Raw genomic sequence first — 72,089 nt, forward strand, 5'->3', positions numbered from 1 at the left:
AGGACACAGCAGTTGCAGAAAGAGAAGAGCCTCTAGGTGTAACGTCAACGCCCCCATTGCTCCTAAAGGCTCATTTACATATATTAAAACATCACAGAGACTGTGAACACTGCTACCCCTGAGCTCACACAGAAAAAGCTGTCACATTCTGTATTGGGGGGGGGGGGGTGGGGGGGGGGGGGGGGGGGGGGGGCTCACGGACTTTGAGTACTGGTAGCTTCATATCATTGGTGGAATGATCTGACCATCAGCTTACAAGACTGAATAAGTAGATCCTACCAGCCTGATCACATTCTGCAAGCATTAGTTGATTGTCGGCTATCTTTTGCAAAAACTAAAAAAAAATTTTTTGAAAATGTCCAACATGTATAGCCAACTTTTTTTATGAACAGAAGTCTTTAAAGATGTTCACTTGACTTTTTGGATTGGTCTGACCTGTGAGAGCCCCTCACATCAACACAATGCAGAAGCCACAGCACTTACTTTGTTCTTTCAGATGAAATGCCTGTGTTAAAGGGGTCCAAAAACCCAGATATAGCAAAACACAACAGTTTTCAATCATATATGGCACCATGAACCTTCTGATCTCTGTTTTCTGACATCAGCACCGAGATCATTGCTGAAGCCAAGTACAGAGTGGTTGGCAAGGGAAAACTGAATTGATGGCACAGGCATTAATGGGTATGTGCTAGTCTGTTGGTATTTGAAATAAGCCGAAGGGATTTTCTCATCCGCTGATGGATATGGATTGAGAAAGCTCTGGTGAGACCTGGGGTTTCTCCTCTGATGTGTATGAGGACCTCTCTGCTCTCCCCTGGTGACAGATGTTGAGTGAGATAAGGATTGGGCAGTTGGACTTCAACATTCTTTTGTTCTGGGGAAATAAGCTACAGCGGCCTAATATCCCTTTCTCCAGTCGGGACACAGGCATTCCCACCTGAGCATGCATATGTACACTGAACAAAAGTATAAACGCAACACTTTTGGTTTTGCTCCCATTTTGCATGAGCTGAACTCAATGATCTGAAACATTTTCTATATACACAAAAGACCCATTACTCTCAAATATTGTTCATAAATCTGTTAGTGAGCACTTCTCCGAGATAATCCATCCCACCTCACAGGTGTGGCATATCAAGGTGCTGATTAGATAGCATGAATATCGCACAGGTGTGTCTTAGACTGCCCACAATAAAAGCCCACTCTGAAATGTGCAGTTTGATCACACAGCAAAATGCCACAGATGTCGCAACGTTTGAGGGAGCGTGCAATTGGCATGCTGACTGCAGGAATGTCTACCAGAGCTGTTGCCCGTGCAATGAATGTTCATTTCTCTACCATAAGCAGTCTCCAAAGGCGTTTCAAAGAATTTGGCAGTACATCCAACCGGACTCACAACTGCAGACCACGTGTAACCACACCAGCCCAGGACATCCACATCCAGCATGTTCACCTCCATGATGGTCTGAGACCAGCCACCTGGATAGCCGCAGCAACAATCGGTTTGCATCGCGGTTTGGACCTGACTACAGTTCCGCGTAACTGACTTGAGTGTGCAAATGCTCACATTCAATGGTGTCTGGCACGTTGGAGAGCCGTTCTGTTCACGGATGAGTCCCATCTTTCACTTTTCAGGGCAGATGGCAGACAGCGTGTGTGGTGTTGTGTGGGTGAGCGGTTTGCTGACGTCAACGTTGTGGATCGAGTGGCCCATGGTGGCGATGGGGTTATGGTATGGGCAGGCGTATATTATGGACAATGAACACAGGTGCATATTATTGATGGCATTTTGAATGCACAGAGATACCATGACGAGATCCTGAGGCCCATTGTGCGATTCATTCACAACCATCATTTCATGTTGCAGCATGATAATGCACGGCCCCATATTGCAAAATATCTGTACATAATTCCTGGAAGCTGAAAACATCCCAGTTCTTGCATGGCCAGCATACTCACCGGACATGTCACCCATTGAGCATGTTTGGGATGCTCTGGATCGGTGTATACGACAGCATGGTTTCAGTTCCTGCCAATATTCTGCAACTTCGCACAGCTATTGAAGAGGAGTGGACCAACATTCCACAGGCCACAATCAACAACCTGATCAACTCTATGCGACAGAGATGTGTTGCACTGCGTGAGGCAAATGGTGGCCACACCAGATACTGACTGGTTTTCTGCCCCCTCAGTAAGGCAAAACTGTGCACATTTCAGAGGGACCTTTTATTGTGGGCAGTCTGAGGCACACCTGTGCAATATTCATGCTGTCTAATCAGGAGATGTGCTCACTAAGGCCTCTTGCACACGACTGTATGGCTATTTCAGTATTTTGCGGTCTGCAAAAAATACAGATGACGTCTGTTTGCATTCCATTTTTGCGGAATGGAACAGCTGGCCCCTGATAGAACAGTACTATCCTTGTCCGTTATGCGGACAATAATAGGACATGTTGTATCTATGAACGGAAATACGGAAACGGAAGGCATACAGAGTACCTTATTATTATTTTTTTTTGCGGATCCATTGAAATGAATGGTTCCGTATACGGAGCGCAAAAAACGGAACGTAAACGGGGAAAAAAACGTTCGTGTGCAAGAGGCCTAACACAGATTTAGACAGATTTGTGAACAATATTTGAGAGTAATGGGTCTTTTTGTGTATGTAGAAAATGTTTCAGATCTTTGAGTTCAGCTCATGCAAAATGGGAGCAAAACCGAAAGTGTTGCGTTTTATATTTTTGTTCAGTGTATGAGGAATTCGGGTGAGGTAGCTGTTGGCCAAAAGATAAGTGTCTTGGGACGCTCCAGCTGTTGTAAAACTACAATTCCCACCATGTCCTGCTGTAGGCTGATAGTTGTAGACAGTCTGGGCATGCTGGGAGATGTAGTTTTGCAACAGCTGGAGAGCCGCAGGTTGGCCATCCGTAGAATAGGCCTTGTAATACATTGGCAGGTCAGAGACAGAGACAATCTTTGTTCTACTCTTAGGATTCAGCTACATGTTGATCTTGAGCACAAGACAGCTGTCATGCCCAAGAATCACAGTGCTAGCGTAGAAATGAATGGGGTCACAGTGCACATTCACACGTTTGCCGTGACCATGACATAAAAAATCCAGCAGTGTTGGACTGTTCTGGGGTCGAGGTTGTGACACTGCAACCCCTTCATTTCTATGCTGGCACTGCTACACTGCAATCTTTGGGCATAACAAGTACTACACCGCTATCTTGGTTGTGTGATAAAACCCTACGGCTACCTGCACGCTGCAGATTTCAAAAGCCACACAACAGGACAATTACTGCACGGAACAAAGCAGAAAAGTTTACATGAGATTTTTCTAATCTCATTCACTTAGGCATTCACCGTACAGAAAACATCAAGTGATTAGTGGCTGCAGGTCTATTACACCGGCATTGGATATAAATTTTACTGCAGGCCAGTACAAATACATGTCAAATACACAGTCAGGTCCATAAATATTGGGACATCGACACAATTTTTGGCTCTATACACCACCACAATGGATTTGAAATGAAACAAACAAGATGTGCTTTAACTGCAGACTGTCAGCTTTAATTTGAGGGCATTCATATCCAAATCAGGTGAACGGTGTAGGAATCACAACAGTTTGCATATGTGCCTCCCACTTGTTAAGGGACCAAAAGTAATGGGACAGAATAATAATCATAAATCAAACTTTCACTTTTTAATACTTGGTTGCAAATCCTTTGCAGTCAATTACAGCCTGAAGTCTGGAATCATAGACATCACCAGACGCTGGGTCTCATCCCTGGTGATGCTCTGCCAGGCCTCTACTGCAACTGCCTTCAGTTCCTGCTTGTTCTTGGGGCATTTTCCCTTCAGTTTTGTCTTCAGCAAGTGAAATGCATGCTCAATCGGATTCAGGTCAGGTAATTGACTTGGCCATTGCATAACATTCCACTTCTTTACCTTAAAAAACTCTTTGGTTGCTTTTGCAGTATGCTTTGGGTCATTGTCCATCTGCACTGTGAAGCGCCAATGAGTTCTGAAGCATTTGACTGAATATGAGCAGATAATATTGCCCGAAACACTTCAGAATTCATCCTGCTGCTTTTGTCAGCAGTCACATCATCAATAAATACAAGAGAACCAGTTCCATTGGCAGACACACAAGTCCACGCCATGACACTACCACCACCATGCTTCACTGATGAGGTGGTATGCTTAGGATCATGAGCAGTTCCTTTCCTTCTCACTCTTCTCTTCCCATCACTCTGGTACAAGTTGATCTTGGTCTCATCTGTCCATAGGATGTTGTTCCAGAACTGTGAAGGCTTTTTTAGATGTCGTCTGGCAAACTCTAATCTGGCCTTCCTGTTTTTGAAGCTCACCAATGGTTTACATCTTGTGGTGAACCCTCTGTATTCACTCTGGTGAAGTCTTCTCTTGATTGTTGACTTTGACACACATACACCTACCTCCTGGAGATTGTTCTTGGTCTGGCCAGAATTCTTCGGTCATCCACCACAGTTGTTTTCCGTGGTCTTCCGGGTCTTTTGGTGTTGCTGAGCTCACCGGTGCGTTCCTTCTTTTTAAGAATGTTCCAAACAGTTGTTTTGGCCACGCCTAATGTTTTTGCTATCTCTCTGATGGGTTTGTTTTGTTTTTTCAGCCTAATGATGGCTTGCTTCACGGATAGTGACAGCTCTTTGGATCTCATCTTGAGAGTTGACAGCAACAGATTCCAAATGCAAATAGCTTATATCTGCTCATTGTAATTGGGATAATGAAGGAATAACACACACCTGGCCATGGGACAGCTGAGAAGCCAATTGTCCCATTACTTTTGGTTCCTTAAAGGCAGGGGCGGACACAGACAGCAGAGGGCCCCTGTGCAAAGAATGTGCCTGGCACCCCCCAAATTCGCAACCTAACCTATTCCGTCCTAACATTACTTATAGCAATACAAAACATACAGGGTAAGGCTACTTTCACACCTGCGGCACTACGCTACGGCCACCTGATCCGGCAGAAAATGCAAGGAATCGGCCAGAATGCAGCATGCAGCAGTTTGTGTCCCGCTGATTCTCTGCATTTTTGCAAGATTGTGGCCGGATCTCTGCCGTACCACATAATAGTCAATGGGGCCGGCGGGCATTCTGTCTGCATCCAGCAGTGCCGGATCCAGTGAATTCCAGCAGGCTACTCTCTGCTTGAACAGCCTGCCAGAATCACTAACACAGATGTGAAAGTAGCCTAATACAGTTCCACATGCCTCTTCCATCCAGTGACATCTCCTTTGATGTAGATGTTCTCTGTCCTCATCTTCTCCTTTCAGACCAGACCACCATGATGATTTCTTTCAGCCATCTCTTCTCTCTGCAGAGTTTGACAGACATCTTAGTTTCCTACTTTTCCATCATCCTCCCACCTTCTGAACACCCCATCCTGCCACCTCCAATACTGTGCCTGCTGTGCTCCCTATACAGGTTACACACAGATAGTTCCCCTTCAATAATTATTGGTACACAGTGTCCTAAAAAAATAACTGCACCCAGGAAACAGTGTCCCTGGCACTAATAGTGTAAATATAAGGTTCCCCAAAAATAATTGTGCTAATAATTATCTACCAGACAACACGTAGTAGTAATAGTGCCCCTACAGTAATAATTTCCCACTGTGTCCCAGAAGTAATAATGCTCCCATAGTGCTCATACTAGTATTCAAGTTCCTCATAGTCCCTCAACTGTAATAAAGCCCACCATAATGCCCCCGGTAGTAATAATTCTCTTTATAATGTGTAAAAATAAAAATGCCCTGTTGTGTGGTAGTATAAAAATACCTCCTCTTAGTGCCCCCTGTAGAGCCAATGTCCCCATAGTGCCCTCATAATGTGTGCCAATGCCCCCTACTGTGTGCCCAAAAAAACTCATAGTGCCCCTAGTTGAGACAAGGTCCCCATAGTGCCCTATTATTTGCATTATTATAAAATACTCCTATATTGTGCCCTAATAGTGCACCTCCCCTTATCCCCATGGTGCCTGACAATGTGCCAGTATAAAATGCCCCCATAATGTGTGCCAGTATAATTTCCCTATATAATGATCCCAATAGTGCTCTTCCCCTTCTCCATAGTGCCCTCATGTGTGCCAGTATATAAGATAGGGTCCCCAGTAGATGCCCACATAGATGCTCCCCCCTTCTCCATAGTACCCCATGTGTGCTAGTATATAAGATAGGGCCCCCAAAGAGCTCTTTCCCTCCATAGTGCCCCCCTTATCTGCCAGTATATAAGATAGGGCCCCAGAAGATGCCCCCATAGTGCTCCTTTCCCTCCTTCTCCATAGTGCCCCCCATGTGTGCCAGTATATAAGATAGGGCCCCACAAGATGCCCCATAGTGCTCCTTTCCCCCCTTCTCTATAGTATATAAGATAGGGCCCACATATTGCTCCTCCCCTTCCATAGTGCCCTCCATGTGTGCCAGTATACAAGATAGGGCCCCCAATAGTGCTCCTCCCCCTCCATAGTGCCCCCCATGTCTGCCAGTATACAAGATAGGGCCCCCCATAGTGCTCCTCCCCCTCCATAGTGCCCCCCATGTCTGCCAGTATATAAGATAGGGCCCACATATTGCTCCTCCCCTTCCATAGTGCCCTCCATGTGTGCCAGTATACAAGATAGGGCCCCCCATAGTGCTCCTCCCCCTCCATAGTGCCCCCCACATCTGCCAGTATACAAGATAGGGCCCCCCATAGTGCTCTTCCCCCTCCATAGTGCACCCCATGTCTGCCAGTATATAAAATAGGCCCCCCCCCCCCATATGTCACTTGCTCAGAACCCCCATCAGGAGGACCCCCCTAATATCAGTTGTGAATTATTTATTCAGGCCCCCCCATATCGATGTGACAGACCCCGCCATCAGACCTCAGATCAGACTAAAAAGACATAATTAAAACTTACCTCTCCTGCTCCGCTGCTCTCCATGTCCACTGGGGTGTCCTGATGTGAGTGCCTTTCCTGCTGGTCTCCAACAGCCCGCGCTGCACAGTCGTGTGACCTGACTGCGTACAGCGTCAGGTCATAGTGCTCGCTGTACGCAGTCAGGCTGGAGGAGACCAGGGAGGAAGCGGAGCCGGAGGGGTAAGTAAGCGCCTCTCTCTTGCATACTAGAGGGGGCCCATTCATACTTACTATGAATGGGCCCCCTCACACACCGGGCCCCTGTGCAGCTGAACTGGCTGCACAGGCGATATGTCCGCCCCTGCTTAACCACCTCCCGACCGCCTAACGCAGGCATGCGTCCTGCGGCCGGCCGGGTTATTCCTCCTAGACGCATCGGCGCGTCATCTCGCGAGACGCAAGATTTCCTGTGAACGCGCGCACACAGGAGCGCGTGTTCAAAGGATCGGAAGGTAAACGAGCTGATCTACAGCCTGCCAGCGGCGATCATTCGCTGGCAGGCTGTAGATGCGATTTTTTTAACCCCTGAAAGGTATATCAGACGCTGTTTTGTTAACAGCGTCTGATATACCTGCTACCTGGTCCTCTGGTGGTCCCTTTTGCTTGGATCGACCACCAGAGGACACAGGCAGCTCTGTAAAGTAGCACTACACTACACCCCCCCTGTCACTTATTAACCCCTTATTAACTCCTGATCACCCCATATAGGCTCCCTGATCACCCCCCTGTCATTGATCACTCCCCTGTAAGGCTCCATTCAGACGTCCGTATGTGTTTTGCGGATCCGCAAAACACGGACACCGCGGGTCCGCAAAACACGGACACCGGCAATGTGCTTTCCGCATTTTGCGGCTCTGCACATTGCCAGAACTATATAGAAAATGCCTTTTCTTGTCCGCAATTGCGGACAAGAATAGGACATGTTCTATAGGCTCTACAAAAAACGCAGTATTCGCCCGATCAGGCCTGATCTTGTGCGCACACTTGCGTTCAGTCCGCCCCACAGCAGTGACAGAATTTATTTTTTTCCTGATCACTGCAAAAACACCGTAAAATCGCTGCGGCGCTATAAAGATCACTTTTGAGAGGCATGGCGAGTTCATAGAAGATTTTTTTTTTTTGGCACAAGTTAGCGGAAATTGTTTTTTTTTTTTGTTTTTGTTTTTTTTTCTTACAAAGTCTCATATTCCACTAACTTGTGACAAAAATAAAATCTCACATGAACTTTATATTCCAGACTTCTTCTCACACTTTAGTGGCGCAAATTTGTGGCGCAAATTTTTTGCCACTCATGATCGACACAAATGTGAGGAATTAGGGATAGATCCGGTAGATCTCCCTGAAGTGCAAATTTTGACAGACCTATATTCTGAAGCGTTACGAAATCTTGGTGAGGGCCCCTTTACTGATTTACGACCTCCCTCTAAAAAGATGCCTCCTTTAAATGATAATACACCCATTGACATCTTTGTGTCAGTGGTGACCAACAAGCTCCGTCAATTGGACACACTAAAGGGGAGTGCTGATAATTTAGGTTGGCCTGAAAGGGAAGCTTTGAAAAAACTACAGATGTACACTGAATTGGTCATAAAACCATCTGATAAAGGTGGAAATATTGTGGTGATGGGACATGAGAAATATCAGCAGATGTGTCTCAACATCCTTAGTGACCAATCCACATATAGGAAGCTTCCATCAGATCCCACAGCGGGGTTTAGACTCGAACTACGAGATATTTTAATGAAAGCTTTGGCCAATAAATTGATCGATAAAGCTGAATTTGCTTTCATGCTTCCTGATTTTCCGGTTCTCGCCACCCTGTATAGCCTACCCAAAATACACAAAGGCTTTGACCCTTTGAAAGGCAGGCCAATTGTCTCTGGTACTGGCAGTCTTACTGCAAACATCAGCACATATGTGGATACCATTCTGAGACCTTTTGTTACCAGTCTGCCGTCCTATGTTAGAGACACCATGGACGTGCTAGCAAGGCTGAATGGTATCCAATGTGATAAAGGTACCAAGTTGGCCAGTCTAGATGTGGAGGCCCTCTACAGCTCTATTCCTCATCATCTGGGCTGTAGAGCGGTCCTCTCATTCCTACAACAGAGGGGTGAACATCTGCTAGGCCATAATGCCTTTATCATGGAACTTCTTGAGTTCATCTTGACACACAATGTGTTCTTATTTGACGGTAAGATTTTCCACCAGCTCAGGGGAGTCGCAATGGGCAGTCCTTGTGCCCCTACTTTTGCGAATCTCTTCCTGGGCTGGTGGGAAAGGGAACTGTTTTTTTCTGATGACATGGAAGACTTTATTGGAGCTGTCCCCCTGTGGATCAGATACATAGATGATGTGCTGATCCTCTGGGGGGCCAGCACCACTTTGTTCCATGAATTTGTGGCAGCTTTGAACAACAATGAGCTGGGTTTATTTTTCACCTCTGAAATAAATGAGAGCCAGATTTCATTCTTGGATTTGACCATTACACTCAATATCTCTGGTGATATTGTAACCAGCATGTATAGAAAAACCACTGCTACAAATAGCTTACTCAGATGGGAGAGTGGTCACCCAAAAGCTCTCAAACGAGGTATTCCTAAGGGGCAATATTTAAGAGCCCGTAGGAATTGTTCCCAACTATCGGACTTCAGAAAAGCTGCTGTTGACCTTCAAGATAGATTTCTATCTCGAGGTTATCCATCCCAATTACTCAAAGAAGCCTACCAACATTCTTTGAGTCTGAATAGAGATTCGCTACTATCTCCCAAATCAAATCCACAAGGGATGGATAGTATGCGGATCATTGGTACTTTTGACAGTGCTCATGACCAAGTGCGTCATGTGCTATCAGAATATTGGGATACTCTCAGATCCGATACGGATATTGGTCATTCTATCCCGGAAAAAACAGCGATTACCGAGCGTCGTAGCCAAAACTTGCGTGACATTCTGGTTCACAGTATGTACCAGAGTCCTAGACAACACACCTGGTTACATAATCCCATCTCGGGAACTTTTCCCTGTGGCTCCTGCAAGTTTTGTGGCTATATTAATAAGAACAAATCATTTACCGGCTATGCATCTGACAGAACATTTTTTATCAGACCGTTTGTGAACTGCAAAACTACTGGCGTGGTCTATTTAATGACATGTAAATGTAGCCTGAAATATGTCGGTAAAACGATACGGGAGCTAAGACGGCGTATAGGGGAACATGTATCTGATATTAACAAATGTCAAGACACACCTATCGCCCGCCATGTGGTTGAATGCCACAGTGGTAATGCTTCTGTCATAAAATTTCAGGGCATTGACATTGTGAAGAGGACACCACGAGGAGGTGATTTGGATCGCATTCTCCTACAAAAGGAGGCACAATGGATTTTTAGGCTGGGTACCATCAAGCCTAATGGTCTTAATGATGCCATTTCCTATGTTCCTTTTATTTGATTGTATCATAGGTTTTCTCTCTCTTCATTTTTGTCTTTCACTAGATGATATGTATTTGAGAGATATGTGGTCATCTTTCTGCTATGACCAAAGAGTGATAAGTGTCTAGTACTCCACATGGATTTACAGCTATTCATTCACATTTTTTGTTACTATATCGGTTACTCATCTACATATATTGTTTATCCATCATATATTCTAGTAATGTAATTTCTTGTAATCTTTTATACTATCACAGGTTTGATACTATTTGCTTACCTACAGGTTCTCCGATTTTGCTCTTTGAGGACTGCTGCCTGTCATATAGTAAGCCGCTGATGTTTCCCTGACACTTTGTTATGATACAGCGCTTATGCCCTGACCCCCTGAGCACATCCTTATTCCTCCACAGCCGTCAGCGGACCAGCCCAGTATGAATGTTTCATCTGGTGGATTGGCTGCCGGCAGGAGGTGTGTTCTTGGGGGCGTGGTGTTTGTCCTTTAAATCACGGCGTCTGCATGGCCGCTTGCGGCCATTACAGAGCCGAGACTATGTATGCAACAAGCAGCACACCATCTCCCACACTAGGATTCGGTGCTACCTAATAATAATACTGTGTAGCAAGCCGATCTTAAGCTCTTGATATCGGCTTTAGGCAGTTTAGGTGTAGTAGCTACTTGGCTCCTGATGAAGTGCGTGAACCAGCTGCACAGAAACGCGTAGAGCCATAGCTCAGTGTGTACAAACCTGCTGTTTGTTGGATCGTATCTTTTGCCAACATCAGCATTGGTCTGCGTGGTTTACTCACCTACATGGTGGATAGAGTTTGTGAGTTGGCATAGTGCACAGCCGCTCCTGTCACTACCCGCCACTGCTCAGTGACACGCCGGTCACTGGTCAGCTTATTTGTTTGCTGCGTGTGTTATTTCCTTGATTGACCTGGGATTTTAAAATATGATAAAATTCCCCAGGGGATATAGCACACTTTAGCATCTACTTCTACCAGCACATTATAACTGTATAGGCAGAACCTTGCCGTTCGGAGTACTATATCCGATTATCAGTGCGGTGGTTTTTAGCTATATCAGTCCGTCTATCCTTACATGATATCTTTAATAGGCCTCCTATACATTATATTAGGCAGTGTCACTATTCATACATGAGGATACATTAAATTGGATAGACGGTTTAGTCTTAGGTATTTTATATAGGTTTCACCCCTTTCCAATAAGAGCACGAATAAAATATTTATTATTTTGCTCCATTTTAAGCGTCCTCATTATTATTTTTGTTTGTTATATCATAGGGACGTGTACCCATTATATCTAGCTCCTTATTTTGTTATCTCACACTTTAGGTCCCCTAAAATGCCAGGGCAGTATAAATACCCCACATGTGACCCCATTTTGGAAAGAAGACACCCCAAGGTATTTCGTGAGGGGCATGGCGAGTTCATGTAAAATTGAATTTTTTGTCACAAGTTAGTGGAATATGAGACTTTGTAAGAAAAAAAATAAATAAATATCATTTTCCGCTAACTTGTGCCAAAAAAATATATATTCTAGGAAGTCGCCATTCCCCTCACGGAATACCTTGGGGTGTCTTCTTTCCAAAATGGGGTCACTTGTGGGGTATTTATACTGCCCTGGCATTTTAGGGGACCTAAAGCGTGAGAAGTAGTTTGGAATCCAAATGCGTAAAAAATGCCCTGTGAAATTCGGGCCCCTTTGTGCACCTAGGCTGCAAAAAAGTGTCACACATGTGGTATCGCCATACTCAGGAGAAGTAGGGCAATGTGTTCTGGGGTGTATTTTTACATATACCCATACTGTGTGTGAGAAATATCTCTGTAAAATGACAACTTTGTATAAAAAAATGGGAAAAGTTGTCTTTTACAGAGATACTTATCTCACCCAGCATGGGAATATGTAAAAATACACCCCAAAACATATTGCCCTACTTCTCCTGAGTACGGCGATACCACATGAGTGACACTTTTTTGCAGCCTAGGTGCGCAAAGGGGCCCAAATTCCAATGAGAATCCTTACGATTTCACAGGGCATTTTTTACTCATTTGGATTCCAAACTACTTCTCACGCTTTAGGGCCCCTAAAATGCAAGGGCAGTATAAATACCCCACAAGTGACCCCATTTTAGAAAGAAGACACCCCAAGGTATTCTCTGAGGGGTATGGTAAGTTCATGTAAAATTTTATTTTTTGTCACAAGTTAGTGGAATATGAGACTTTGTAAGAAAAAAAAAATAATAATCATTTTCCGCTAACTTGTGACAAAAAATAAAAACTTCCATGAACTCACTATGCCCATCAGCGAATACCTTAGGGTGTCTACTTTCCGAAATGGGGTCATTTGTGGGGTGTTTCTACTGTCTGGGCATTGTAGAACCTCAGGAAACATGACAGGTGCTCAGAAAGTCAAAGTGCGCAAATTCACATTTTTGCACCATAGTTTGTAAACGCTATAATTTATATAGAAATGTAGTTATATTTGAAAAATTTTACAACATAAAGTGAAAAATTGCATTTTTTTTGCAAAAATTTCGGTCAATTTCGATTAATATCAAAAAAAGTTAAAATGTCAGCAGCAATGAAATACCACCAAATGAAAGCTCTATTAGTGAGAAGAAAAGAAGGTAAAATTCATTTGGGTGGTAAGTTTTATGACCGAGCAATAAACCGTGAAAGTAGTGTAGTGCAGAATTGTAAAAAGTGGTCTGGTCATTAAGGGTGTTTAAGCTAGGGGAGCTGAGGTGGTTAAAGGGGTTGTCCGAGTTATGGAAAAAAAAAAATATAGCACTGAAAATCTGAGCGGCAGAAATATATAACTAAGCTAAGCAAGTTTTATGCAATTTTTTTTAATATATTTCCTCATTTCCCTGGTTCTTTTCTGGCCCTTTGTTTACATGCAATAAAAACAATCTCTGCCCCCCCCCCCCCCCCCCCCCCCCCTGCACTGCTAAGGGAGTGAATACAAGAGCTGCCCTGAGTGACATGTCTGTCTGCTGGGAGACTCTGCAGCATGTTGTATTTGTAGGACTACAAGTCCCAGCTGTATAATGACACTGCTAAGGGAGTGGATACAAGAGCTGCCCTGAGTGCTGGGAGACTCTGCAGCATGTTGTATGTGTGGAACTACAAGTCCCAGCTGTATAATGACACTGCTAAGGGAGTGGATACAAGAGCTGCCCTGAGTGCTGGGAGAATCAACAGAAACTTGTAAGTGTAGAACTACAAGTCCCAGCTGTATAATGACACTGCTAATACACACAGGATCTTCCCTCTAACTTCTTGTGCAATGCTCTCTCTAGTCTGTCAGCTCCTGTGCCCAGAATTGTCACTGATGCTGCTACCCAGTCTGTGCAGCTGAAGGGGTTAAGAATCCTAGGAGAGAGAGAGAGCAGACGTCAGTGAAGGGGGGCGTGGCCAGCACAGTGACATTTACAGTCTTGTGCAGGAACATTATCAGAGCAGGGAGAGAAGCTGACATCACAGGTCATGTGACCCTCAGTGAAATCTGAGAAACCAGCCACTGGAGATAAAGTGAGTTAATTGGAAAGCTGTTATATTTGCCCAGTTAGAAACATAGAAAGAATAAAAAAATAACTCGGACAACCCCTTTAACAAGTGGGAGGCACATATGCAAACTGTTGTAATTCCTACACCGTTCACCTGATTTGGCTGTAAATACCCTCAAATTAAAGCTGACAGTCTACAGTTAAAGCACATCTTGTTTGTTTCATTTCAAATCCATTGTGGTGGTGTATAGAGCCAAAAATGTTAGAATTATGTCGATGTCCCAATATTTATGGACCTGACTGTATGTTTAACAAAACTAAAAATATAAAATTGGATTAAAAACATGGCTAACGAAATCCCCCCTCTTGAATAAACCCCAAATGATAATAAGTGAAATTCGATAACACGTGTCCTCCACGCTGTTTTATGCTTTTTCACATGAGAATACATACGGAAAAAACATGTGTAATCTGCAAAGTGTGCAGACAGCCAATGGTGGTCAGTTCCAAGGTCCACTCCTAGTTCTGGCTTACAAAAGCCGATCATGTGAAAGTGGCCTCACTCATAGAGGGGGGTGTCTGATATCAAAGACCCGCTCTATGATGTCCAGACACACACGAGCGAGTTGAATGCGATGAACTCGCAGCGTGAGGTGCTGCTCTGGACACCACTCCTCTGACAGGATCGCACAGCATTATGCCTTAGGCCTCATGCACACGACCGTTGTGTGTTTTGCCGTCCGCAAATTGCGGATCCGCAAAACACGGATGGCGCCCGTGTGCATTCCGTAATTTGCGAAACGGCACGGATAGCCATTGATATAACCGCCTATTCTTGTTCTCAAAACGGACAAGAATAGGACAGGTTATATATTTTTTTGCGGACCACAGAACGGAGCAAACGGATGCGGACAGCACATCTTTTGCGGCCCCATTGAAGTGAATGGGTCCGCAACCAAGCGGCAAAAACTGCGGCTCGGATGCGGACCAAAACAAAGGTCGTGTGCATGAGGCCTTATTCACGCAGTCAGTGATTTTTATCTAGATTCACTTCTGGCTTAGGGCTCTTGTACACCACGGTTGGTAATTTTCAGATTCACAAAACACGGATACCAGCCGTGTGCTGGCCCATAATAGAACAGTCCTATCTTTGTCCGGACAATAGGACATGTTCTATTCTTTTTGTGGAATGGACATACGGAAATGGAATGCACACAGTAATTTCCGTTTTTTTGCAGCCCCACTGAAGTGAATGGTTCCACATATGGGCCTAAAAAAAAAAAAAACGGAACAGACACGGAAAAAAATATGTTTGTGTGCATGAGGCCTTAGGGAGAGTTCACATCACTGTTATTTTTCCGTTCTTCTGATCCATCAAAAGTAAGAACGGATCCTGTTCATCAGTTAAGCACATTTGGCATCTGTTTGAGCCATTTTCCGCTGAGATCAGTTATTTCAAACCGAAACATTTTTCAGCGTGGATTTTGGTTTGGTTCCTACACCCAAATATTGCTGCAAAGTGCTTCCAAATGATCTCAATCAATTTCAATGGCTCTACGTTGTTTTTTTTTTGCCTCATGTGGTTTTATAAACCGCTGCATGTAAATGACATGTGATTAGTTCACATCCAAACCTGCCATTGAAATGGGTTGGGCAGGATCAAAACTGCGTCTGAATGAAAATTGCACCAAAAATCCATGAGGAATCCTGGAGGATTCTGCATCCATTTTTTAAGAGCACACAAGAAGCTCTGTATTAACATCCCCTAACAAGGCAAATGAAAAGGGGTTGTCTTCATAGAAGGAGATCCTTGTGTCATGACTACCCATAAAGAAGAGGTAGGAGCCAGAACATTGCAATAATGAAGTCATTCAGGATCTGACCACAAGGGGGCGAAGTGTTCCCTACTCTACTCTAGTGCCCAAATGTTCCAGCGCTGTTAGCGGCGTGACGTCATCCTAGGCGCCGGAAGTCGGCTGCAGGCAAGCGAGACTCCACGTGAGAGAAGAGACGAGTCGGAGAGCTGTGGTGAGTGCTGCCCGACAGCTGTATGTAATGCCTTGTCTCTGCGGGTACCGGGCATGAACTGGGCAGAGATTGCTGTATAAACCCATCATCCATGATGTACAGTGATAGTGGTGGGCGCTGTTCACATGATTGCATATGTATGTGTATATATATATATATTATATATAATGTGCCACCTGTAAACACTGCAGACATGATATACGTGTGACACTGACCTCTTCTGTGCCCTCAGTAATTCTGGAATATTGATGTCCAAGTGCCCCCATAAACCTGCCCCCCGCCCCCAGGCCTTGTTTATAACTCCGGAATAACACTGTACGGAGATCCGTCTCTGCACCTTATTAAATGTGCCGGCGCCGACGAGCACGTGACTTTGTTGAATAATCCTGGTAATTAAGTGGAAAACCACTTGAAACCGAACTCTGCTTTGGTTCCGACTGGCACCTCATAGCAAACACTGAGTTCGGTTTCAGTCAATTACCGAAGTTATTCAACAAAGTCACGCGCGACTATTTGAGCCCATTCATTTTAATACTGTACTGTACTCCTAAGTTATGAACAAAGCGACTTTGGATGTAACATCCAAAACTCGCTTTGCTCATCAGTACTTTCAGCCCCAGCGCCCTCGCTATAACCGCCAGCCACCGTGACAGTAATACTGACAGCGCCCTCGCTATAACCGCCAGCCACAATGACAGTAATAGTGACAGCCCCAGCGCCCTCACTATAACAGACTGACAGTAATAGTGACAGCCCCAGCGCCCTCGCTATAACCGCCAGCCACCGTGACAGTAATACTGACAGCCCCAGCGCCCTCGCTATAACCGCCAGCCACAGTGACAGTAATAGTGACAGCCCCAGCGCCCTCACTATAACAGACAGTGACAGTAATAGTGACAGCCCCAGCGCCCTCGCTATAACCGCCAGCCACAGTGACAGTGATACTGACAGCGCCCTCGCTATAACCGCCAGCCACAGTGACAGTAATAGTGACAGCCCCAGCGCCCTCACTATAACAGACAGTGACAGTAATAGTGACAGCCCCAGCGCCCTCACTATAACCGCCAGCCACAGTGACAGTAATACTGACAGCCCCAGCGCCCTCGCTATAACCGCCAGCCACAGTGACAGTAATACTGACAGCGCCCTCGCTATAACCACCAGCCACAGTGACAGTAATAGTGACAGCCCCAGCGCCCTCACTATAACAGACAGTGACAGTAATAGTGACAGCCCCAGCGCCCTCGCTATAACCGCCAGCCACAGTGACAGTAATACTGACAGCCCCAGCGCCCTCGCTATAACCGCCAGCCACAGTGACAGTAATACTGACAGCCCCAGCGCCCTCGCTATAAACGCCAGCCACAGTAATAGTGACAGCCACAGCGCCCTCGCTATAACCGCCAGCCACAGTGACAGTAATAGTGACAGCCACAGCGCCCTCGCTATAACCGCCAGCCACAGTGACAGTAATAGTGACAGCCCCAGGGCCCTCGCTATAACAGCCCTCGCTATAACCGCCAGCCACAGTGACTGTAATAGTGACAGCCCCAGCGCCCTCGCTATAACCGCCAGCCACAGTGACAGTAATAGTGACAGCCCCAGGTGCATATGACCATGCACATAGGCAGCCGGGGAACTGAAGAAGGCAGAGTGGGACCCATGGTGTAGGACCAGAGCGGCTGGGAGCAGGTAAGGTGATCGACACTAGGGGTCGTAATTATATAGTTAATAATTCCTAGAAAGCCCCTTTAAAGAGGACCTGTCACCTCTCCTGATATGTCTGTTTTTGTAACCACTGGCATGTAATACAAATTCTGGAACATCTTTCCATATAACTCAGATGATGTGCAATTCCTCTATTATTCCTCCTCCTCATGAATGAATCTCTAGCAGTTTGTCATAAAGGTCCAGCTGGGTGTTACCAGTTGAGGGATGTCACAGCACAGTGTGACACTGGCAGTACTGACTGGATAGTGTTAGATTGTGCAGGGACATCCCCCCCCCCCAACTGGTAACACCAAGTTGGACCTTTTCTTGCAGACTGCTGGCAATACATTCATAAAGTGCGAGTAGGAATAATAGAGGAAGAGCAGAACATAGGGTGATAAGGTGCTCCTGAATTATTAAGTGGGAAATGCAAATAGTTACTAAAACAGATAAATCAGGAGAGATGACAACCTCCCAGAAGTCGTAGTAGGGACGGCCCCAGTGCACACCGCTGCTGTTAAATAGGACCTTTCATGGATTTTTTTTTAGTTTAATTAAATACCTTTGCTTTCCGGGTACCCCCCGCTGATGCTGCCACCCTACCTGTTTTTTCAAATACCGCTTGTACACCCCTCCTTGCCCCCCTGCTGTTTTCCCTCCCAGTATGTTAATACTGAGCAACGGTACAGGGCGGAGAATACGCGAGGGTTACTCAATGGACGTCTCCTTCTCCCTGGTTGTTCCGCGATCCAATCACAGCGGAGAGCGTCACAGCCAGGGAGAAAAAACAGCTCACCTTCCCCGTCACACCGCTAGGACCACCCCCAGTCACTAGAACAGAAGTGCCCACTTCCTATGGAAACTGTAGAATTGGCTGCGTTTTCTCCAAAGTATAATGGTGGCTTCACAGCCAGGAGTAGGACCAAGCACCCCAGAGTTTGGGATGGTTGGATTTATATGCCTTCTTCATATGAACGTACTGGAATCCAGATCATGCCTGCCTAGAAGTAAAGCTTGTGAACAATCACTATATTTTCTAAGGTGGTTCAGGTAAGGATTTGAGTTTCACATACAGTACCATGCAAAAGTTTTAGGCAGGTGTGGAAAAATGCTGCAGAGTAAAGGCTGTATTATACCTGTTGTTCGTAATAGCGCACATTAGCGATCATTTTGCAGTGTAATACTGCAGGGAGAGACCGCTTCCCTCCCGATAATCGCTTGCTCAGTCGGCCGGTGTAATACTTTATTAACACTTCTATATTATAAAGTATTCTAGTTTATTAAAGGGGTTGTCTGGGTTCAGAGCTGAACCCGGACATACCCTTAGTTTCACCCTGGCAGCCCTCCTGATGTTAGCATCGGAGCATGTCATGCTCCGATGCGCTCCCTTGCCCTGCGCTGGATCGCGCAGGGCAAGGGCTCTTTTATTTAACAATAACACACTGCCGGGCGGAGGCTTCCGCCCAGCAGTGCGTTCGGTGACGTCACCGGCTCTGATGGGCAGCTATTAGCCCTGCCCTAGCCGTTTTACAGGGTAGGGCAGCTCCTAAGCCCGCCCTTCAGTGCCGGTGACGTCACCCGGCTCACTGCTGGGCGGAAACCTCCGCCTAGCAGCCCCATGAAGAGCCCCGGTACATCACCGGATCTCCAAAAAATGCCTTTGCTTTGCGCAATTTAGCGCAGGGCAAAGGAGAGCATCGGAGCTTGAACTGCTCCGATGCTCAAGTCAGTAGAGCTGCCTGGGTGAAAATGGGGATATGTCCGGGTTCAGCTCTGAACCCAGACAACCCCTTTAACAGAATGCAATCAGTGTATGGTATTACCACCCTTTGTTCAGAAACTACAGCTCCCAGAATCCTTCTTTCACTTCTATGGTAGTTACATGAAAAGCCGAGCAAGTTCGCATGCTGGGAGTGGTAGTTCCAAACATCTAGGAGAACTAACAACGGATCTTCTATGGATGCAGGCTTGTTCAGATCCTTCTGTCCCTTCATGTAATCCCAGACAGACTGGATGATGAGATCAGGGCTCTGTGTCGGCCATATCATCACCTCCAGGACTCCTTGTTCTTCTTTACACTGGAGATAGTTGTTAATGACATTGGATGCATGTTTGGGGTCGTTGTCCTGCTGCAGAGATGGCATCAAGGACAAGTATCTGCCTTTACTTCTCCACAATATTTGGAACAACCTTCCTGCTGTGTTCTTTCAGAAACTATGTGTAAGTATACCTAGGCCGGATCTAAATCTGTGAAAAGTAAGGAAAAAACTGATCCGTTATTTTGAGCATCAGTTTGTGTCAGTTCTGTCAGACATCAGTTATTTTTGACCGGAGAAAAAGTCATGCATGACTACTACTTCTGTAAAAAAAATAACTTTTTCCCCTGTTTGTGTGACGGAACTAATGCAAACCGAGCACAACTGATGCTCAAAATAACGGATCCGTTTATTTTTTTTCCCCTCTTCTGACTGATCAGAAGAATGGACAGCTCAACACAGATGTAAACCCGGCCTTACAGGAATTTAATGGGTTATCCCAAAAATGAAAATGAGACGTCATAGTACATGACAGTCTCTTTCTAAAAAGCTAGAACCAGTCCTGTCCCTCACATGGACCCAGAGATCTCCCCATTCATTGATACAATTGCTCTAAAAGATTTATATCAAGCTAACAGCTCAGGGGGTATGTCCGTTCTTCGGGGACGTCTTTATCTACTGCAGCTCTCTCCCTATAACAGCTCAGGAGGCAGTTGAAGGATGAAACTGAGCATGTGAATACCCTGCAGCACATTATAAGGCCTCTTCCACACGAGCGAGTTTTCCGTTTGGATGCGACGTGTGTCGTGACTCGTGATTGCATAGCATCCGGACTGAACCCTGACCCGTTCATTTCAGTGGATCTGTGTACATGAGCGCCATTTATCACTGATCATCTCTGCATTCCGGTAAAATCGCAACATCTTCTATATTGTACGTTTTTACACAGCTCTTCTTACATAGAAAAACGGAAAGCATCCGGATACAGTGCGTTTTTCACTGATGTTTTCTAGATGTAGATTGTTATTGTTCAGTTTTTCTTCACATGTGTGAAAGTTACAAAAAAATAAAACACTAAATGCAATCACGGAAAAAACTGATTGAACGTGACTGTAAAACCATCAGTTTTTCCCTGAACAGATCCTGACACAATCTGTATCCTAAACGACGAATATGGAAGCCACTGTGCGGTGGAGTCTTTTGGTTGAGTTAAGGACATTATCTTCTTAGTGATAAATCTTCCTCTTTTTTTTTTTTTTCCAGACTTTACCACCAACACCAATTTTCCAAAATGGGCAAAAAAGGGAAAGTAGGAAAGAGTCGAAAGGATAAATTTTATCATCTGGCAAAGGAAACAGGTAAGTGGTCTCCGCACCTCTGGTGGGGGTCCTGTGGTGTGACCTCTGCTGACAATTTCACATGTACATTTTGCTCATGTCTCCAGGGTACCGCTCCCGTTCAGCGTTTAAGCTCATCCAGCTTAATAGGAAGTTCCAGTTCCTGCAGAAGGCTCGAGCACTCGTCGACCTGTGTGCGGCCCCGGGAGGGTGGTAAGTGATGGTGGCGTGCATGTGTCTTGGTAGATGTGTGGCAGTAAATTATGGATTGATGACAAAACCCTTTGGTCCATAGTCTCAGTTGGCGATGAGCTTAGGTCCTTGTTTCCACCATGGGTCGAACTCCTGAAACCACTGGCGAGCAGCTGATATTGCCAGGGGAGGTTGCAGCTGGCAGTCATGTAGTATTTGAACTGGCCAGGTTGGCCAGGGTTGGTCTTGCCCCTTCCTTACATTCCTAAAGCTTACGTACTTAGACCCATTTCTATAGTATAGATCCGCTTTATCTTTTTTCCGTCCTATTACTCATTATACCGGGCCTGCCCGCTATTGCTGCTGTTCACACATGCTATTTTTGCCGAAGTGAGACAACCCCTTAAAATTTTTGCCATCACAGCCATTGCCACTAATTCTCCTGGTAGTGAAGCCATGACCATTCAGATGTCACATCACATGACTAATGCAGCCAGTGCAGCTTCACTCTGTGGTGGCAAAAATATCTTTTTAGAAAGCTTTCGTGAGGAGATTTCTACAGATTCTTGGTGACTTCACTTTTTTTTTTTTTTCTGTTTCAGGCTCCAGGTTGCCTCAAAGTTCATGCCCATCTCCAGTCTTATAATAGGTAAGTGACATTTGTTAACTTGGCTGTCTGGATTGATTCTGGGAAAATGGATCAGACTTTTCTTACAGGAACTGTTGGCTTTGTCTGGTATCACAGCTGCTGCAATACCAAATGAGGCCTGTGCAGAAGAGGGCGCTGTTTCTGGAATAAAAGCAGATTATGGATATACAGCATGTTAGTGTAGGTGTATTACAATAAATGTTTAGCAATTATGAAGGATGTGAATGTTTCCACTGATTATTAGATTGTTACACTTTATTATAGTATATTGTCGTCTATTTTTTATAAATGTCCTCAAATGTGTTTTCTTACCCTCTTGCCTTTCTTTTCTTCAGGGGTTGATCTTGTGCCAATTAAAGCAATCCCTAATGTTGTAACATTACAGGACGATATAACCAGCGAGTCCTGCAGACAGGTAATACCACTGATTCAGTAATATTCTTACCCTTCCTCATTATTACATTTGCATTTAATAATGTAATTAAAGGGTTATTCCCATCTTGTACAATTATGACATATGCACAGGATATGCTGTAAATGTCCAATAGGCCCAGTTCCCAGTAGCACCTGCACCTATCTTGAGATTAGGAGTCCTACTCGCCGTGCATGTCTATGGGGATTACTGAATTAGCCAAACACATTTGCTAAATCCATTTGCCAGTTCTTAAAGGGGTCACTCACCATATGCATGAAGGACCAGAACAAAGAGAATGGGGCTGTATTGCAGTAGTAGGTGACGAGTGGTGCTGTGTTAGTGGGAAACGTGTAGATCTTTGGTATAGGCACGGGTCATTGGTTGCATGTCTAACTAGTATGGTATTAATATGTATCATGAGAAGAATCCTTCCCTGAGTATTCTTCACAGAAACACTCTGGAATGATAAAGCTGAATGTGTGCTACCTAGTAACAAAGAGAGAGATTGGAAAAGGCTTTGATCTACCATTAAGTGCCCTGGTCAATAGGAGGAGGGGGGGGGGAGCAGGGTTACTAGTGGGGTGGGGGGAGCAGGGTCACTATGGGGGGTTACAGGGGGGGAGCAGGGTCACTATGGGGGGTTACAGGAGGGGGAGCAGGGTCACTAGTGAGGTGACAGGGGCATGGGGGAGCAGGGTCACTAGTGGGGTGACAGGAAGAGGGGGAGCAGGGTTACTAGTGGGGTGACAGGAGGAGGGGGGAGCAAGGTCACTAGTGGGGTGACAGGAGCAGGGTTACTAGTGAGGTGACAGGAGGAGGGGGAAGCAGGGTCACCAATGGGGTGACAGGAGGAGGGCGGGGAGCAGGATTACTGGTGGGGTGACAGCAGAAGGGGAGAGCAAGGTCACTAGTGAGGTGACAGGAGGAGCGGGGAGCAGGGTCACTAGTGGGGTGACAGGAGGGGGGAGCAGAATCACTAGTGGGGTGACAGGAGGAGGGGGGAGCAGGGTTACTATTGGGGTGACAGGAAGAGGGGGAGCAGGGTTACTAGTGGGGTGACAGGAAGAGGGGGAGCAGGGTTACTAGTGGGGTGACAGGAGGGGGGAGCAGAATCACTAGTGGGGTGACAGGAGGAGGGGGGAGCAGGGTTACTATTGGGGTGACAGGAAGAGGGGGAGCAGTGTTACTAGTGGGGTGACAGGAAGAGGGGGAGCAGGGTTACTAGTGGGGTGACAGGAGGAGGGGGGAGCAGGGTTACTAGTGGGGTGACAGGAGGAGGGGGGAGCAGGGTTACTAGTGGGGTGACAGGAGGAGAGGTAGCAGAGAACTGGGAGACTGGATGGAACTGTGATTGGGGGAGGGGGGAATCACTTACTTGGAGACAGGCTTTTCACTTCCACAACATTGGCGCGGGAAGGTCACAGGCCCGGGGGCAGCTCTTCTCTCAGATCAGTCACGCAAGTCCGAGGCTTTTTAGCTCTCCAGCGGCCCTGTCATGTTTCCCTTGGGCAGCGCGCCCTGCTCTTACTACAGTCACCCCCAGGAGCTGGCCCCTCCTCCTTCCAACTCGGCTTCCCCTGCCTGTATCGCTCTGGCGCTGCCTGTGCCGTTCACAGCACTCACTACGCTGATGAGTGTGGAGGAAAAGTCTAAGGCGTATTGATACGCCTTAGACTTTTTCCAGGTAGTAAAATCGCCTGAACAAGCGTCATGGACGTAATAGCCTGTCTGTTAAAATGACTATCCTCTGTAATACAGGAGTACTACGATGTATAGTACAAGAGATCACAGGTTCAAGTTCCCTAAAGCAAAAATTGTCACCTTTCATACTCCAAAAATTGAATAGAAAAATGATCAAAAGGTTTCATATCCCAAAATGGTTTCAGTAAAATTTTTTAGCTCGCTGCACAAAAAAAATAAGCATTTTTTATAGTTAGTACGTTATAGGTACCTCAAAACGATTAAAAAATACAACTTGTCCCCGGAAAACAAGCCATTGTACGGCTATGTGGATGGAAAAATAAATACATTATGTTTTTTGAATGTGGAGATGAAAAAAACTAAATAAATCGCTGCATCCTTAAATGTCAGACTAGGCTGTGTGATTAACCTCTTGCGGACACATGACGTACTGGTACGGCATGTGTAGTTCCGATCACCGGCGGGTGGCGAACGGAACAAGGTGCCTGCTCAAATCATTGAGCAGGCACCCTGGGACAATCCGCGGGGGGGTCCAATTCAGACCTGCGGTTTGCGGCCTTTATAGGTTGCTGCACGCGGGCGGCGCTGCCATCGGGTCCCCGTGTGCGGCTGTAAGGGGGACCCGATGGCATGGAAGGCAGCACGATGCCTTCCTTAGGCATCGGCGCTGCCTTCCTGTGAAATCCAGCCCCCTGGATCTCACAGGCAGGAAGCTGTATGAGTAATACACAATGTATTACTCATATAGCCAATGCATTCCAATACAGAAGTATTGGAATGCATTGTAAAGGGGATTAGACCCCCAAAAGTTGAAGTCCCAAAGTGGGACAAAAAATAAAGTTTTCCTCCCCAAAAATTTAAAGTTTCAAGTAAAAATAAAAACGTCATTTTCCCCAAATAAAGTTAAAAAAAATTGGTAAAAATTAGGGACCGACCAGCTCTATAAACATATCACATGACCTGTGCTAAATAAACAATTTTTTTTGTCATTTTTACATCACAAAAAGTACAACACCAAGCGATCAAAAAGGCGTATGCCCACCAAAATAGTACCAATCTAACAGTCACCTCATCCCGCAAAAAATGAGCCCCTACCTAAGACAATCGCCCAAAAAATAAAAAAATCTATGGCTCAGAATATGGAGACACTAAAACATTTTTTTTTTTTTTTTTCTTTTTTTTTAAAAAAAAGCTGTTATTGAGAACACTGTAAAAAAAAAAAAAACGGTGTAAAAAAAAAAAAGCCTTTTTTTGTCACATTACATCACAAAAAGTGGCTCTCAGACTATGGAGACACTAAAACATGATTTATTTATTTTTGTTTAAAAAATGAAATCATTGTGTAAAACTTACATAAATAAAAAAAAATAGTATACAGGTATAGGTATCGCCGCGTCCGTGACAACCTGGTCTATAAAAATACCACATGATCTAACCTGTTGAATGATGAATGTTGTAAATAACAAAAAATAAAAATGGTGCCAAAACAGCTATTTCTTGTTACCTTGCCTCACAAAAAGTGTAACATAGAGCAACCAAAAACCATATGTACCCTAAACTAGTACCAACAAAACTGCCACCCTATCTCGTAGTTTCTAAAATGGTGTCACTTTTATGGAGTTTCTACTAGGGTTGTCCCGATACCACTTTTTTAGGACCGAGTACAAGTACCGATACTTTTTTTCAAGTAGTCACCGATACCGAATACCGATACTTTTTTTAAATGTCATGTGACCGTTTTGGGGGATCTGTGGATCTGTGGATGACGCACTGTTATGTGGGGGATCTGTGGATGGCACTGTTATGGGGGACCTGTGGATGGCACTGTTATGGGGGATCTGTGGATGGCGCTGTTATGGGGGATCTGTGGATGGCACTGTTATGGGGGATCTGTGGATGGTACTGTTATGGGGGATCTGTGGATGGTACTGTTATGGGGGATCTGTGGATGGCACTGTTATGGGGGATCTGTGGATGGTACTGTTATGGGGATCTGTGGATGGCACTGTTATGGGGATTTGTGGATGGCACTGTTATGGGGATCTGTGGATGGTACTGCTATGGGGTGGGATATCTGTGGATGGCATTGTTATGGGGTGGGGGGATCTGAGGATGGCATTGTTATTTGGTGGGGGATCTGTGGATGGTGCTGTTATAGGGGATCTGTGGATGGAACTGTTATGGGGAGGATCTGTGGATGACACTGCTATATGTCATCCACAGATCCCCCTCATAACAGTGTCCCCCAATACACCGGGCCCCGCCGCTCACCGAAGTATTTATAAACGTGAATCCTTATCCTGTTATTAAGTTGAACTAACGCTGCCCTCTCCCATGTTCCCCTGTATCCCCACAGCACTTACTTCTTAAGCTTCCATAGCAGGCAGAGTGGACGGCACCAGTAACGTCACTCACCGACGTCGCGCGTCTGCTCCGCCTGCTTCATTCATAAAGTGGGCGGAGCAGGCGCTCTACGTCGGTGAGTGACGTTACTGCTGCCGTCTGCTCTGCCTGCTATGGAAGCTTAAGTAAGTGCTGTGGAGATACAGGGGGATACAGGGGAACATGGGAGAGGGCAGCGTTAGTTCAAAAAAGTATTCTATTTATGTATCGGGGCGGGGTATCGGCGGCTGAGTACCGCCGAGAAAACTCGGAATCGGTCCCGATACTAGTATCGGTATCGGGACAACCCTAGTTTCTACTCTAGGGGTGCATCAGGGGGGCTTCAAATGGGACATGGTGTCAAAAATCTGCCTTCCAAAAACCGTATGGCATTCCTTTCCTTCTGTGCCCTGCCGTGTGCCCGTACAGCAGCAGTTTACGACCACATATGGGGTGTTTCTGTAAACTACAGAATTGGGGCCATAAATATTGAGTTTTGTTTGGCTGTTAACCCTTGCTTTGTAACTGGAAAAAAATTATAAAAATGGAAAATCTGCCAAAAAAGTGACATTTTGAAATTGTATCTCTATTTACCATTAATTAGGGGGTTAATTAAGGGTTAACAAAGTTTGTAAAATCAGTTTTGAATACCTTGAGGGGTGTAGTTTCTAGAATAGGGTCATTTTAAGGTGGTTTCTATTATGTAAGCCTCACAAAGTGACTTCAGACCTGAACTGGTCCTTTAAAAAGTGGGTTTTTGAAAATGTCAGAAAAATTTCAAGATTTGCTTTTAAACTTCTAAGCCTTGTAACATCCCCAAAAAATAAAATGTCATTCCCAAAATGATCCAAACATGAAGTAGACATATGGGGAATGTAAATTAATAACTATTTTTGTAGGTATTACTATGTATTATAGAAGTAGAGAAATTGAAACTTGGAAATTTGCAAATTTTTAAAAATTTTGGGCAAATTTGGTATTTTTTTTTATAAATAAAAATGCATTTTTTTTTTTTACTCCATTTTACCAGTGTCATGAAGTACAATATGTGATGAAAAAACAATCTCAGAATGGCCTGGATAAGTCAAATCGTTTTAAAGTTATTACCACATAAAGTGACACTGATCAGATTTGCAAAAAATGGCCTAGTCCTTAAGGTGAAAATTAGCCCAGTCCCTAAGGAGTTAAAGGGTTGTGCCAAGTTTATAATTTATCTCCTATCCACAGGATAGGGGAAAACTAGCTGTTCACTGGGTGTTTGACCACTGGGACCCCCACCGATCCCGAACTCCGTTCTGGCGGAGTGGCAGGTCGAGCACATGCCCTGTTGCTCCATTTATTTTCTACGGGAGCGCGGGAGATAGCGGAGCACTGTACCCTATCTCCAGCACTCCTGTAGAGAAAAAATGGTGTGGCAGTGCGCATGCTTAACCCCCTGCTCCATCAGAATGGGGGAATGGGACCACCGTTCTTGGGATCAGTGGGGGTCTCAGCGATCAGCTGGTTATCCCCTATCCTGTGAATAGGATATAATTTATAAACTTGGCGCAACACCAATTTTGTCCAAATATATCCTATTACTTGGAAGTTGGGACTAAGATGGTTAACATGAGAAGTTGGAAATTTTACCCACACTGTGTTCCCCTTCATGTGACAGTAATAAGGTCTCTTCCTTTTAGTTAAATGTTGGGTGCCTTTTACCTACCTATTTTCTTAACTTTTTAAAGGCGTTGAAGAAGCAGCTTCAGACATGGAAGGCAGATGTGGTTTTGAATGACGGAGCGCCAAATGTTGGAGCGAACTGGATCCACGATGCCTTTTCACAAGGTTAGATTTTGTGTGCACATTATCTATGCATGGTAGAAAGACGTAAGCTTAGGTGCTGGATCTCAGCTTACACATGTTCTCTGCCAGATCTCCTTCCCTCAAAGTTGTGTGGTGCCAAACAAGGAAGACTTATAAAGAGGATGAAAGTGGAGGCAGGCAGTCACCAGATCTCTCAGAAGATGTCACTAACCAGCAATTACCAAGGGGCAGAAGCGCTGCTCAGAGCATTCAGCACCTTCTGCTCAGCTTTTCAAGCATGTGGAGTGCAGAGCCCAAGTATTTCCTGTGGATCAGTACTCCACACACGCTCTGAGCAGTGTTTCTGCCCCTTCATGATTTTCTTATTTTTTACACAAATATTTACATACTCTTTAACCCCTTGATGATGCACTTTTGGGGTCTTTTTGCATCACTGCAAGTGCCATGACTTTTTAATTTTTCAGCTAATATAAATGTATTATATTTTTACTGGCACAATTTTATGGTACATATAATGTATATTTTTTATTTAATTTTTTTATTCAGTGGGGGTGATTGAAAGAAGGTATATTTACCTCCAGCATGACAGGTAGCGTAGCCAGTCTCAATCTGGAAACAGGCACAGGCAAAACAGAGAAGTACTGTAGGTACAGGAGATACACCACTATGACAGAGAAGGAAAGCAATGGATCTAAGTTTTCTATAGTCAGCATTGTGCAGTCAGGAAAAACTGTTGGTATAGGTACCAGATGCATTCACATAGCTCTCCTATACTAGAGTTTCCACCTTTAATTAAAGTGATGAACTTTTAAAATGTCTTCGGTATACATGAGAAGTTCACATTGATGAAGTCTTTGACCTTAAAGGCTATGTACACCTTCAGAGGTAATTTTTGTTTATGATTGCATTTTACAATTTTTTTTGCTGAAAATCATATTTTCAATTGGCCTTTATAAAAAATATTGAGCCGTTCTGTCACAAAGGGTTAACTGTTTTTCTAACTGTGTGACTGGTAGTTTTACTTTCACTTTGCGCTGGTAATCTAATAAACCTCATCTCTAAACTGCTGAGAGGTCATAAACACTTATTTAAGCCACATTTTTATCAGTAAAATAAGGATTGAGCTATAATGAGTGTGTATAATGTCAGAGAGATAAGGAGCCTGTCAGCTCCCCAACTGACGGAAAAGAGAGAAAATCCAGAGGCTGCTACTAGAGCGTCTCGGCTATGTACAGAAAGAAGGGCTCCATATTTTTATTAAAGACCAATTGAAAAGAGGATTTTCAGTTAAAAATGAGTACAATGCAATAACAAAAAAGAATATTTTGCCAAAGGTGTACTTGGCTTTTAAACCACCACTGATTCTTGCTGCCCTGCTTTAGAGCATAATATGATAGATGAAGAGAAGCCGAGTGCTGTGATATTTAAGTTTGTACTTTGGAGCAGGAGTTCTGAGCAAAAAGCTGAGTAAATCCTGACAGGATCCCTGGGACAGACACTAAGGCCCCTTGCAGACAAGCATTCCTCCCGCAGCGAGTCTGCAGTGCAGCTCCTGGCCTGACCTCCCAGCACTGACAGGATCAACATAGCATTATATTAATTTATGATGCTATGTAACCCTTACAGTTCTGGATTGTATTGGATAACACTGGCAGCATTATGCCAGTGTTATCCAATACATTCCTGAACTTTAAGGCCCCTTTCACATGAGCGTGACGGATTAGGTCCGGGTGCGTTCAGTGAAACTCGCACCATTTTGCAAGCAAGTTAATTCAGTTTTTTGTCTGCGATTGCGTTCAGTTGTTACGTTTTTTAGACGCGGGTGCAATGCGTTTTGATGCGTTTTTCATGCGCATGATAAAAAAACTGAAGGTTTACAAACAACATCTTTTAGCAACCATCAGTGAAAAACGCATCGCACCCGCACTTGCTTGCGGTTGCAAAGTGTTTTTCACACAGCCGCATTCACTTCTATGGGGCCAGGGCTGCATGAAAAACGCAGAATATAGAACATGCTGAGATTTTCACGCAACGCAGAATTGATGCGTGAAAAACAACGCTCATGTACACAGACTCATTGAAATTAATGGGTCAGGATTCAGTGCAGGTGCAATGTGGTCACATCACGCATTGCACCCGTATGGGAAAACTCGCTTGTGTGAAAGGGGCCTAAGGGTTACATAGCATCATAAATCAATATAATGCTATGTGACCCCGGCAGCGCTGGGAGGTCAGTCCGGGAGCTGCGTTGCGGACTTGCTGCGGGAGAAACGCTCGTCTGCAAGGAGCCTAAGGCCCCTTTTCACACGGGCGAGTATTCCGCGCGGGTGCAATGACGTGAACGCATTGCACCCGCACTGAATCCTGACCCATTCATTTCAATGGGGCTGTGTACATGAGTGATGTTTTTCACGCATCACTTGTGCGTTGCGTGAAAATCGGATGTTCTATATTCTGCATTTTTCACGCAACGCAGGCCCCATAGAAATGAATGGGGCTGCATGAAAATCGCATAGCATCCGCAAGCAAGTGCGGTTGTGATTTTCACGCATGGTTGCTAAGGAGACTAGGGATGAGCGACCCGGGTCCCCATTTACTTTATTATTTTCCATTATAACATGGTTATAATGGAAAATAATAGCATTCTTTAATACAGAATGCAAAGTGAAATGTCAATTAAGGGTTAAAAATAATAATAACATTACTCACCTCATCCATTTGATCGTGCAGCCGGGATCCTCTTTATTCTTCTTAAATGACCTGCAAAAGGACCTTCGCTGATGTCACCGCGCTCACCACATGATGAGCGCGATTACGTTAGCGAAGGTCCTTTTGCAGGTCCTTCAAGAAGAACAAAGAGGAGGATCCCGGCTGCACGATCAAGTGGATGAGGTCAGTAATGTTTTTATTATTATTTTTTAACCCTTAATTGACATTTCACTTTGCATTCTGTATTAAAGGATGCTATTATTTCTCGCCCATATTCCTTGGGGGACACAGGAAACCATGGGTATAGCTCTGCTCCCTAGGAGGCGTGACACTAAGTGAAAGCTGTAAGCCCCTCCTCCATCAGCTATACCCTTCAGCCTGGAGAAGAGACTGCCAGTTTTTGCTTAGTGTCCAAGGAGGCAAGACACCCCCTGCTTATGCAGGGTTGTTTTCCTATAATTTTTATTTTTGCGTTTTTTGTTGTTTTAATTCGATTTTTTTCTACTTACAGGGACAACAGAGGCGCATTAGACCCCTCTGTTTCTCCCGGGGTTGAGTTGCGCCAGTGCCGGTAATTCCGCACTGCCGCCTCCCCCACAGAAGACAAGGTGGACCAGGGCAGCCTCGCTCCCCTGCGTCCCGCCAGCTCAAGGGTCGCCCGCACGCCAAGTCCCTCCCCCGGCTTCCTGCCACTGCGGTGCCAGTAGCTGAAGGGGCGACCCTGCTGGATGGATTGAGGACGAAGACAGCGTATGGTGAGAGTGGCTGCTCCAGCCTCCCCTTCCTTCCTCCCACCGCTGCTACATCCCCCCTCCACCCCCCCCCACCCCCCCATGGGCATATCGTACCGGCAACCTTACCGGGTATCATTTGGGGGGGACTTTATCTGGGCAAAATCCTTTATTTAGCGGCAGGGCACGAACTCTGCCTTCAGGGGACGGCTGTATGCAGGAGGCCGTCTGCCACATCAGGCGCGGCGGGGGCCGTTTTCTTGGCGCGAACGGCGCCATTTCATCTGGCCGGCACTCATCCACCTCGGGGGTTAAAACCATTTTGCCGCGCGCGCGCGGCTCTGCGTCTCTTTCAGCGCGGCAAGGGGTGGGCGGAGCTTCACAGCGCTCCCCTACTTCCGGTTTCGTCGGGCTCCACATCGCATAGTGCTGCGTGGAATCCTCTCTGCGTCCGATCCTGAAGCTATTCATCCCCGTGCCTGCTGCCTCTCCTCCACAGCCTCCTTCAGTCTGCTCCCCTTGCTGCTGCCGCTTGCATCATCCGGGTCTGGTAGGACTGTTAACCCCCTCCGTGCCACCAGTACTGTTGTTGGGTGTAATCCCCGTTCCTTTTGCCCTGGGGTCTCCCACTTTAAGGCAACATTTTTTCCACCATGTCAGACCCTTCTGCAGCTGCCAAGCCTTGGTACCATGCCTGTACTGCTTGTAGGGAACCCTTTCCCCGGGGGCAGTCTGATCCGCACTGTCCTGCATGCAGAGTTCCACCGCAGCCTCAGTCGCCCGCTGTGTCGCTCCCTGCTTCCTCTGACCCGCCTGACTGGGCTAGATCCCTGTCCCAGGCCGTGGAAAGCCTCACTCATGTCGTGGGCCGCCTAATAGACAGGCCGCCTACCCCGCAGGACGCCACTCTTACTGTCGCGCCCTCCGGGTCCACCGCTTCTGCCGCTGCCACGGGTTCACCCCTTCTTAGTGACCCCTCCCGAGCTAGGCACTCTCAGAAGCGTCTTAGAGTAGAGCGAGCCTCCTCCTCGGATGCCTCCCTCTCCCCGCCACGCGTGCGCACTCAGACGAGCCTCTCCTCTCCAAAGGATTCGCTCTCTGAAGGTGAATTGGCGGTTTCAGATTTGGAAATGGACTCGGCCCTGCCGTCCAAGCTAGCCTCAGCGATGGGTCAACTCATCTCGGATATTCGTGACACCTTTAAGGTGCAAGATGACCCCCCTAGCTCTGACGCAGCTAGCGTCTCCTTTATCAGACCCAGGCAGGCCTCAAAAGTCTTTCCAATCCACTCTGATTTCTCCTCCGTGGTGTCTAAGGCTTGGGCTCGCCCGGACGCCCGTTTTGTCAATCCCAAGAAGCTGGACATTTGCTATCCTTTTCCAGCCGATGTCGTGGCCACCTGGTCGTCCCCACCCAAGGTGGACCCCCCTGTGGCCCGTCTGTCAAAGAACACGGCCATCCCTGTTCCCGACGGGTCCTCTCTTCAGTCAGCGGAGGACCGTCGCATGGAGACCCTTTCCAAGGGCATTTTTGCTGCCTCCGGTTCTGCTCTCAGACCGGTTTTTGCCTCTGCTTGGGCAGGTAAAGCAATCTCTGCTTGGGGTGCGCAGCTGGAACAGGAGTTGGACTCGGACGTCCCCATCCAGGACCTACGTTCCTTGGCCCAGACTATTATTCGGGCCGGGAATTTTGTTTGTGAGGCCTCCCTTGACGCGGGAGCCCTTATTGCACGCTCCTCCGCCCTGGCGGTTTCCGTCAGGAGGGAGCTCTGGCTGAAGGTTTGGAAAGCGGACGCTGCCTCCAAACGTTCCTTGGCGGGGCTACCGTTTGCGGGTTCCCGCCTTTTCGGGGTCCGCCTAGACGAGCTTATTTCGGAGGCCACGGGTGGTAAAAGCACCCATCTTCCTCAACCCCAAGCCAGGGGCGCCCCCCGCGGACGCCCCGGTGCGTCTCGTTTTCGGTCCTCCTGCAGGACCTCTGGGGCTCCCCCCGCAGCTGCCGCTTCGGCCCCTCCCCAGGATAAGCGTAGGAAGCCGTTTTTTTCGGGCGCAGCCCTCCTGGCGCAGGCCGCAGGCTGCCCGCACACCCGCAGCAAAGCAGTCCTCTGCCTGAAGGCGCGCCCCCACCCACCCGGGTGGGGGGCCGGCTCCTCCTTTTCAGGGACATCTGGATGGCTCACGTCTCCGACGCCTGGGCTCTCGAAATTGTGTCCTCAGGATACAAAATCGAATTTGCGTCCTTCCCTCCAGATCGGTTCTTTCGCTCCCGCCCCCCGCGGGACCCGAAAAGCGCGGCTGCGTTCTCCGCGGCTGTTCAAGCCTTACTGGACAGGGGGGTGATTACCCCCGTTCCTCTAGAGGAAAGGTTCCAAGGGTTCTATTCGAACCTCTTTGTAGTTCCCAAGAAGGGAGGTTCGGTGCGGCCCATTTTGGACCTCAAAAAGCTCATCCGTTTTCTCCTCCTTCGACGGTTTCGGATGGAGTCCCTCCGTTCCGCGGTGGCTTCCCTGGAGCAGGGAGATTTCATGTCTTCCATCGATATACAGGATGCCTACCTCCATGTTCCGGTAGCCCGGTGTCACCATCGCTTCCTCCGATTCGCCGTGGGGGACCTCCACTTCCAGTTTGTCGCCCTTCCCTTTGGGCTGGCAACAGCCCCCCGGGTGTTCACCAAGGTCCTGGCCCCGGTTTTGGCCTTACTCCGTTCCAGGGGTGTTTTTCTGCTACCGTACTTGGACGATATCCTCATCAAGGCTCCGTCCCTTTCCCAAGCGGTTGCCAGCGTGGATCTCACTCTAGAGACTCTGGCGAGATTCGGTTGGGTCATCAACTTCCCCAAGTCCTCCCTTCCTCCCGCCAGACAACTGGTCTTCCTGGGAATGCTTTTAGACACGGAAGCGGCGGAGGTACGTCTTCCCTCGGGAAAACGACTGACCCTCCGTCGGGCGATTCGGGGTCTCCTTCTCCACCGTCGACCGTCCTTCCGCTTCTGCATGCGGGTCTTGGGGCAGATGGTTGCCTGCTTCGAGGCGATCCCATTTGCGCAGTTTCACTCCCGCCCTCTCCAACGGGCGATCCTCTCCTCCTGGGACAAATCGCCGGAGTCTCTGGATCATCCCTTCTATCTATCGCCTCCGGTGCGGTCATCTCTCCGCTGGTGGTTGCAGTCCCCTCTTCTGGGCAGGTCCTTTCTGCCGCTCAACTGGTTGGTGGTTACAACCGATGCCAGTCTCTTGGGCTGGGGAGGCGTGTTTCTTCACCCGGAGGTGTTCGAGGCCATTTGCCTTCGTTGGGGCATACCGGACGTGGACCTCATGGCCTCCAAATTCAATCACAAGGTCCCCGCCTATCTGTCCAGGGCCAGGGATCCGGGAGCCTGCGGAGCCGACGCCCTCGTTCTTCCTTGGCGAGGCTTCGCGCGTCCATACATATTCCCTCCCATCCCACTCCTGCCCAAGGTCCTTCGGAAGATCGCGGCGGAAGGCGTCTCGGTGATTCTGGTCGCTCCGGACTGGCCCCGCCGGTCTTGGTATGCCGACCTCATGCTGCTCCTGGCAGACGCGCCCTGGCCACTGCCCGCCAGGGAAGATCTTCTCTCTCAGGGACCAATCTTCCACCCGCGTTTAAGGTCCCTACGTTTGACGGCGTGGTTGTTGAGACCACCGTCCTGACACGTAGGGGTTTTTCTGCGGACGTCGTCCGCACCATGATCCGCGCCCGTAAGCCGTCCTCTTCTAGGATCTATTATAGGACCTGGAGGACCTATTTGGGGTTCTGTGCCGATCTGGGGATTCCTCCGCTCCGCTTTTCTCTCCCCACCGTTTTGTCCTTCCTGCAGAGCGGACTTGCCCAAGGTCTGGGCCTTAGTTCTTTGAAGGGTCAGGTGTCTGCGCTGTCCATTTTGTTTCAGCGCCCACTGGCCCCCCTTGGTCCTGTCAAGACCTTCCTTCAGGGCGTGGCTCACGCGGTTCCCCCGTACCGCCCTCCGGTACCGCCCTGGGACCTGAACCTGGTTCTCTCAGCGCTCCAGGCTTCTCCTTTCGAGCCTCTGCGGACGGTTTCCTTGCGACTTCTGTCCTGCAAGGTTATTTTCCTTGTAGCCGTCACCTCTCTTCGGAGGGTGTCCGAATTGGCTGCACTCTCCTATCTGGAACCTTTCCTAGTGTTCCACCAGGACAAGGTAGTTCTTCGTCCGGTCCCTTCCTTCCTTCCTTCCTAAGGTGGTCTCCGCCTTTCATCTGAACGAGGACATCGTTCTCCCCTCTTTGTGTCCTTCCCCTTCCCACCCGCGGGAGAGGAAGCTTCATCGCCTGGACGTTGTCAGGGCGCTAAAGGTTTACCTGGAGGTAACCAGCTCTTTCAGGCGTACTGACTCGCTCTTTGTGGTTCCGGAGGGGTCGCGCAGAGGGATGGCGGCATCCAAAGTTGCTATCGCCCGTTTTGTCAAGATGGCTGTTACTGAGGCTTATCTTGCCAAGGGCAAGGTTCCGCCCCTCGGTGTTACCGCTCACTCCACTAGAGCGGTCGGGGCTTCCTGGGCTCAGAGGAATCGGGCTTCTACGGAGCAGATTTGCAAGGCGGCCACTTGGTCCTCCTTGCACACCTTCACCAAGTTCTACAGGGTGCATACTCATGCGTCGGCTGACGCTGCTTTAGGCCGTCTGGTGTTGCAGGCGGCAGTTGATTGATGCCTCTGGTGTTGGTCTAGTTTATTCTGGTCCCTCCCTTCTGGGACTGCTCTGGAACGTCCCATGGTTTCCTGTGTCCCCCAAGGAATATGGGCGAGAAAAGGAGACTTTTGTATTACTTACCAGTAAAGTCTCTTTCTCGCTCTTCCTTGGGGGACACAGCACCCGCCCTTCATTTGGATTACAGTTGTGGTTCCGGCTTGGTTGCCCCCGTTGGGGCTCGACAGTTCTTTTTTCCGGTTGGTGGTTATCTTTCACTACTTGGACACGCAACTGGCAGTCTCTTCTCCAGGCTGAAGGGTATAGCTGATGGAGGAGGGGCTTACAGCTTTCACTTAGTGTCACGCCTCCTAGGGAGCAGAGCTATACCCATGGTTTCCTGTGTCCCCCAAGGAAGAGCGAGAAAGAGACTTTACTGGTAAGTAATACAAAAGTCTCCTTTTTCCATTATAACCATGTTATAATGGAAAATAATTAAATCTACAGAACATCTAACCCAAACCTGAACTTCAGTGAAGAAGTTCGGGTCTGGGTACCACATTCACTTATTTCTCACACGCGTGCACAATGCATTGCATTCGCGCAGAAAAAACTGAACATCGGAACGCATTCGCAGACAAAACTGACTGCAATTTGCTGCCTACTCACGCGCAATGCACCCTGAACGCATCCGGCCCTCACCCGCGACGCCCGTGTGAAAGAGGCCTAAGAGTCCCACCCACACGCGATGACAGTGTACTAGGGATCGACCAATATTGATTTTTTTAGGACCGATACCGATAATTTGTGAACTTTCAGGCCGATAGCTGATAATTTATACCGATATTCTGGAAATTAGAATTTTTGAAAAAAAAAATAATTCCTACACAAATCTGCTGAAAATTAATATGTTTATTGTTAATGTGTATTTTTTTTGTTTTTGTAAATCTTTCTTTTTCATTTATACTTAATATATATATCTTTTTTATTTACTAACTTTTAGCCCCCTTAGGGACTAGAACCCTTGTCCCCGGTAAATAGGAGCTCACACTGTCCCTGCTGCTCTGTGCTTTGTGCACACAGCAGCATGGAGCTGAACATGGCAGCCAGGGCTTCAGTAGCATCCTGGCTGCCATGGTAACCAATAGGAGCCCCAGGATTACACAGCTGGGGCTCCGATCGGAGGAGCAGGGGAGAGGGGATCCTGTGGCCACTGCCGCCAATGATTAATACTGGGGGGCGCACTGCGCCACCAACGTTTTTAATACTGGGATGGGGTGGGGGGCGCACTGCGCCACCAATGAAGAGAAATCTCTCATTAATTCATATACAGGAGGCGGGAGCTGGCTGCAGAATCACATAGCCGGCTCCCGACCTCTATGAGCGGTAGCTGCGATCCGCGGCACCTAAGGGGTTAACTACCGCAGATCGCAGCTATTGCTCATAGAGGTCGGGAGCCGGCTATGTGATTCTGCAGCCAGCTCCCGCCTCCTGTATATGAATTAATGAAAGACTTATCTTCATTGGTGGAGCGGTGGCCACAGCCCCTACCCTTCTTTTGTCCTCTCTCCTCTAATTGGCGGCAGCAGCAGCAGCACAGGGGGAGGGAGACACTGCTTCCTTCTCCCCTGTGCTGCTGAGGGAACACAGAGCGCGCTGAGAGCAGCGCGTTCTGTGTTCCCAATACCTTATCGGTATATCGGCAAAATAAATGCCGATAACGGTCAAAATCCTAAATATATTGGCCGATAATATCGGTAAAACCGATAATCGGTCGATCCCTACAGTGTACCACACTAATACTTGAGAAACTGTTAATTATTCTTTGTGGGCGGGTTAATCAGGGCACTGTCTTTTTTAGGAGTCCTGTCAGGATACACTGTTTTAAACTCAGAAATCCTGCCCCAAGTTATATAAACCTATATCTCTCAGAGCTCAGTTTCTCTCCATCATGTGCTGCTCTCAGATAGGGCAGTACAGATCACCTGGCAAGCTACTTATACTGTTAAGAGGAGCCATACCTGTTGTTTGTGACTTGTCTCCTTTTGTCATGTAGTTCACTTGTCTCTGATGGCACTGCGGCTTGCCTGTGATTGTCTTTCAAGAGGCGGCTGGTTCATTACAAAGGTTTTCCGCTCTGCCGATTACCAGTCCTTACTCTGGATCCTGAAGAATTTTTTCAAGAAAGTGAGCTCAACAAAACCCCAAGCATCTCGTAGTGAGAGTGCTGAGATCTTTGTTGTGTGTCAAGGTGAGTGGTGGAAAATGGGTTCTACATTAGGTGCGCGTTTGATGAGATTGTTCTTCTGAATGAATTTCACTCATCACCTGGTAAATTGTAGGGCACCGATTGATGGTGTAAGGGCATAGTCACAGTGCCCCACATGACAGCTAAAGATGCCTTGATGCCAGCCTCAGTACTACCTCTCCCTCCCCTTAGGAGTTCTAACCATAAATGCTTCCTGTGAGAGCCCTGCAGTGCCCACAATGACTGCAAAAGATGCCCAGACACATTACACAATGTGGGCTCTGTTCATATTAAATGCAGTGCTATGTTGCATCCATATTCACAACAAATCTTAATTGGCCCCCTAGCCAGCTGTATCTATGCACCTGCCCCATGCTCCCTACCACTCTGTTCTGGCTCTCTACACTGGACTTCTGGTCCCCGTCTGCCAGCTTCCACACAGACTGGGTCCCATGTACTGCTGCAGCCAATGATTGCACTTGGAGACACGTCACCACTGATGCCAGTCATTGGCTGCAGCAGAGTACATGATCCCGTCTGTGTGGAAGTTGACAAACGGGGACTGGAAGTCCAGTGAAGGGAGCAGGAACCTGAGCGGCAGGGATCAGGGGAGTATGGATTTCTCTATAGGTACAACTTGCTGAGGAAGGGGGGAGGGGAGAGCAAGAAATAAAAACCCTGAACATCCCCTTTTAAAGATTCTGTTGACTTATTATGTGATCCGTTAGATTCCCTTTTAGGGTTCTGCTATTATTAGTTAGATCTGAAGGCTGCTTTATTCCAGAACCGTGACTGAGGCTGTGACTAAAACTGAGAGATCAGTTCTCCGTTAATATTTACTATGGCTGGAGGTCTGGCTTGAGACTCCACTAATGGTATATGTCCTAATAATTGGCTGTCTTATTATTCAGGATACCTGGCTCCTGATAAAATTGACAACAGATTCTTTGATCCCAAATATGCTTTCAAGAATGTGGAAAGCCCTGTGCAAACAGTGTCTCAGCTTGTATCAAATAAGAAGCCCAAGGTAAGTTCTTGACTGTCTGCCTTGTGCTTATATGTGATAAAGGGAACCTGTCATCAACTTTCTGCTGACCTCACTGAGGGCAGCATAACATAGTGACAGAAATGCTGATCTCAGCGGTATGTTACTCATGAGCTAAAAGTCAGTGGTTGCTGAGGACCAGCATCATAATCATTGCAGCTCAGACCTTGAGAAGAGTCACATCTACCTGAGAAGAGTCATTGTCATTCATACTCTTCTGCTCTCCCCATCCACCTGCTGATGATTGGCAGTTCTCTCCTAGGGAGAAAACTCGGTAGAAGACTGTCAGTCATCAGCAGGTAGGCAGGAGAGCAGGAATTCATGAATAACCAGGACTCTTCTCAGGTGGCCAGGACTCTTTTCCAGGCACAGTCTGCAATGATTGTGATGTTGGTTCTCGGCAACCACTTACTTTTAACTTATAAATGACAGACCGCTGAAATCAACTCACCTGTGTCTACTTTATACTGCCGTTAGTGTGGACAGCATAAAGGTGATGACAGGTTCCCTATAAGTCTGTATTACACCTTTTTGTAGGGTTTCCCTGGGTTCTCAAGTGGCGTAATATAAAACTGGGTCTTGATGTGGTGAGTTCTTGGACTGATATCTGAGGCTTCCCATATGTCTGGTTATCCTGTTTAGTCTAGAGCAGGGGTGCACGATGTTTTCTGGTTGGGGGCCACCTTGCCAGACTGAACCAATGACAAGGGCCAAAAATAAAATTTTGAGGTATTAAAAACTGAAATACTGTATTTATGGCATATTGAACACACAGTATATGCCATTTAGGGTCCATTCACACGTCCGTTGTTTCTTTCCTGATCTGTTCCGTTTTTTGCGGAACAGATCTGGACCCATTCATTTTCAATGGGTCCTGAAAAAAATCGGACAGCTCAATGTCAGATTTTTTTTCAGGACCCATTGAAAATGAATGGGTCCAGATCTGGTCCAGATCTGTTCCTCAAAAAACGGAACAGATCAGGAAAGAAACAACGGACGTGTGAATGGACCCTAATAGTTATAGGCCTCCCATTGAACGGGAGGATGCATGAAAGATACATTTGTGCAGCCACAAGACATAGACATACATGTCTGTTACCAGATGGTTGGGGGCCGCACAGAATGGTGTTCCGGGACGCAGGTTGTGCACCCCTGGTATAGAGTCTCCCGAGGGAAAAACATAATACTCGTGTATAGAGGGGAATTGTTAGTGATAATCATTACGTCTATGGTCACCTCATCAGTGTGAGCTACAGATGAACTGGAACTAAGGCTGTATTTTGATCACTATCACTCTACTTTCCATAGGCAGAAGGATACGAGGAAGGACCTGTCTACCAACGAGTATCCTTGGTTGAATTTCTGAAAGCTCAAAATCCTGTGGACTTCCTTTCCAAGATCAGTGAGGTGTGAATAATAAATTGTAAGACATAATATCCTGAGATATCCAACAATGGACCTTAGTGGACAGTGCTGATCACACCATTGGTGTCCCATGAACACTTGTTGTGATGATACCTATTCAGCATTGGAAGTCATCTGCTGCCTTCCTCCAGGTCTGTCACCTATCAGTACTGCAGGAGGTGCTGTTAAACTTGCCTACCTTTAGGTACACCACCTATTGGTAAAACAGGGGTCAAGAACTGTTAAGGGGAACAAGTCACCTGCACTATGCCCTGTCCAGGGGTCTGCCACTTCTTTGATGACTGTCAGTACTTTTAAGATACTGACATGCCCAACCTTGCAGCTCATGGAGATAACCCTCGGTGATCAAACATTTATCACCTTTCCGGTGGATAGGTGATAAGATGTTATGGTGGAGCAACCCATTTAAAGTTTGTGAGTTCCAGTAAGACCTAAACCATGACATCCCTACTAGGAGGAGATTACTGTACACTGCACTGAACTCAATCATTACACAGTATGCAGGAAGCTATAAGCTCCCCCTAGTAGGGGCTGCAGGCAGAGCAGGAGAGAGCTAATGTTAATGTGAGTCCATGGCATTCAGCTGTCTCCGTCACCTTCATAGACTACAATGGAGACAGCCACTTCTCCTCTTCCTTCAATAGGGGTTTGTTATAGTGAATTTTATTTTCTTGATTTTATTAGATTGCCATAGACGACCAGGACTTAGAGAGACACCATGCTACCACCAATGATATTAAAGAATGCTGCAAAGATATCAAGGTCTTGGGACGTAAAGAGCTGAGGTACTGTTTACCTGGTGGCCTTGTGTTACTGGTGATCATTGTGTTTTTCATGGCTTCTCAAGCAATGGTCTTGATCTTTCAGATCGCTCTTGAGCTGGAGATCCAAACTACGTAGACATGTCGCAAAAAAACTGAAAGGGGAATCCAAAGGATCAGTGGAAGGAATAAAGTAAGACATTCTTCTTCTCCCATTGTTTATTGTCACAGACTACTGCCTTCATCAGCACAGTATGTTGGACCTGAAAATGATGTGGTGCTAAAAGGTGGACATCGGGACAGGTTTACTAATCCTATAGCTGGTGTAAAATAAGCTGTCTAGACCTGCACCAGAATTATCACAGGGGCCCAGGCTGGATGATGGGTCTGGTGCTGGGATAGACACTTTTATCTAACTCTATGCAGACTGTTGGTTGTTTTACTTTGCAACAGAATTTTACTGCAGAATTGTGGCCCACTTTTAGCACAAAATGTTGTAACCGTGCCCCTTTCTAAACCTAAAGTCACCAAATTGTGCCACATTTTACACCAAAATCTAGGTGCACTCAAATTAGTAAATGTGGCCCACTAAATTTAAGCATCTTCAAACATCAGAAGATTGTGGGCCTGTGAGTTTCTACTAGCTATTGATCGTGTCAACAGTTTTTGCGTCTCTATGTTGACAGATCTCCCAGTGAAATTAGTCAGACTGTGTGTGTTGCAGTCCTGTCGTTGAGGGTCACCCTCAAGGACCACAACTGACAGTCTCTTCTGGCTTGTCTCTGTGACATACTAGAAGATGTTTCAGTCTGATGCATGTGTATGAATTATTTCCAGTCTCAGTTCTGATGAGGAAGCCGAGGGCTCTGCTGATGAACAGAAAGCGGCGGCGGAGGAGGAGGAGGATGAGGATGAGAAACTTGAACAGAAGTTAGCAGAACTAAAGGCTGAAGAGCTGGCAGCATTAAAAAGGTCAGTAGTGTTTCTTTATTTCAGGGTATCAATAAGGAGACTTTCTGTCTGTCTTGGGGGGGTATGTTGACATTGTGCTTTTCTTTTAAATTCAAGATATGCATTGGGTAGCCTTCAGTGTATATGAAGGGTGTGTTCATAGGGCTCACTGGACAGATGCCAAAAGAGTCCTTTTATCCATCTGGCTGGGATAGATGGGTTGTGGGTATAATTAAAATGGGAGCCTTTGTGCAGCATATGCCGCTGTATCTCTCTGTACAGTGGCCTACATCAGAGCCTTCTGTATACTTCTGATAGGAGGCTGAAATGTGTTATGACCAAAACCTTAAAATACTATCCTTGACGTTTTAGGAAGAAAAAACAGTTACTTAAAGTCCAGCGCCAGCAGAGGTTAAGAATGGAACTAAAGATGGATCTCCCGGGGGTTTCTATTGCTGATGATGGAGATACCGGCATGTTTTCCCTCAAGACGATAGGCAAGAATGAAGTAAGCAACTACCCAAAAAAAGCTAAGTGGCCACATGTTCAACGGGATGTTCACCTGGGGGTGCATGTTTGTCCACATTTCCCTTGGAAGTCAGTGGATTACCATTTAATACATGATTGATCCATGATCTTAGAACGTACGTCACATTATTTCTGGAAACCATGGCATTTCCATCACATTTCTTGCTGCAGAGTTGTCCACCATTTAGGACCCCATCTATTAGCCAGAGTTTTCTGTGAGACATACAGTAGCTAATTAAGTATAAGTTTTTGAATGTCAGGCTGATAGACAGTCATACCACCGTTCACTTAATGGACAGCGTGTTGCTTCCTCCAATACATACAAAGTGTTTCACGTGCGTGTTAGCAACCTGCTGTGGCACAGCTGCAGATTCACTCCCTTTAATGCCCCATAGAAGTTACAAAGATTCTGCTCCAGAGTTAGCATGCACAGGATTTCATTAGAGACTTCAGGGATCCAGACAAAGCTGGACAGGTCAAACGAGAGGCCTGATCCTAGTGATATACTGCCTTTCATTAGCATACAGGGCACACAATTTTGGAGACAGAATTCTCTAATATGTGGCTGTGTTTGTAATTCGGAGTCTTAAAGGGAGTCTGTCGGCTCCAAAACATCCCACAAACTAGAGTAAGCAGTGTATGTTGTAGGTGATGGTGCGTCCGATTAAATTTTATCTTCATGCTCAGTTGCATTCCAACTCTGTGCTCCCACAAACCAGCAGTAAAATGCATTGAGAGGCCTCCTCTTAGAGTCCTCTCCATTATGTGCGTGAGCACAGGAGTCCTCTCGATTCATTTCACTGCTGGTTCGTGGGAGCACAGCTTCAGAATGTGAGTATGAAGATAAAAATTACATAACCGAACTCTGCATCACTTACACTATACACGGCTTAGGGTACTTTTACACTAGCGGCATAGGATAACGACAGGCAGTTCCGTCGCCGGAACTGCCTGCCGGATCTGGCAAAACATATGCAAACTGATGGCATTTGTCAAACTGATGCGGACCCGTCTGACAAATGCATTGAAATCCCGGATCCGTCTCTCTGGTGTCATCCGGAAAAAACAGATCCGGTATAAAAAAAATTGCATCCGTTTTGCTATAACACTTAATGACGGATCCGGCACTATTACACTTAAATGTAAATTAATGCCGGATCCGGCATTCCGGCAAGTGTTCAGTCTTTTTGGCCGGAGAGAAAACTGTAGCATGCTGCGGTATTTTCTCCGTCCTGAAATGGCAAAAAGACTGAACTGAAGACATCCTGATGCATCCTGAACGGAATGCTCTCCTTTCAGAATGCATTAGGATAAAACTAATGCTCGGAGCTGACAAATTCTGTATATTTTAAGGTGGACATTCCAGGCATATGATCTTGATCTCATCACTCAGACTGTCAATGTGATTCTTCTTGGAATGCACATATATATATTATCTGTGTAATTTATTAGCTTAGTGTCCATGAAGACAATTGCCCCTAAAATCCTCGGCCATGCTCCTCCCCAAAACTTCCTTTATGACTATGGCTTACCGTGTTTTGGTTCTCTTAGCTATTACAGACCCTTTCACGTGGAGACATGGCTGCAGCAGACACACTGGTGTCATATGGTGACCCTAATGATGGAGATATATGTCTCTCAGACCTTGAGGATGTGGAGGATGATGAAATATCACTAGCCAGTGACCTGGATGAGGAAGACCTGTCTGAAGTGAGAAAGCGAGAAAAAGTGTTACCACAAACAAGGTACAGTAACTATCTTAATATCATACTTTCTCGCCCAATTCCTTGGGGGACACAGGAAACCTTGGGTATAGCTCATCTCCATAGGAGGCGTGACACTAAGTGAAAGACTGTTAAGCCCCTCCTCCAGCAGCTATACCCTCAGCCTGGAGCGAGCGACTACCAGTTTTTTGCTTAGTGTCAAGGAGGCAAGACACTCTCTGCACTGCAGAGCTGTCTTTGCTAAAGATTTTATTTTTTCTCTTTTATTATTTTCAACTTTTTTTCCTTTTTTCAACAGGGACAACAGAGTCGCATTAGACCTCTCTGTTTTCCCGGGGTTGAGCTGCGCCAGTGCCGGTTATCCGCACTGCTGCCTCCCCCACAGAAGAAAAGGAGGACCAGGGCAGCCCAGCTCCCCTGCATCCCGCCAGCACAAGGGTCGCCCACCTGCAAGCCCCTCTCCAGCTCCCTGCCACTTCGGTGCCAGTGGCTGAAGGGGCGTCCCTGCTGGATGGACAGAGGGTGAAAACGTCGATGGTGAGGTGGCTGTGCAGCCGTTCTACCCCCTCCCCCCTCCCCCCCCCCCCGTTAGGGCCTGATGCTGCTGTCCCCTCTGCCTGACCTTCATGTCAGTTACAAGTTACAGCTCTCTTAGCTGTGAGTCCTGCGGCTCCTTTGTGTATGGGCAAAAGCGGAGCGATGCTCGTGGGGGAGGGTTACAGCGCAGTTTTACCTCAGGTGCGGCGGCCGTGGGCCGCCTTTTCGTTATCAGCTGCTGGATAGCAGGCACACGTGTACTGCGGCTGTGTTCAACTGTCGGCTGATATTCTGACAAGCGCACGCTCTTGTCCGGCCACTGGTGTGCGTTCGCCTCCACTTATATGGAAGTGAACGGGGGACATTATTCTGTGGGGTTTCGGCGGCATGTAATATTTTGAATCACGCGCGCGCGCGCGAGAAGTTTTATCGGTGGGCGGAGCTTCGTTCCGTTCCACTGTACATGTTAGGCTTCAGTCAAGGGGCGGACGTCTTTCTTCCCGCTCCTCACTAGCCCCGCCTCCTCTTCGTGCCTGCCTGCTCTCAGGACAGATTACCTCAGGGCTCTGAGGACCGCTGCTGTTGCCGCTGCTGTTGCCGCTGCTGTTGCCGCTGCTGTGCCGTCTGCTCCCACTGTGACCTGGTAGGACTGTTGACCCCTTCCAGCACTGCAGCCCTCTGGCCTGGACGTTTTTGTATATTACTTCCAGCCAACATGTCTGACCCCTCAGTGCCTGCTGGTCCTTGGTATCATACCTGCACCGCATGTAAGGCACCCCTTCCTCAAGGGCAGCCTGACCCGCATTGCTCGGCTTGCAAAGCCCCATTACAGGGTCCGCCATCTGCTGTGTCACCCCCTGGCCTCTTGGATCCCCCTGACTGGGCTAGATCCCTTTCCCAGGCTGTGGTCAGTCTCACTAATGTTGTGGGCCGCCTTGCAGATACATTGCCCTTACCGCAGCTGGATAATTCCCCTGCTGGGCCCTCCGGGTCCGCTACCTTAGCTGACCCGTCTGAGTCTCTCTCTCCAGGCGACACCTCCAGAGTCCGTCAACTCCAGAAGCGGTCCAGGGCGGAGCACCTATCATCCTCGGATGCTTCGGTATCACCCCCAAGGGTGCGCCCTCAGTCGGGTCCTTCCTCATTACAGGATATGCCCTCTGAAGGGGAACTAGCCGATTCTGATTGGGAGATGGACTCGGCCTTGCCTTCAAAGCTGGCTTCTGCTGTGGGCCATCTTATTAACAATATCCGTGATACCTTTAAGATTCACGATGACCCTCCTAATTCTGAAAAGGCCAGTGTTTCCTTTTTTCGCCAAAAACAGGCGTCTGCGGTTTTTCCCCTCCACGCTGACTTCTCGTCGGTGGTTTCTAAGGCCTGGGCCCGTCCTGATGCCCGTTTTACCCCGCCTAAGAAGTTGGATATCTGTTATCCATTCCCGGCGGATTGCATTACAAACTGGGCGTCACCACCTAAAGTCGACCCCCCTGTGGCCCGTTTGTCCAAAAGCACGGCTATTCCCGTTGCAGATGGTTCTTCCTTACAATCCACGGAAGATCGCCGGATAGAGGCCATTACAAAGGGTATCTTTGCAGCCTCCGGTTCCGCCCTCAGGCCGGTCTTTGCCTCCGCTTGGGCTGGAAAAGCGGTTTCAGAATGGGCGTCTCAGCTGGATCAGGAGCTTGAATCCGACGTCCCTATTCAGGACCTCCGCGCTCTGGCCCAACTTATCGTTCAAGCCGGAAAATTTGTCTGTGAGGCATCCCTGGATGCGGGGGCTCTTATAGCCCGTTCATCTGCCCTGGCCGTTTCGGCTAGAAGGGAGCTTTGGTTAAAGGTTTGGACGGCGGACGCCACGTCAAAGCGGTCTCTTACTGGCCTTCCCTTCACTGGTTCTCGATTGTTCGGGGCCCGCTTGGATGAAATCATCTCTGAAGCCACGGGAGGGAAGAGTACACATCTTCCCCAATCAAGGACTAGGAGCACCACTCGAGGCCGTCCCACCTTTTCTCGCTTCAGGTCTTCCCGCAGAGCTCCCACACCTCGCACCACTTCAGGTCCATCCTCTAACCCTGTCCAAGACAGACGTAAGAAGCCTTTTTTTCGGACCCAGCCCTCCTGGCGCAAGTCACAGCCTGCTCGTCCTCCCGCGACCAAGCAGAACCCTACCTGAAGGTGCGCCCCCACCCACCCGGGTGGGGGGACGTCTCCTCCTGTTCAGGGACTTCTGGCAGACGCACGTCTCCGACGCCTGGGCTCTCGAGGTGGTGTCTTCCGGGTACAAACTCGAGTTTGCGTCCCTCCCCCCAGTTCGGTTCTTTCGCTCCCGGGTTCCTCGAGATCCCCAAAGGGCGGCCGATTTCTTTACTGCCACTCGTACCCTTCTGGACAAGGGGGTCATCGCTCCGGTTCCTATGGAGGAAAGATTCAAAGGGTTCTATTCGAACCTTTTTGTGGTCCCCAAAAAGGAAGGCTCGGTTCGTCCCATTCTGGATTTAAAACGGTTAAACCGTTTCCTTCGTCTTCAGCGGTTCCGGATGGAGTCTCTCAGGTCGGTGGTGGCCTCTCTGGAAAAAGGGGAGTTCCTGGCCTCTATCGACATCCAGGACGCCTACCTTCATATTCCAATCGCTCGGTGTCATCAGTGCTTTCTGCGCTTTGCAGTGGGGTCCGACCACTACCAGTTCGTTGCCCTCCCCTTCGGGCTGGCGACAGCCCCTCGCGTTTTCACAAAGGTCCTAGCCCCTGTCCTCGCCTTACTTCGTTCCAGGGGAGTTTTTTCTTCTTCCATATTTGGACGATCTCCTTATCAAGGCACCCTCTCTGTCACTGACATCTGCCAGTGTGGACCTCTCGCTACAAACCTTACGCCGGTTCGGTTGGATTATCAATCTTCCCAAATCCGCTCTTGTTCCATCCAGGCAACTGATCTTTCTAGGGATGCTGCTGGATACAGATGCAGCGGAGGTTCGGCTTCCGTCAGAGAAGCGCCAGCTCCTTCATCGGTCGGTTCAGAGCCTTCTGAACCACCGCCGTCCTTCCTTCCGGTTCAGCATGCGGGTCTTGGGACAGATGGTATCCTGTTTCGAAGCAATCCCCTACGCGCAGTATCACTCCCGCACCTTTCAGACTGCCATTCTGTCCGCATGGGACAAGTCCCAGGAAAGTCTGGATCAGCACTTTCCCCTTCCCCCCCAGGTTCGCTCCTCTCTACTCTGGTGGTTACGGACCCCTCTCCAAGGGAAGTCCTTCCTACCGATAACTTGGTTGGTGATTACCACCGATGCCAGTCTGCGGGGTTGGGGGGGGGTGTTTCCTCCTCGGTCCGTACAAGGCACTTGGTCTCCATCGGAGTCCAAACTGCCGATCAACGTTCTGGAGCTGAGGGCGATTCTCCTCTCACTCCGGCATTGGACTTCGCTGCTTCAGGGTCACCCTGTTCGTGTCCAATCGGACAATGCCACGGCTGTGGCATACATAAATCATCAAGGGGGCACTCGCAGCGCGGCAGCAATGAGGGAGGTGTCTCTAATCCTTTGCTGGGCGGAAGTTCATGTTCCAGCCATTTCGGCCATTTACATCCCGGGGGTGGACAATTGGGCGGCGGATTTCCTCAGCCGGACGACGATCGACCCGGGCGAGTGGTCTCTGCACCCCGACGTCTTCGAGTCTCTTTGCCTCCGTTGGGGTCGTCCGGACGTGGATCTCATGGCCTCCAGATTCAACCACAAGCTCCCCACCTTCATGGCCAGAACCAAGGATCCGGACGCTTACGGCGCGGACGCGCTCGTCCTTCCCTGGACGGAGTTCTCTCTCCTCTACGTTTTTCCGCCCCTGCCTCTTCTTCCACGAGTCCTTCGGAAGATCGCGGCGGAGGGCACGCCTGCGATCCTAATAGCCCCGGATTGGCCTCGTCGTCCTTGGTACGCCGACCTTATGTTGCTCCTGGCAGACGCCCCCTTGCCTCTGCCTCTAAGAGAAGACCTCCTCTCTCAAGGGCCGATCTTCCACCAGCATTTAGGGTCGCTACGTTTAGCGGCGTGGCTATTGAGACCGCGGTCCTAACGCGGCGGGGGTTTTCTGCTGACGTGGTCCGTACCATGATTCGTGCGCGTAAACCGGCATCGTCCAGGATTTATTACCGAACCTGGCGGGCCTATTTGAACTTCTGCGAGACCTTAGATGTTCATCCCCTTCGGTTTTCTCTCCCCACGATTTTATCCTTCTTGCAGTCTGGTCTGGACTTGGGTTTGGGTCTCAGTACCCTAAAGGGTCAGATCTCAGCGCTTTCGATCCTTTTTCAGCGACCTCTGGCTCCGCTCGGTCCAGTTAAGACTTTTCTGCAGGGGGTTGCTCACTATGCTCCCCCGTATCGCGCTCCCGTTCCATCTTGGGATCTTAATGTTGTGCTGACGGCTCTCCAATCTTCTCCTTTCGAGCCTTTGCGCAGGGTTTCCCTTCGCTTGTTGTCTTGCAAAGTTTTTTTCCTCGTAGCCATCACGTCTCTTCGGCGTGTGTCTGAATTGGCGGCACTTTCTTGCGTAGAACCCCTCTTGGTTTTTCACCAGGACAAGGTGGTTCTCCGCCCGGTTCCGGATTTCCTTCCGAAGGTGGTGTCAGCTTTTCACCTGAATGAAGATATTATCCTTCCTTCTCTGTGCCCGTCCCCGTCTCATCCTCGGGAACGGGATCTTCACCGTCTGGATGTTGTTAGGGCTCTGAGGATCTACTTGGATGTAACTAGACCCTTTCGGCGCTCGGATTCTCTATTTGTGGTTCCGGAGGGTCCGCGCAGGGGGCTGGCGGCATCTAAAGTGGTTATTGCCCGCTTCATCAAGATGGCTATTGCTGAGGCTTACAGTGCTAAGGGCAGGGAACCGCCCTTTGGTGTTACCGCTCATTCTACCAGAGCGGTCGGGGCTTCCTGGGCTCAGCGAAATCGAGCTTCGGCTGAACAATTGTGTAAGGCGGCCACCTGGTCTTCTTTGCACACTTTCACCAAGTTCTACAAGGTGAACACTTATGCATCGGCGGATGCTGCTTTGGGCCGCCTGGTCTTGCAGGCGGCGGTGCCTTAATGCCTATGGTGCTTTAATTCACTTTGGGTTGTGGTCCCTCCCTATTTGTGGACTGCTTTTGAACGTCCCAAGGTTTCCTGTGTCCCCCAAGGAATTGGGCGAGAAAACGAGATTTTTGTATAACTTACCAGTAAAATCTCTTTCTCGCTCTTCCTTGGGGGACACAGCACCCACCCATTGTTTTGGTTGCCCTGACGGGAGTTTTGACTTGTTGGTGTTAATTTGATTGATCCTTGCCTTTGTTTTAACTACTTGGGCACATAACTGGTAGTCGCTCGCTCCAGGCTGAGGGTATAGCTGCTGGAGGAGGGGCTTAACAGTCTTTCACTTAGTGTCACGCCTCCTATGGAGATGAGCTATACCCAAGGTTTCCTGTGTCCCCCAAGGAAGAGCGAGAAAGAGATTTTACTGGTAAGTTATACAAAAATCTCGTTTTTTAAACTTTGTTTTTGTACTGGTTTTTTACTTCCAATTTCCTTTTCTCCAGGAAGCCAGTTTTAGTTGCAGAGGCACCAGAGGATGAGGACAAGACAAACCCCCTGTTACTATCCCTGGAAGAAAAATCAGACCGTGAAGAAAGAGATAAAAACCTGTGGTTTGGAAAGGTTGGTGAATTTGGATTGTGCGGTTCTTCTTAGGCCGCTTTCAGACGAGAAAGTGTCACGCTGCTGACTCACAGCGCAGCTCCCATCCTGAACTTCTAGCACTGACGGGTCGTACAGCATTATATTGATTTATGATGCTATGTAACCCTTAGAGGTCTCGAATGTATTAGATAACACTGACATAATGCTCTCACTGTTATCCCAACCATCCCTATCCAGCTCCAACAGGCACTCATCAGCATGAAGGGACACTCCCACCCAAATGGTGCAGACTGCTTCTTTTTCAGGATGTCTGGCGGTCCCGCATAGACGACGCCTGGGTTCTCAAGATTTTAATAACCGGTTTCAAGATAGAATTCTCCTCAATTCCTTTAGATTGTTTCTTTCTATCCAAGCCCCATGTGATGGGTTGGCACTCTCCTCCAGGGGCTCATCCATCTCTGTCTCGCTGACGGAATGATACAAGGGTTTTCTCCAGTTGTGTAATGAGGCTACGTGGTCTTACCGGGTGCATACCTCCATCCGGGGATGCTTTCCTGTGCTCTAGGCGTCCGTTAGCTTGGCTCCTCCCTTTGTCCACCAATGACGCGAGTGAGAAAGTGAGATTTTTTTTATATTTTTTTTGTACTTGCCAATAAAATCTCTTTCTCACTGAGTTCAATGGGGGACACAGCAGTTGGCTTGCATTGTTTGTTCTCTATTGGGTCTTTCACGGTTTGCTGAGCAGCCCACCAGTTTCTAGGTTCCAAACCATCTCCGGTTTCTTTCTATTTGGCCTGTCTTTACTGCTCCTGTTGCTAGTGTTCAAACTGGTTAGCTCTGCTGGCAGGAGGAGCTAAAACTTTGTTTTGGTGTCCCCCTACTGGCAGGGGACTGACTACTGTGGAACTACTGTGTTCTCCATTAATTGTAGAAATAGCTGTTCTATAACAAGTTCCATTTTCAGTTTTTTATATTGTTAAGGACCTCTTAAAGGGGTTGTCCGCTTTTTACTATGGATGACCTATCCTCAGCAGGCCTCCCCACCAATCAGCTGTTTGAAAAGAAGACAGCGCTCCTACAAGCACTGCCTTCTCTGCTCTGTTTACCCGCTCACCTCAGCAATTGCAGTGTAATTACAAGTATGGCGTCCCCATTCACTTCTATGGGACGGAGCCGTCTGTTCAAGTGAGTAGGACAGATCTATCCCATAGAAGTGAATGGGGACGTCTTAGTTGTAATTACACTGATTGCAACTACTGCGGCGATCAGGTAAACCGAGCAGGGAAGGCAGCGCTCGTATGAGAAGTCAATATTGAGGATAGGTCATCAGTAGTAAGAATCGACAACCCTTTAAGTCAAGGTCAAGTCAACTTTGCTGTTACAAAAATGGTTAGGAATTGTATGGGACCAGACAGAGAGAGGTCTCTTGCCTGTAGACTGTCTGGTATTGCAGCCCACTCACTTAATGGAGCTGAGCTTTCATGCCAGCTTATTGACAAGAGTGGCACAGTTTTTGGGGAAAAGGAACTAGCCTTTATTTCTCTGATCTTTTAACCCTTTCAGGTTTTGCTCTTTGGGCTTCATTTATTAGGAGTCAAGAACAATCACTTTGCTGTTTTCATGTTTCTAGAGCAGTGTTAAGAAAGCTCAGGGTGATGGGTTTTTATGGGCAACAAGGAAAGATGAGGCAATTCTATGATTTCAGTCCCTGAACGTGGAGCTAAAGGAGCAGTGTAGCCTTACTTCATGCACATGGAGGCAGTGTGTGACTGTGCACGTGATAAGATGCTTCACTAAAATCGTGGCCTGTTCCTAACTATTTGTGGATTATGTTTTTAGGGCATTTTTTCATCTGTTCTACATTCCGATGCAGATGAGGAGATGGAAATCAAGCAGACAAAGATTTTACAGGAGACTGATAGTGGTAAGTTGACCAGACCGCTTATAGAAGTGCAGAGTTACTAATGTCATCCAAACATAGGTCTGTGCACAGGCAATAGCTGCTTACAGAGAACACTAGATTGCATTCTCCTGCACCGTATGGAAGTCTTCCTGCTCGAATGATAATCCAGAGATGAAAGTTTTGATACCATGCTGTCATTTTCTAGGAACAAAAACAAAGGGGAAGAAAGAACCTAAGAAAAAACACAAAAATACAGAAGAAACCTCCTCAGGCATAAGCAATAAAGTGGCAGATCCTGAACCACCGGCTGAGGTGACTAAGCAGGATGGAAGAGCAGAAGATGGAAGCGACTCAGACAGTGACAGTAGTGATGATGAGAGGTGAGGTTACACTGGATGACTGTATGTAACAGCCATATGTTGTATGGGAGTAACGGAGTATGGGTTCCTCCACAATCCTAGGGATATTCAATCTATGAAGAAGAAGTTCGGAAAAAGAACAGTTGAAGAGAAAGACGATTTTGAAGTGGTTCCTGTAGAACGGCCAGGTTGGTATGGCATGAGTAAGGCCACTGTAGGGTTGAGCACAATTGTATGTGTCTGTGTGTGTGTACATATGTTACATGCGTCTACCTGTATACCACTGAGACCAATAATCACCCGCAGCCATGACATGGGGTTTACAGCCATGTCACCGCAGACAAGTAAAAACAGGCCAGAGGTGGCAGCACTGATCGGAAGAGTATTTAAACATTCTTTCATTATTTTAGAACATCTATCCTCTTCTGCTTGGGCAAATTTTTAAAGACATGCTGGAAATGTAAAATCTGGACTTTAGACCATAATACTGTAGGGAGCCATTGGCTCCTTGGCCGTGCAACAATATTCTGTTGCACATTTGAATGTACAACAGTCATGATGTTCTTCAGCCTCGCCAAAACATCCAGGGCTAGGGTTTTGGCCTGGCAATGCCCCTGCCAAGTTGTATAGTCAGACCTTTCCAGGAAGAATAACAGTGGAATAGCATATGTTCCCAACAGCCTAAAAGTATATTATGGAATCACTCCTGGGGTTTCTATATTACAGATTGTAGGTTTACTTATGGTTATGGGCATTTTTCCAGGCTTCTTTTTCTCTCCATGCAGTGAAACGTTCCCGAGTCTTGGATCCAGAAGGCCTCGCTCTTGGAACAGTCATTGCCACGTCAAAAAAAGCTACCAGAGATCTGATTGACAACTCTTTTAACAGGTGGGTCCTTTTTCTGGCAGAATGAATCCTAATATATGGCCAAGCTTTGCAATTTCATTCTCTGTCTCCATATAGGCGAGCATTCAATGATACTGAAGACTACCTCCCAGATTGGTTTGTCTCTGAAGAAAAGAAACATCGAGATGTTCAGATTCCTGTGAGCCGAGAAACGATGGATGAGTATCGTAGAAGACAGAGAGAACTTAATGCTCGGCCAATCAAGAAGGTTGCAGAAGCGAAGGCTAGAAAACGAAGACGGGTGAGGCTTGGCATAGGTCCTTAGTGTATTGTATCCCCCTGTTTTTAGTTTAAAGGGGCTGTCTACAATTACAAAAAGGTTCTCTCCTGTCCACGGTACTGTAGTTAAATCCCTTGTAAATATCTCTGAGCTGTAATACCAGGCACAGCCCTTTGACAAGAGTGGTACTGCTTCTGGAGAACAAGTCTTGTAGAACCCCTTTAACTTCTGGACTTCCCACTGAATTCACTGTTTTCTTCTGTCACAGATGTTGAAAAAGATGGAACAAGCCAAGAAAAAGGCAGAAGCTGTAGTTAACACGATTGACATTTCGGAGAGAGAGAAAGCGGCTCAGCTGCGCAGGTAACTCACCCTTTCCTACACTCCTACATTTTGAGATTTAGTTGTGTGAGATTATAAGAACATGGCTGCTTTCTCTCATCAAGTCCATAGTCTGGCCCTAGTAATGCAGCTTGGTCCATTCGGGAGAAGAGGATAAAACTGCATTAACAGACATGGACAAGAGTGGTGCTGTCTCTAGGAAAAAGCAGCCATGTTTTTCAAAACTCCTCTTATTTTCCCTTTGGTCCTACATACAGAGAGAATCTGGCATTATCATTATATAAGGGAATCACTCCCTGGCCTGAAGTATTCTTTAAAGTTGAATTGTCCAAGTTAGAGCTTCTGCTTACATGTAAACCGTGACCAATGCTAGAGTACCTGCTCTTTTGTGTGAAGCTCCTGCATTATGCCATCAACTGTGACAGTCCAATCCAGAACTGTTACAGGGAACTGTGTACAACCCTTAAAGGGGTTCTGCACTTTGTTTAAAGTGATGATCTATCCTCTGGATAGTGACATCACAACTAGTATCACTGACCTGGGCGGGGCTAAGCTCCATTCAGGTGAACAGAGCTTAGCCCCGCCCAGGCCAGTGATACTAGTCGTGACGTCACTGGGCCGGCGGTAAAGTGCAGAACCCCTTTAAACACAGCACTCCTATTGAATTCCATGTCCTGGAATGCAGAAGATTCTGTGTTGCAGATGGTTGTAGGGAAACCTTGATGTCACAGGGACTCCTTGGGCAGAGGTAGCATGCAGAAAAGACATAATCTTCATTCTTTGCATATCTGTGTATACAGATCACTAGTAACCATGATCTAATGGGCTGTATCCATTTTCTGTGATCTGTGTATGTGCAGTGCAAGGAACACATGCCCTAAGGCATGATGGGACAGCAGTCACATGACAAACCAGGATGTACTATTCAAGCATGGGAGATGAGAGAAAACTGCAAATTGAGATAAATTTGAAAAAAGACCAACCATCCAAGGAGGAATGAGAGATAGTTAGTTAATGGCACAAACCGTGTTTTTATGCCTTGTGTATGTTTGTTTGCTAAGGTGCCATTTTTCTGTGTCTCCGTTTATGACTCCTTGCTATCCCGTATCTTTTCAGTGTATATAAAAAGGCAGGTCTCGGAAAGGAGAAACGTCAAGTGACCTATGTAGTGGCCAAGAAAGGTGGTGGAAAGAAAATGCGCCGCCCAGCTGGAGTCAAAGGCCACTTTAAAGTGGTGGATGGCAGGATGAAGAAGGACATGAGAGGACAGCAGAGGAAGAGATGAGGAGTTACAGATGCCTACATTTCTTATTATCATGTGCTGATGGTAGGACTGGAGTCTGCACATTCCCATCATCACTCATGAGGCCTCCATCTGGTGTAGTCAGGCTGTTCTGCTCCCAGTGTAGGTCTGGACATCGTCAATTGCTTGTATAATATCATAAATTTTAATACTAGAACTACTACTCTGTGGTGCTTATTCCATGGTGAACCTACACATGGTGCTAGTTAGGGCTGCAGTAAACGAGTATTTGAGAAATCGAGTATTCTACCGATTATTTTTACGATTAATCGAATACTCTAATAAGAAAAAATTAATAGACTGTTTTTCTTTATAAAAACTCATCAAACCCCCTGCCATCAGTCCCCAACACCCTTTGTTCCCCCCCTGTGCGATCAGCCCAAGTGCATCAGTTCCCCCCAGTGCCATCAGCTCCGTTCCCCCTTGTGCTGTGTATAATCACTTATAGACTGTATGTAATCACCTATACACTGTCTATAATCCGCTATAGGCAGTGGACTTGTGGATTACCCTTCATACCGGGTGGTGTATACGGGCTCGGGGCAGAGTACACAGGGGACACAGTACATCCCGGGCTGCAGCTAGTCATATGCACTCCTGGTTCCGTCTATTTCCGGTCCACCGATATCCTGGCCTTACCTGATGGTCTGCGCTGGAAGTTGCTGTGACTCGGCCTCTGCTGCCCGACAACAGTCGACTAGCGTACGTGCGCCCGACTGCCAGAACTGCGCGTGCGCTCACAAGTCACATGATAGTGCCTGAGGAGCGCCTCTATCGGTTGTCTGAACTCCATGCACAGAAAGGAGCTTGTGATATCACAAGGTCACGTGGGTTTGAAGCCGACTCCAGGTATAGAAACATGGGAAATATATGATGGTATGTACTATGAGGCGCATGGCCCTAGATTGAGGCTTCCAGTATCACATGACACTATGAAGTCAGAAGGTCCTTACAGCAGATGGAGTTTACTGCTGTATCTAATCCTTTCCTGTGTTGCGGGCCAGCGGGAGACCACGGAGCGGGAGTAATAGCAAGCGCTTCACTCCCGCTCCGTGGTCACGTCACACAAACGAATTTTGCATCGAGGATTTTTTTGTGTCGAATTACTTAATTTAATCGAGTACTCGTTGCAACCCTAGTGCCTGTATAGATCTATTAATGGGCGAGATTATGATAATGGCACAAACAGCTCAAGACACAGCCTTAAAGAGACTATCTGGTCCTTACTTGGAGACAGCAGATGTACTGGTGTAGTTCTTCTCTTCATGCCTTCGTCTCTTAGTAGGGACTGTACTACTAGCTGTGATCTTGGCTACCAAGTGATAGATTACCCTCTGCATAGTCTGAGGATCTCCTAGTAGCGCTCTGTTTCTTTAGGTACAGCATCTCAAAAACCACAGCTGCTGCAGCGCCTCCTAACAGCTGCAACAGACTGTTACTTGATGGTCTAATGTGTATCTGAATACCATTGCAGCACAACAAGTTGTATAACATTGTTACTGTAATCATACTCTTAATTTTATTTTCCACTTTACAATTATAAGGCTAGTTTCACACTAGCATTGTGGAGATCCAGCAGGGAATAGCCTGCCGATTCTCTGTATCCAGCATTGCCGGAAGCTACATGTATGCCATTGAGGCACATTAATTATAATTGTGACCAGCGGAGATCTGGCCGCAACCTGGCAAATATGCAGAGAATTGGCCAGATAAATACCGCTGCGCGCAATGGTGAGACTGCTTTCCCAGCCCAGTTGTCGCTTTTTGCAGCAATTTGCGACTTTTTCTGCTGTTGACTCCTGAGCTTTCTTTGGGGGTCTCATGTTTGGTCCATTATAATCTGTGGATGACCACTCATGTCTGTTGAGCAGCCACTTTAATCAAATATACAAAAATGGGCACCAACCAAAAAATATTTACGTAAATATTAAGTGGGCTGTGCATAAACCGTGCCTAAAATATGCACATCAGTAGAAAAATGAGAAATTTTTTGCACAAGGAAGGAAGTCACTCAACATTTATATTAGACACTCATTGACAAAAAAAAAACACACCAAGAAGTTTTTGGAATTGAATGAAACTTTCTGTATGTAAATATAATGATGATATACAGCAAAAGGAGGTTTGTTGGAGAAAACTGTACTATAGAACCATGTTGGGCTGCGTCTAGCCTGGGTACTCGATGAGATACAGTTGGGCATGGAGGCATACAGGTTATGTATGGTATCCCGCAGCACCTTTGCACACTGATATTGCAGCAGGGCCTGTAGATCCTGCACACTCGTAGGTTGCTGAAGCTGGGGTCCCAGCTGAGCCCATACATTTTTGATTGGCAATAAATGTGGTGACCAGGCAGACCAAGGAAGTGTTGTAATTTTGGTGAAGACATTCCTGGGAAATCTCAGCTATGTTTGGCGGGCATTATCCAGCTGGAAATCCTGCCATGAGAGGCAACACGTGTCCTCACGATGTTTTACAAATATCGCTGAGCTGTTAATGTCCCTTGTATGACTACTAGGGCTGACCTACTGTTGTATGCGATGGCGTCTCAGATTATCACACCAGCAGTTGGGATAGTGTGTCGCTCCGCAGGAAAGGCAGAATTGTAGCACTCATCATGAGCCATACTGAAACCTGACCATCGCCAAATCCAAAACAGAACCTGGATTCATCTTTCTTTTTTTTTTCAAGCACCATATAATCTTTATTAAAGAGGTACAAGACCCAAACATATATTCTAGTGAACATAAGCATCAATGCACCAAAAACACATTATAACTGAATACACAACAGGTTACATATAAAACACTTGCCCTTCTGCTCTTCTATTAAGGGGAATTTCTAAACCGTGCCCGGCCCCCTGATCATTGGATCTTGGAGAGACCCTTTTATGTCCACAATATATAACTGTTAAAAAACATATATACCCGTATTTCTCGCCCATTCCATTGGTGGACACAGACCATGGGTATAGCTTAGGCCAGTGGTCGGCAAAGTGCGGCTCGCGAGCCACAAGCGGCTCTTTAGAACCTTCAATGCGGCTCTTTGGTTCGGGTGGGCGGCCGCTCAGCCATATCGCGCCACTCAAGCTGCTTGCAAAATGTCCGTCATGCGCCTCCTGCCCCGTCTGTCTGCTTCCACTTTATGAATGAAGCAGGCAGGCGGGGCAGGAGGCGCATGACTGAGGGTGAGATGTCACGCTGCGCACAGCAGCAGAAGGGCGGGCAGGGGCGGACTTTCGGCAGAACACCGGCCATGTGAGGAGTGGTGAAGAGGCCGCCGCTCAGGAGGAGCGAAATGTCCTGCAGCAGAGAGGTAGGAGCTGCCCCCGGTGTGTGCACAGCGCCGGGCGCTGCACCGGCCACGCCGCAAGTGTCCCTGCCTCCTCCCTTCCCCCCACTAATACATTACTTTACTTACTGGAGGGCACTTATGGGGGATATCTGTGGATGACGCATATATAGCATCTTATGCTATATATGTGTCATCCACAGATATCTCCCATAAATGCGTCATCCACAGATATCCCCCATAAGTGCGTCATCCACATCTGCAGACAAGTTTAATAAAAAGATAAAATGAAATAATAATCAAGATCCAAATAAAAGAAAGTACATATAAAAGTATGTAAAAACACACTCTGGGCTCATGCCCACGAATGTAAGGGCGCCGGGCCTGTGCTGCGGACTGCAAATAGTGGTCCGCAATGCACGGACACAGACCATGGGGTAGCTGCATGAGGATCGCGGACCCATTCACTTGAATGGGGTTCGCGATCCGCATCCGACTGCCCGCACCGCAAAAAAGTAGCGCATGCTGAAGTGAATGGGTCCATGATGCGGGCTGCACACGGCCAGTGTCCGTGTATTGCGGACCTGCCGTATGCGGCCTGCAATATGGCAAAGGCGGGCACACGGTCGTGTGCATGAGCCCTAATAGTCCTCACTGGTACTGTTGACGCAATATTTTAGGTTTTAAAAATGTGGCTCTCGAAAGAAATTTCAATTGTGGTTTTGGCGATATTTGGCTCAGTTGACAAAAAAGTTTGCCCACCACTGGCTTAGGCCATTACTAGGAGGAGACACTATGCAAATAAGAAAAGATAGCTCCTCCTCCACTGGCTATACCCCTGTGCTCCAACAGGAGGACCTCAGTTTTAGCTTAGTGTCTGATAAGGAGGTGACACTCCTGCTCCTGCAGGGTTGTCCCTGTAGTTTTTCCTCTTCTCCTGTTTGTTTTTTTCTCAATAGAGGACGCAGGGTTGCATGTGCGTCCCTGGTCTCTCAGTGGAGCGAGCGCCGGGGTCGAATGGACGTCCCCGGCTACCTCCCCTTCCCCCCAGAAGTTAAGTGGAACCGGGCTCGACCTGCAGCTCCGGGGGCCTACCAGATCCAGGGTCACCTAGTCCTGCCCTCTTTCCAGATCACTGCCACTCCTTGTGCCAGATGACTGAAGAGGTGACCCTGCTGGTCCGGAACAGAGGGTGAAGACTGCAGAACTCACATAAGTACAACGGCTCTCCTGCAATCTCCCCCTCCCCCCCGTACTAGCTGTGTGACGCGGTTCTTTGGGGCTTGCCTGTGTATCAGGGTGGGCCTGCTGGATTGAGAGGGAGGAGGGATTCCTTCTTGGGGCTGTGATTAGTCGCAGCGTCTTGCTGCTGCGCCCCTTCCCGTTTGCGCGAAGGGCTTTTTAACCCCTTAGCTGGCGGTGGACGCCATTTTCGGAGCCTTTTTAAATTTCCCGCGCGCGGTTTTTGCTCGGTCTGTGACTACTGGGGGGCGGAGCCTATCGCGTCTGCTCCAGCGCTTCCGCTTTAACTCAGCGCTTCTCCACGCTTGGCTGCTCCTCCAGCTCCTTTCAGGTCACGGTAGGACTTTAGCGTTCTGCAAAGCTGGGAGACCCTGACTCCGGGATTGTCGCCATCATGCCTAGACCTGGGGCCCCCCAAAAATCAAAAGCGGCAACTCAGGTCCCACTGGGATCCTGTAAGGTATGCTGCCTGCCACTATCGGTTACAGGATCCTGTGACTCTTGCCCTGCCTCAGTACAGGATCATCCTCCTCCTCCCCCTCCAACAATCCAGCCCAGTCCCTCCACCTCCTCTTCGGAGCCCTCCTGGGCCTCTGCCATATCTAGGGTGGCCACGGACTTGGCCCAAGTCTCGCGCGCGGCCATGGCCTTTATGGAACGCATGGCGGCCACTGATCCTGTGGTTAGCACCGCTCCACCTCCCCGTGCCCCCCACAGAGGACGCTCGATCGTTAAGAGGCAGCGTACGCAGCAGCATCCATCCTCGGATGACTCTGATTCTTCCCCCTCGCCTGGAGGCGTATTCAGCCTCTTCCCCTCGCAGGGACTACAGGTCTGAAGGGGAAAGGTCCGGCTCAGACGAGGATACAGAGCCGGAACCCTCGCCTAAGCTCTCCACCATGGTGGCAGACTTGGTCACGGCTGTCCGTGACACCTTTGACATCCAGGGGGAACCTCCTTCTACTAGTAGCCAGGAATTTCACCTTTTCCACTCTAGAAAACCAGAGGCAGTCACATTCCCCTTTCATGGCGAGTTCGCCAAGGTCCTTTCAAAGGCTTGGGAATGCCCTAATCACTGTTTTTCTGCCACAAGGCGCATGGATACTCTTTATCCTTTCCCAGCAGATAATGTACAGCAGTGGTCTTCTCCTCCTAAGGTCGACCCGCCTGTGGCCAGATTGGCTAAGAATACGGCAATATCAGTCCTGGATGGGTCCTCCCTACAGGACTCCGTTGACAGGCATTTGGACTCTCTCTTTCCAAAGCCATCTTCATTCTGGCGGGCACAGGTCTGCGGCCCGCGTTCGCCTCTGCCTGGGTAGCCAGGGCGCTTTCGGTGTGGTTGCAGCACCATCATCAGGACCTCGCGGAGCAGGATGCCTCTGCGGACACCCTGAAATTCGTTCTCCAGATGTCCCAGGCGACAACATTTCTCTGTGAGGCCTCATTGGACGTCAGCACTCTTTGCGCGGATTTCGGCCCCCTCGGTCACGCAGCGCAGGGAGGTCTGGTTGAAGGTCTGGGACGCCGACGCTCCCTCACTAACCTCCCCTTTGCGGGCTCCAGGCTCTTCGGTGCTAAGCTGGATGAGATTATCTCTGACGCTACGCGGGGCAAGAGTACACACCTCCCCCAATCTAGATCCAAGCGCGCCTTCAGATCTCGCCCCTCTGGCTCTAGAAACCAGTCCTTTCGGCGCTTCTCTCCCTCCAGGTCTGCGACAGCCCCCTCCTCCGGCGGCTCTCAGGACTCCCGCAAGAAGCCTTTCTTTAAGCCTCAACCTTCATGGCGCCCACGGGCACAATTCCAGGGGAGTTCTGCACGCCCCGCGATTCCCAAGCAGTCCTCCGCCTGAAGGGGCGCCCCCACCGCTTGCGGTGGGGGGCCGTCTGCTCTCCATTCAGCATGTCTGGAGAGCTCACGTTCAAGACGCCTGGGCCCTAGAAATTGTAACTTCCGGTTACAAGATAGAATACGTTTCCAGACCTCCGGAACGTTTCTTTCCTTCTCGTATTCCGGGGGATCCGGCCCGAGCCTCGGCCCTTTTACAAGCGGTTTCTTCCCTTCTGGTCCGGGGAGTAGTTGTCCCAGTTCCTCTGGAGGAAGAGGGGGCAGGTTTCTATTCAAATCTCTTTGTAGTGCCAAAGAAGGAGGGATCAGTGCGTCCGATCCTAGACCTGAAGCTATTAAACAAATCCCTGCGAGTGCGGAGATTCCGGATGGAATCCCTCCGCTCCGTTATTGCTTCTCTTCTTCCAGGGGAGTTCCTCGCGTCGGTGGACATTCAGGACACCTATCTGCATGTCCCTATCGCAGAATCTCACCACAGGTTGCTGGGCTTATCGGACTCTGTCGTGAAGACCATGATCAAATCCAGGAAACCAGCTTCCTCCCGGATATCCTATCGTACCTGGAAGGCCTTTCTTGCCTTTTGCGAGAAGATGGGCGTTTTTCCCCTTCATTTCTCCGTTCCGGTGGTCCTCTCCTTTCTCCAGTCGGGTCTTGAGATGGGAATGTCCCTGAGCTCTCTGAAGGGTCAGGTCTCCGCTCTGGCCATTTTCTTTCAGCGCTCTCTGGCTCTGCTAGGTCCGGTGAGGACCTTCCTGCAGGGGGTGGCGCATTCGGTCCCTCTGTATGTCCCTCCTCTGCCCCCCTGGGATCTGAACCTCGTTCTGTCTTCTCTCCAGGCGGCTCCTTTTGAGCCTCTGAGGGACATTTCCCTGAGTCTTCTCACCTGGAAGGTGGTCTTTTTGGTGGCCATCACCTCTATCAGGAAGGTATCTGAGCTGGCTGCCCTTTCCTCTACAGAGCCCTTTTTGGTCTTCCACAAGGATAAGGTGGTACTGCGTCCAGTCCCTTCTTTTTTGACCAAGGTGGTCTCTGCCTTCCACCTGAATGAGGACATTGTCCTGCCATTTTTTTGCCCCGCTCCGCCGAACCCCAAGGAGCGCGCTCTCCATTCACTGGATGTTGTTCGTGCCTTGCGGGTGTACCTGACGGTTACTGCCACATTTCGCCGCTCGGACTCCCTTTTTGTGGTTCCCGAGGGGCCTTGTGGCCTCCAAGGTCACTGTGGCTCGGTGGATTTGGTCGACTATTGACATGGCCTATCGGTCCCGGGGTAGGGTTCCCCCAACGGGGGTTACCGCGCACTCCACCAGGGGCCTCCTGGGCTAGGCGCAATCGAGCCTCTACATCACAGCTTTGTAAGGCGGCCACCTGGTCGTCCTTACATACCTTTACAAAGTTCTACCAGCTGCACTCTCTGGCGTCGGCTGATGCTGCCCTAGGGCGCAAGGTATTGCAGGCTGTGGTTCCTGTTTAACCGTTGGACGTTTTCCCTCTGGAGGTGCTGGTCTTCCCACCCCATGGACTGCTTTAGGATGTCCCATGGTCTGTGTCCCCCAATGGAATGGGCGAGAAAACAAGATTTTTTGTGAAACTCGCCTGTAAAATCTTTTTCTCGTCTTTTCCATTGGGGACACAGCTTCCACCCATTCTTGTCTTTTGCAGGAGGGGTTGGTTCTATTCTATTGGGACCTTATGGCTAACGGCCCGATGGAGGTATTGCTCAGTTCTGTTTTTCTTTGTTAATATTTGGTTTTTGGTCTCCTTCTCCTACTGCTTTTGCACGCACTGAGGTCCTCCTGTTGGAGCACGGGGGTATAGCCAGTGGATGAGGAGCTGTCTTTTATTATTTGCATAGTGTCTCCTCCTAGTAATGGCTTAAGCTATACCCATGGTCTGTGTCCCCCAATGGAAAAGACGAGAAAAAGATTTTACAAGTGAGTTTCACAAAAAATCTCCTTTTCTCGCCCATATTCATTGGGGGACACAGGAACCGTGGGTATAGCTATGTCCTCTAGGAGGCGTTGACACTAGTAAAAGCTGTTAGCTCCTCCCCTGGCAGCTATACCCCCTCCAGCCTGGAGAGAGAGCTTCAGTTTTTTCTAGTGTCAATAGGAGGCAAGACCTCTCCTGAAGATTTTTTATTTTAGTTTATTTTTTTCCTTCTTTTTCAGATGGGAAAACAGTGGTCTTCTCCTACCCTCCCTCTTGGTGGCAATAGATTCTACAGGCACAGGGTTTTTAGAAAGCCCAGCACTCCCCCTCTGGTATAACCCCTGGCACAAGTGCTCATTGTTGTCCTCCAGGCGGGACAACTGCACATAAGGGGTTAATACGGACTTTGCAGGAACATGCTGAGAAGGGAGCTCAGAAGGCTCCCGATCTCTTCCTGGGGCCGTCATCTTCCGCCATTATGCACCCCTTTTGGGAGCGCCGCTCCGGAGGGGGTTAACCGCCATGTGATTCGGCCGACACCGCATCGGTGCTGGCCACGATGTTATTTGCCCGTCCGCGCTGTGTCCGCCAGCCCGCGGGATGGAGCCGCCGCTTCCACCTCCACAGGAATCTTCCTGAGCGGCGCCTAACACATTACCATCCCTTACGGGAGCGGACGCCGGGCGCGCCGCTCCTGAGGGGGTTAACTGCCATGCGTTCGGTCGGCACCGAATCGGTGTTCCGGCCGCGATGTTGTTTGTCCAGCCCGCACTGGTGTCCGCCCGGCCCCGGGTGCAGTCCCCGTCCGTTGCCGGGCGGGTGCATTTCGCGCGCTGCTCTGGTCTCTGTGGTCAGCCGATGCAGGGGCTAGCAATGCCCTAATCGGCTGTGCGCAGGGGCTTGGTTCGCCGCTTTGCGAATTCTTCCCGCCCTGCTCCCCCTCCCCCAGAAGCATGCTGAGCCCGCCCCGGTCATCAAAATAGCCTTAACCCTTTCATGCCCAGCCACCTCTTTAGGCCGGCATATCTGGGGATCCACCCCTGGTGCACGCTGGTAATGCAGAGGATTTTAACCCTTTCCTGCTTCTTGTGCGCTTGAGGCCGGCATCGTAGTTTAAAAAAATAAATAAATGTGCGCCATACGGTTCCCCCTCCTTAGCCCTCACTACCGCGGGACCAACCTGTCTGTGTGGTACCACACTGGGCCATGTCCTATCTCGGATAGGAAGGACCTCTCATATTCCCAATCCGCCCTCCAGGGCCGTTTGGTTGATAATTCTCCACCTTCGCAAATCCCGTGGAGGACAGTTGAAGTATTCCCAATCCACCCTCCGGGTCGTTTGGTTGATGATTCTCCACCTGCGCAATCCAGTGAAGGACCACTGCAGGATCCAAATCCGTCCTCCGGGGCCGTTTGGTTGATAATTCTCCACCTTTTCAATACAACGGAGAACCTCTGGAATTCCCAATCCACCCTCCGGGTCGTTTGGTTGATGATTCTCCACCTGCACAATCCAGTGAAGGACCACTGCAGGATCCCAATCCGTCCTCCGGGGCCATTTGGTTGATGATTCTCCACCTGCGCAATCCAGTGAAGGACCACTGCAGGATCCCAATCCGTCCTCCGGGGCCGTTTGGTTGATAATTCTTCACCTTCGTAAATCGCGTGGAGGACAGCTGAAGTATTCCCAATTCACCCTCCGGGGTCGTTTGGTTGATAATTCTCCACCAGCGTATTCAATAAGGGACCTCTGATATTCCATCCACCCTCTGGGTCGTTTGGTTGATAATTCTCCGCCAGCGCAATTTTATACAGGACCTCTCTTCCCAATCCACCCTCCCGGGTCGTTTGGTTGATAATCCTCAGCCGGCGCAATTTTATACAGGACTTCTGTTCCCATTCCACCCCCTGGGTAGTTTGGTTGATAAGCCCCCACCTGCGCAGTCCGCAACTGCCAGGGGCGAGATTCTGAGGGGTAGACCTGCGCGCTAGCAGACCACAGCAAGTCATCTTCTCCTCGAATATCTCCACACCCCCTCCCTCCCCGGGTCACGCTCAGGCGCACCCTCTCTCACAGGAGTGGGTCCGTCCGAGGGAGGGGGGGGGGGGAGAATCACTGATTCAGACCCTGACATGAATCTGAAGCAATTTCCTAAGATTGCGTCTACGGTGGCCATCAGCACTTGTCGTAGGCATTACCCCCTTCCTTGGGCGGAGTAATTGCACTACTTCAGGATACAGTACTGACCTTATACATTGTCCCCGGTCATAGGTGGACTAAGTACAATAACACTGTTTTCAGTGGTGGACGTATACATTCCCCCTTCTGTAGGTGGCGGAATTGCATCTCCACTGCGTTCAGTACCTGCCGTATTCATTAGCTCCTTCCATAGGTGGCGCAATGATATTCTCACTGGTTACAAGGCGTGCTGTCTGCATTACCCCCTTACTTAGGTGCTCACTGCACTCCCACAGGGTACAGGACTCGCCATATGCACTAGTTCTCGCCGTGGGCATTAACCCCCCTTCTTGGGTGGGGTATTTTCCCTACCACTGGCTTAAGTACTCCGTACACATTCCACCTTCCATAGGTAGGGTAATTGCACCACCATTGGATGTGGTCCGACTGTCACGTTATCCTTCCATAGCCGGAGTGTTGCACATCACTGTGCTTCCTGCCTGCCTTACCCCCTTCGCAAGTGATCAACTAGCGGGGGAATAACTGAACATCTTCAGATACGGAAATTCAACTGCGCCACGGCTCTAGGTGCATTCGCTTATTTCACAAGGGGGCGTGGCAACAGTTGGTACTCGACGGTGCCCGGTACTCTTACTCTAGTGCTATATGAGTGCCGCCAGTGGATACGTGGCTATTCCTCATTGTGTTCTTTTGGTGCTGGTTTTGGGCATGATTATGACTCCTTTGTCTTCTCAGGGGGTTTACTAGCATCACTTGTGTCCTAGAGACTCCCATCTCTATGGGCCTACATTGTTCCAGTCGGTAGTGATATTGTCCGCATCAGTAGTAGGGCATACACCATTGCACATATATGGTGGGTGCGTCCCAGTGAGTCAAGTGCCTCACTGACTGTATTCTCTATCCACCACTCCTCCTTCTCTGGAAAAGTGGTTATGCTGGCACTCTGGTAGCAACTGCAGCGTGTTCTCCTCCACAGGTGCAGCCTTTCGCTAATGCTCGAGTTCGTGGTCGCTGCAGTGGGACATCCCCTCAGGTAGGGGCCCTACCCTGGCGCTAGCTTGGCAGTTGCTCCTGTTCAGCGCCGTTCCAGGTAGAGTTTTTAAAGGGTTTCTATCACTTCGTATCACATATTTAGGTGTCAGACACTAGCGATCCGCTAGTGTCTGCTCTAACAAACCATCCTAATATGATAGGTTTTGGGGCAGCCGTTTCGCTAAAATAAGAACTTATATCTATATGCTAATGAGCCTCTAGGTGCTATGGGGGCGTCATTAGCACCTAGAGGCTCCGTCTACCTTCATAAACTGCCGCCGCCCAGCGCGTCCCTCCAGCCCGCCCATCTCCTGCTGAATGCGATCCTCCCCGTGCGCGTCTCTGTTCGGCGCATGCGCAGTGAATGTCTGACCGCTTCCCTGCTCAGACATCTCCACTGCGCCTGTTCCTCGGAGCACTATGATGTCATCGGCGCAGGCGCAGTGGAGATGTCTGAGCAGGGAAGCGGTCAGACATTCACTGCGCATGCGCCGAACAGAGACGCGCACGGAGAGGATCGCATTCAGCAGGAGATGGGCGGGCTGGAGGGACGCGCTGGGCGGCGGCAGTTTATGAAGGTAGACGGAGCCTCTAGGTGCTAATGACGCCCCCATAGCACCTAGAGGCTCATTAGCATATAGATATAAGTTCTTATTTTAGCGAAACGGCTGCCCCAAAACCTATCATATTAGGATGGTTTGTTAGAGCAGACACTAGCGGATCGCTAGTGTCTGACACCTAAATATGTGATACGAAGTGATAGAAACCCTTTAAGGTTTTTCTACTTAAACTGGGGCAGTATGGTACGTGGCTTCTACGGATAGTCTCAGGCCTCCCTATCAGTTTTGCGCTGACGGGGCAAGCGCTGGCTACTACTGTGGGAGCGGGATTGCGTTACCACTACATACTTGGGTTCTGTCTGTTCAGCTCTTTCGTCAGGTAATGGACTCTTCTAGCACTGTGTTCGGTGGCTTTTGCGTGTGGCCCCCTCCTCTGTTGGGGATGGGGCTAGCAATACAGTGTGACTCCCCTTGCCTGCCTTCCTCCTCAGGCAGAGGTTTTTGCGCAGCCACTTAACCCTTGGCTACTTCTGTATAGCGCCAGTCTCAGACGGGAAATGGGCTTGGACCTAGCCTACTCTTCCCCTGTCCTTTTTTTCCCTCCTCTGGATCATGGTTTATAGACACCCCGCATGCCTTGGTAGTTCCTATGTTGCTACCTTCCCTCATCTGCATTTGCACGGGGTATTCTTTTGGTGGCCTTCCATTCCAGACCCGCTCTGGTCCCGACTGGTGGGCTGTGGCGCCCTCCACATCCCTCCTCCTATGGGGACTTCTTCCATTGGTCTGGGTGTGCTAACGGTATCTACACGAAAGCTCCCCACCTTCTCGCCCGAGCAGGAGTTCCGGACGCATACGGCATGGACGCCCTGACATCTCCTTGGCGGGAGTTCTCCCTCCCTTGGTCACTGCCCCTCAGAGACGACCTTCTTTCATGGTCCGGTCTTGCATCGGCATTTAGGGTCTTGGTTGACGGCGTGGCTATTGAAACCGTCATCCTGATGTGGAGAAGTTTTTTCGGCGGACGTCATCCGCACTATGATTCAGGCCGGGAAGCCTGCACCGCCCAGGATCTATTATAGGACCTGGCGGTCCTCCTGGGATTCTGCGAAAGCCGGGACATTCCCTCACTCCGTTTTTTCTCTCTCCACGAGGGGTGCTCTCTTGCAGAGAACCTTTCCTGGGTCTTCACAAGGATAAGTCGGTTCTCCGGCCCATTTCTTTCTCTCCCGAAGGTGGTCTCTGTCTTCCGCATCAAGTAGAAATTGTCCTTCCTTCACTGTCCCTTTCCTTCACTCCCTACGGAGTTACGTCATGACGTCAGGGCTCTGATCATTATTGGCGGCCTCCAGTCCCTTCTGGCGTACGGAACCCCTTTTTTGTCATCCGGAGGTTCCACGCAGGGGATTGGCAGCCTCCAAGGTGGCAATTGCACGATTGATTCGGTCTGCAAGTGCTGTGCCATTCCGCATCTGGTGCGGGGTTCCGCCCTTAAGTTTCACGGCTCGCTTCACTGAGCGGTGGGCGCTTCTTGGGCTCTGAGGCATCGTGCTTCGGCTGCGCAGTTGTGTAACGCTGGTACCAGTCCTCCTTACACACATTCACAAAATTTTACCAGGTGCATACTTATGTATCGGCGGACGCTGCTTAGGCCGCATGGTCTTGCAGGCGGCAGTTTCTTAGATACCAGTGGGGACGCTTGCTTCCATGGGTCTGTGGTTTTTGGTCCAGAAAAGGAGATTTTTGTATAACTTACCAGTAAAATCTCTTTCTCCCTCTTTATTGGGGGACACAGCACCCACCCAGTATTGTTGTTCGGCCACAGTTGTGGCAGTTGCTGGTTAGAACCCTGTTGGGTCTTTTTTTTTAATCAAATCGTTTTTATTGAATCAATAAATGCAGGATATTACAAAAACAATACATTGTCTTTTCTTAGGCTACTTTCACACTAGCGTTCGGAGCGGATCCGTCTGATGTTTCATCAGACGGATCCGGTCCGATAATGCAGACGTTTGCATCCGTTCAGAACGGATCCGTCTGCATTATAACTTAGAAAATTTTCTAAGTCTGAAAGTAGCCTGAGCGGATCCGTTCAGACTTTACATTGAAAGTCAATGGGGAACGGATCCGCTTGAAGATTGAGCCATATAGTGTCATCTTCAAGCGGATCCGTCCCCATTGACTTCCATTATAAGTCTGGACGGATCCGCTTGAAGATTGAGCCATATGGTGTCATCTTCAAGCGGATCCGTCCCCATTGACTTCCATTATAAGTCTGGACGGATCCGCTCGCCTCCACACGGCCAGGCGGACACCCGAACGCTGCAAGCAGCGTTCAGGTGTCCGCTCACTGAGCGGAGCGGAGGCTGAGCGCTGGCAGGCGGATGCATTCTCAGTGGATCCGCCTCCACTGAGAATGCATTAGGGCCAGACGGATGCGTTCGGGGCCGCTCGTGAGCCCCTTCAAACGGAGCTCACGAGCGGACACCCGAACGCTAGTGTGAAAGTAGCCTTACTTTATCCACCTTGTGGAATCGGTGTACAGCAGTATCCATAGAAATATCAACATACAGTTATATCATGTATTTATACATAACAAGTACACATGTAGAAACAAATATTGAGACAAAGAATTGCATATGTCCTAACAATCTCAAATCCCCTCCCCCACCCTTCCCTACCACCTCCCCACCCTGTGAACTAGTCATGAACCTTCCGAGCCTATATAACCACGTGAGTATGAGATAACCAATCACTCCACATTTTATCAAACTTCTGAGGACACCCTCTCTTCACATACACCCCTTTTTCCAATATCAGCATGTCATGCACCTTCCGTTCAAACTCACCCAGTGTAGGCGGACTTCCCTGGATCCACCTCATAGCCACCAGCTTCCTGGCCACATACAACAACCTCCCCACAGCAACCTTAACCGATTCAGTCCCTCCAATCTCAGACACATACCCCAATACACACACCTTGGGATCTTTTTGAATTTTCAACGTCATTTTACTATTAATCATATTCCTTACATCCTCCCAATAATTACCAATTACTGGACAAGACCACAGCATATGTAACAAATCCACACCATCTTCCATACACTTTGGGCACTTGTCATCAATTCTTACTCCAACCTTTTTTAGGAACACCGGTGTTTTGTACACTCTATGTATGATAAATAGTTGGGACAGTTTGCCCTGTTCACTCAAGGACACCTTGGGGACTCCTTCCAATATATCATCCCACTTATCCTTAGACATATCCCCCAAGTCAGCCTCCCATTTCTTCATTCTTGAGAGCGGAAACCCCTCTAAGAATTTGTCAAGTAGAAGAGCGTACACCTGTGATATCAGCCCTCTCCCCCCCCCCCCCCCCCTGTCGGGAGAACAAGCTTATGAACCACCTCCATTTGGGCTATCACACATCCTTTCCGCAGCGTGACCTCAAGGGCATGCCTTATTTGAAGATATTTATAGAACCATCCCCTAGGGATATTGAATTCCTGCTGTAGGTTCTGAAATGACTTGCATATCTTGTCCTCAATTAATTGGCCAATTCTCATCACTCCATAAGTTTCCCAGCTCCGAAGTCCTGACATGGCAAAAAATTCAGGCAACAGGTGATTATCTCTAATGGGGGAAAGTTCACTGATTCCACCTACACCTCTTAGCTGCTTCACCTTTGCCCAAACTTTTTTCATAAGTTCAATAAGAGGGAATTTTTCCCTCCCAGCATGCATACCTGACCCTTCCAGAATACCCATGAGATCACGACTGCCCAAC

The 72,089-nt window shown here is 48.3% G+C and overlaps 1 protein-coding gene across 1 annotated transcript; it reads left to right on the forward strand.

Annotated features, from left to right (window-relative positions):
* The first annotated feature begins 15,862 nt into the window (after window positions 1-15,862).
* FTSJ3 (FtsJ RNA 2'-O-methyltransferase 3) lies at window positions 15,863-56,358 on the forward strand. The gene is made up of 22 exons (XM_040436650.1): window positions 15,863-15,941; window positions 20,951-21,045; window positions 21,132-21,237; window positions 21,819-21,865; window positions 22,201-22,280; window positions 28,091-28,190; window positions 38,332-38,526; window positions 39,435-39,550; window positions 40,877-40,975; window positions 41,678-41,778; window positions 41,861-41,947; window positions 42,592-42,726; window positions 43,078-43,213; window positions 44,785-44,978; window positions 51,063-51,180; window positions 53,002-53,086; window positions 53,271-53,445; window positions 53,527-53,612; window positions 54,210-54,312; window positions 54,388-54,571; window positions 54,819-54,913; window positions 56,009-56,358. The coding sequence occupies exons 2-22, from the start codon at window positions 20,979-20,981 to the stop codon at window positions 56,175-56,177; spliced, it is 2,478 nt and encodes an 825-aa protein (XP_040292584.1). The 5' UTR covers window positions 15,863-15,941; window positions 20,951-20,978; the 3' UTR covers window positions 56,178-56,358.
* Window positions 56,359-72,089: the final 15,731 nt, after the last annotated feature.

The sequence above is a fragment of the Bufo bufo genome, chromosome 6 (assembly GCF_905171765.1).
Source record: "Bufo bufo chromosome 6, aBufBuf1.1, whole genome shotgun sequence".
Taxonomy (NCBI): Eukaryota; Metazoa; Chordata; class Amphibia; order Anura; family Bufonidae; genus Bufo; species Bufo bufo.

Bases quoted from the DNA above. Each gene is read 5' to 3' on its own strand.
- FTSJ3 (XM_040436650.1), top strand. From the start codon at position 20,979: ATGGGCAAAAAAGGGAAAGTAGGAAAGAGTCGAAAGGATAAATTTTAT. The intron at 53,446-53,526 runs GTGAGGTTACAC...CCACAATCCTAG, and splicing joins GACAGTAGTGATGATGAGAG to GGATATTCAATCTATGAAGA. The intron at 54,572-54,818 runs GTGAGGCTTGGC...CTTCTGTCACAG, and splicing joins AGGCTAGAAAACGAAGACGG to ATGTTGAAAAAGATGGAACA.